This window comes from Bufo gargarizans, chromosome 2, assembly GCF_014858855.1.
Source record: "Bufo gargarizans isolate SCDJY-AF-19 chromosome 2, ASM1485885v1, whole genome shotgun sequence".
Classification (NCBI taxonomy): Eukaryota; Metazoa; Chordata; class Amphibia; order Anura; family Bufonidae; genus Bufo; species Bufo gargarizans.
In genome coordinates this window covers 274,289,394-274,361,482 of record NC_058081.1, presented here as the reverse complement: position 1 = coordinate 274,361,482, position 72,089 = coordinate 274,289,394, and the positions used below count along the sequence as shown (strand labels likewise).

Below are 72,089 nucleotides of genomic sequence, written 5' to 3'. Positions count from 1 at the left end.
ATGAACTAAAACGAGCCGATTCCCAACGCCCAATGCGCTTTTATCTACCAACCCCCACCTAGCCACCTCCGTCGCCGCACCAATCCTGAATGAATGGCTCGAATACCCTGCTTGACCCAACCCCAACCGCTCTAAACATCGTGTAAAAACAGCTGAAAAATGAAAGCGGGATAAAAAGGATCCATTGGCGTGCACCAACAACCGCAACACCTCATCTTTCACCTCTGCCCCGTACTACCTTATGCAATGAACTGGACACATTGCACAATCCGGAATAGCAAACAAAGCCACTCTCGGGCCCCTTCCTTCCATATCTGTCTTTGAACCGCGTATTACGAATTCTACCCTATCATGGAACAAATCCATGTCATCCCTCAATAACCCTCCCTTCTGTCTCACTGTCAGACAAACCTGCTCCCCTAAGCATAACGCTCCAAAAAACACCAAGGAAAAAGTTAATCTAAAAAGACGCACCTCCCACGCCGAACTGCATACACCCTTTAACTGTTCCCCTAACTCCAAAAGTAATGCAAAAGACACCGGCCTCCTACTATCCTCCCCCACCCTTAACCTACGCCAACCCTTCAACGCCCGAATGACTAGAAATGACTTAGTAAAGTCCGTCATTCTTCTCAACTTAAACCTGAACGCCAAACCTGCTATATATCTATTCATTTTGCTCACCGACCAACCTTCATCCCTAAAATGACCTACATACATCAACAAAGAAAAGTCTAAATCATCGTTCCCAACATCAAGCCTACTACACTAATCCCAATACTGCCATGCTTTCAAATATGTATCCCACGTACCGGGCACCAACGAAGCCTGAATGAGGCCTGCTACGGTCCCTCCAGGAGATCCCACAGACAAGTCGGGTATGACAGCCCAAACTCCTCCGCCTCTGGGGCCAGCTGCCGAAAACGATCCCACTGTAAACGAGAGAAAGAGCAGCAGAAATACAATTATTGACCCCCGGCACATGCACCGCCTCCACCCAGGTATTGTCACGCCCATGTTCATGGTCAAGACTCCTTGGGAGCCGCATGCAGTTGCCCGCGGTCTGGGTGTTGTGTCAACCGCAGCTGGGGGCACTTAGTTGTTTGCCTCAAGTGCAGTTGCCGCGGACAACAGATATGCGTGCGGTTGCCTTTGGTTAAGCGTTTGTTTGTATGCACTTTCTATGTCTGGTGTGCATGGGGTTTATGTATGTGTGCACTGTGACACTTCCCTTCGCCTGTGGCTGCCTGTGGCAACGTGTCGTATTGTTTACATGTGTTGGCAGTGTCTCGGCCTTTTGGCCGGCTCCCTGGACACGGTTGCCACACATGTCGTTGTCGCCGGTAACAGCTGCAGTGTGATAGTTGTTTGTGCTCTTCCCCTTTTAGTGGCTTCACTACCCTGTTTGGTGATGGAAGGGTTAACTCCCTTCCCACAGTGTGTCTGTGTGGGTGTGGCCACTTTGGGCTATAAAGCCTCTGTGGAGACCTGAAGCTGAGGGGTTCTTCAGCCATGGTTTGCTGGAGACATCCTCCTGGTTATTCACCATCTCTCCAGTGAGGGCCACCCTTTTGGTCATAACTCTTGTTTGATGTTATGAAGATGTGTCTGTTATATGCTTGTTTATTGCACCTTATGGTCCTGGGTTCCTGTGTGATGTGTGTTGTGTGCTGTGTCCTTTTGTAGTGGATAGCAGCACTTGCACATGGGTTCCAGGCTTAGTGTTTGTGGCAGGTGAATGTTGTGTTTGTGGCATGTACCTGCCATTTCCATAGGTTGTATATGTTCCCCCTTCCTTGCAGCTTGGCCAGTGAGACTCCTGTTCCTCCGTATCCAGAAGGAATAGGTCATCTTACCCTGCTCCTAGTTTAGGGCCACCCTGAGGGCTAGTAGGGACTTCAAGGTTCCGGAGTATGAGCCCTCCTACCATCAGGGTCGGCTCATACAGCTAGGAGTCACGGTCAGATTAGGGATGCGATTAGGAGGTGACCTGCTCCCTAATTCTGTCATCCTGGTCGAACAGTGACCACCATCTTCTGTCATCGCATGGCTGAGGGTTTTCCCCATCCTCAGCCGTGACAGGTATTGAGCGACAAACACTCTAATAACAGCCGCTGTAGCATCCGTACCACTAATGGCAACGATGCTGACAATCCTTTTATTGCCTGAACTACCCTCAAATTATCACAGTGGAAGCAAACCTTCCTATACTGAAAAACCTCCCCCCAAAACATAACCAACACTACTATAGGAAAGAGTTCCAACAATGCCAAATTCTTCACCCAGCCCTTTTCGACCCAACTAGCTGGTCAACCTTCAGCACACCATTGGCTCCCACAAAAAAAACACGACTCCCTGCCGCATCAGTAAACAGCTCGAAATCAAATGAGTCCACCACCTCCCCCATGAATAACGAGCGACCGTTATACATCTCCAAAAAGGAGCTCCAAACTTGCAAGTCCGCCTGCAATTCCTTATCCAAACGAATGTAGTGGTGTGGTGCAACTTATCCCGCCATCGCTCCTGCTAATCTCCTGCTAAAAACCATCCCCATGGGCATAATCCGGCACGCAAAATTGAGTTTACCTAACAGTGATTGAAGTTCACGCAATTTGATCTTCTTTAACCGCCGTGCCCTTGCTACATCCCTCTTCAAGTCTTCCAACTTGTCCCTAGGCAATCTACATTCCATCCTAATCGTATCAATCAGTATCCCCAAGGAACTCAATTTTGTGGCCGGCCCCATTGTTTTTTCCGTCGCTAATGTAACCCCAAACGACTTAAACAACGTACCCAAGGTATGCAACAACAATGCACAAACCCGCGACTCCGGGGGGCCAATACACAGAAAATCGTCCACGTAGTGAATAATAGATTGACAACCTGACGCGTCCACCACCGACCATTCCAAAAACAAACTAAACATCTCGAAATATGCGCACGATAGGGAACAACCCATCGGCAGGCAATGATCCTCGAAAAAAATGAAAAAACGGCCCAAAAACACCCCAACAAATGCAGACAATCCGGGTGCACTGGCAGTAAACTAAACGCCCCCTCAATATCCGTCTTTGCTAGTAATGCTCCGCATCCACACTTTTTAACCACTGCTGTGTCAAATGAGGTATATGACCACCGAACACAAGGCAGGGACAATTGACCGATGATCCCTTCGGAAAAGACAGGTGATGAATAAGTCGAAACTTACTTGTCTCCTTCTTTGGGACTACCCCCAGCAGTGACACACGCAAATTCATGAATGGTGGTTCCGCAAACGGGCCAGCCATCCGCCCTAGCATGACCTATCTGCCACCACCTCCGTATGCTCCCTAGCCGACCGCAAGTTTCTTTTTAACAACACTGCATCACCTGCAACTAACTGAATTTTAAATCTCACTAAAAACCCCTCCCTAAGCAATGCCGTGGCTTTATCCGGGTATCTACCGAGATACGGCTCCATCTTTTCCAGACGTACGTCTCCCTCTTTGCTATTGATATCCTCCCCCCTCTGTCTACTGCTCTTAAAGCATCATGCCACTCCATGGGACCCCCCACATACAGAGCACTCATGCTTGAACTTACATTTTGCCCCACATTTACAGCCACCCCCGTTAAACGAGAAAACCAATCCCTTTCTGACCGCTGTTGCGATATGGGAAGGACTCCCACCTCCGGATTCCCCTCGAAAGGACTGACCCGATCTAACCGGCGCAGTCACCTTCAACCACAAAGCTATAACCTTGTGGTCCCATCTCATTTCCGGACTGCCGGAACTGTTCGTCATAGCGCAGCCAAGCTATCCCCCATACACCCAATACGCCTCACCAATCGCATCCAAATAGCAAAACAGCGCCGAACAACACTCCGGAGCCTTCTCCCCAATCACACTTGCCAATATCGCAGAACGCCTGCAACCAATTAGAAAACATTTGCGGTATTAACCGAAATCTTCACTTTTCTTCATCATTTTTTTTGCCCTTTTCCCTCCTTGCCCTATCTAGGTTAAATCTTTCAAGTGGAAGCAGAGAGAAAAATCTCCATGTACTCCCCTTTCCAGATTCGCTCCTTCACCTCTTGTTTCAAACGAGCCCCCAACGGACCCTCAAACAGACATATACCTCCCCCTTGCCTTATCATCCAACCTCACTGTTTCTTCCTCTGCGTCGCCGCCCACCTGTGTTTGTACCGATGCCACGTTACTTGTCTCCCCCAGAGATCATAATATTAATTATTGTATAGAGACACAACATGTACTATGCTAATATGCTATAAATCCTACATACAGAAGTGTAAAAAATATTGAGCCCCATAGCTTTTGAAAAGTACATGCGTAGGTTTTTACATGGTTTGGCTGCAGATTTCATCCTTTAAAGGGGATCTGTCACTAGTTTTTCTAACTAAGGGCAATATAAACTAATGACAGATTCCCTTAGTAAAAGTTTAATTGACCTAGATGTTTTGCTAAAATCTTGTACTGAACAGCTCTAGCACATGTCGATTAGTTCTGAATATTCATGAGCTTTCTCCACCTCCTGCTCCTCCAAATTCTTTTGGGGAAAAAAACTGTAAGGCCTCCTGCACATGACCTTAAGGCTACATGCACACGTTCAGGATTTATGTGCAGAGAATCCGCACTGAAATCCGCAGGTGTTCACAGGCAAATCCGTGCGCTCAATCCGCATTAATTGGTGAGGATTTGCGTGCGGATTCGGTGCGGACTTTCGGCATGCAGATTTCATTAAGTGAATTAAGAAAATCCGGTCAGGAAAAAAAAATTTTATTGACATGTCGCGGATTTTAAAATCCGCACCGCAGGTCAAAATCCGCGCGGAAAAAATCTGTATCGTGTGCATTGAGAATTTCAAATTCTCATAGAATACAATGTACATGACCTACGGTGCGGATCTTCCGCACAAAAATCCGCGCGGAGAATCCGCACGCAATCCTGATCGTGTGCAGGGGGCCTAAGTGTCCTGTTGCCGTACTGCGGACCGCATGAAGAGGGCAATGGCAATACGCTCGGTCCACCACACCACCTACCATACCAGAACTACCCTCCTAATCCCATAGAAATAAACACGCAACACCACTGCCTGGATTTAATCGGCCACAGCAGCCGTTTATTAAATAAATACATAACATCATTAACATATAAATTAACCCAGGACGAGGGGAGGTCCTAGAAGCCCCAATAACCTCATAACACCACTAAAACCTGCGTCTCCATCTTGCCCCCAGCCGTTGAACCCAGCTCGGAGGCAGCAACTGATGGACGCGTAGTTATTTACTACCAGCTCCTCAATGAGAGTCCAGCCCCTCCCGCGGGGCCCTCCCATCCTCAGATACCACCATCTTCTTCCACTTCAAGGACCTCCCCCGCCTCCACGACTGCCGCGACAAAATAACAAAGGAAACCAACCCAGACCCCCCCCATACCCTATCACCAAAGGGCCGGGAGGGTGGGCGTTCGCTTGCCCTGGCCGCACTGTCCTCTCTCTCCCGCCTCTTCCCCTCGCAAGCGCTAGCCACGCCCCCACCCCCTCCCGCTCCCCTGACAACTCGCGCCTAACTGACCCAGTCTCCCACTTAACCCTTACCTCACCTGTCCTTTCGCTGCCATCACCTCTTCATGAACGGCCTCCCCCACCGCTGCGCTCCTCGTCCGGCCTGACTTGAAGAGGGCAATGGCAATACGCTCGGTCCACCACACCACCTACCATACCAGAACTACCCTCCTAATCCCATAGAAATAAACACGCAACACCACTGCCTGGATTTAATCGGCCACAGCAGCCGTTTATTAAATAAATACATAACATCATTAACATATAAATTAACCCAGGACGAGGGGAGGTCCTAGAAGCCCCAATAACCTCATAACACCACTAAAACCTGCGTCTCCATCTTGCCCCCAGCCGTTGAACCCAGCTCGGAGGCAGCAACTGATGGACGCGTAGTTATTTACTACCAGCTCCTCAATGAGAGTCCAGCCCCTCCCGCGGGGCCCTCCCATCCTCAGATACCACCATCTTCTTCCACTTCAAGGACCTCCCCCGCCTCCACGAACGCGCAGCTTGACCTCCTCAAGCCTGCGCGTCCCTCCACATCCCCAACGCCGTTTCCACACCACTCTGGAGCCCCAGAGACCACAAATCTGTTCCCACCGCATTCAAATGGACCCCATCCGCTCTCCAAAAAGCCCCTTCACCCTTCTCCAGCTCCACATGTCGCACCACCAACGCCCCATTCTTTGCCATAAAACGACCCACCGCCCTGTTCACCTTTATCCGGGCCTTGTTAATGCTGTCCACCGACCGTGCCCCCCTCCAAACCGACCGCGGAACAATGTCCGACCAAACCGTCACTATACCTGGAAACAGCGCCCAAATCCTCAACAAATCGAACTTGACGTCCCTAATCAATTCCCTAAACGGCCTCCTACCCAGATCGTTGCCACCTACATGAAGCACCAACACATCCGGAGGGCGATCCAACCGTGCAAAGCGATGAACCTCCCGCAACACTCCCCCCCACAACATCCCCCGAACCCCCAACCACCGGACCGTGGCTACCTCCGGACTAAAACCCAACTGGCGCCCGCACGGCCGCACATCCGCTCTAACCGCCCCCCAAAAAACATAGGAGTGACCCAAGATCCACACCAAGGCCGCCGCAACACCTGCGAACAACAAAAGAAAAAATTAATTCACACCAACCCACTCCCCCTTACAAAAACCCCAACCGAACATACGATTTAAACCGCGCCGACTCCCAACGCCCAATTCTCCTAATCCCCTCCGCACTGACCCCCAACCTAGCCGCCTCCGTCGCGGCCCCAATCCGAAACGAATGCCCAGCATATCCTTCCGCCGGCACGCCCAATCCTCTCAAACATTTCTTAAACACTGCCAGAAACTGAAATCTGGACAAAAAGGAACCATCCTCATGCCGAAGAAATGGCAGCGCATCCTTGGTAATCCCCGCGCCGTAAGCGCCCGCACACCGCACCGGGCACATACCACAACCCGGGACCGCAAACAACACAAACTGCCGCCCCCTGCCCTCCTGATCCGTTTTGGACCGTCGAATCCGAACCACAACCCTGTCCACCGCTAACTCAACATCATCACACCGCAAACCCCCCGCTCTCCGAACACTGCCACTCACCAACTCCCCTAATCTAAACGCTCCAAAGAACGCTAATGCAAAAGCCGCCCTGAACAACCCCAGCTCCCAACCAGACTTACAAATGATACTTAACTGCACGCCCACCCGCAACAGCAACTCAAAAGACACCGGCTTCCTCTGATCCGGCACCTTGGGCTCCCCCCTGCGCCAACCCTTCAACACCTGCCGCACCAGGAAACCCTTCGTCAAATCAGGCAGCCGCCTCAACCTAAACCCAAAAGCTACCCCTGCCATAAAACGACTCACTTTGGACACTGTCCACCCCTCCCTCTTCAAACAACCCAGCAACTCCAACAGCCTAACCTCCCCGCCCCCAACACCCGTCCCCCTGGCATCATTCCAACACTCCCAGGTCGTCCACGCCTTACCATACTCCTTCCAAGTACCCGGACTCAGCGAATCCCTCAACAACCCCATCACTTCTCCTCCAGGATCCCCCAGAGCCACGGCAGGACACTCCAGACCCTCCTCCTCCGCTTCTGGCGCTAGAAGCCGGAACCGCTCCCACTGCGAACGAGAAAGAGAATCCGCCACTGAATTAGACACACCAGCAACATGCTCCGCCACCACCCAAACATTAATCGACAAACAACGCAACACCAAAAACTGCAACAGCCGAACCACTGGCGGGGAAGACGCTGACAAACTGTTAATAGCCTGTACCACCCCAAGGTTGTCACAATGAAACCGGACCTTCCGATTCCCAAATCTCTCACCCCACAACACTACCGCCATAACAATCGGAAACAGCTCCAACAACGCCAGATTCCTCACCCATCCTCGGGTCACCCATGCCTCCGGCCACCTGCCCGCACACCATTGTCCCTGGCAATAAGCCCCAAACCCCACCCCCCCCGACGCATCCGTATACAATTCGAAATCCACGGAATCACACAACCCCCCCATAACCAGCGTCCGCCCATTATACTGCCCCAAAAATTCCGCCCACACCCTCAAATCCCCCTTTAACTCCTTGCCCAACCGTATGAAGTGATGAGGCGCCGACACCCCCCCCGTAGCCGCCGACAACCGCCTGCAAAAAATCCTCCCCATCGGCATAATCTGACAAGCAAAGTTGAGCTTCCCTAACAACGACTGCAAATCCCGCAACCTGATCTTCTCTTTCCCTATGGCCCGCTCAATACCGCAGCGCAAATCCAGTAACTTATCCTCAGGCAGCCTACACTCCATCCGCTCCGTATCTATGACAATCCCCAAAAAACATAACTCCGTCACCGGACCCACCGTCTTCTCCCGCGCTAACGGCACCCCAAAACGCTCAAAAACCGATAGCAACGTGTGCAACAACAAGGAACACACCCGCGAATCCGCCGGCCCCAAACACAAGAAGTCGTCCAGGTAATGTATCCCAGACTTACAACCCGACACTTCGATCACCACCCACTCCAAAAACGAGCTAAAAGTCTCAAAATACGCGCACGAGAGAGAGCACCCCATAGGCAAACACCGATCAACAAAATACGCCCCCTCCCAAAAACAGCCCAACAACCCCATGCTCTCCACGTGAACCGGAAGCAGACGAAAAGCCGCCTCAACGTCAACCTTTGCCAACAGCGCCCCCCGCCCCCACCTCCTCACCCACCTCACAGCCGCGTCAAAGGAAGTATAAACCACCGAGCAAATCTCAGGATCAATACCGTCATTGACCGACGCACCCTTGGGGTAAGACAAATGATGAATGAGCCGAAACTTATTCGGCTCCTTCTTCGGCACCACCCCCAAAGGAGACACCTTCAGATTCGGGAGCGGTGGCTCCCTAAACGGACCCGCCATCCGCCCCAGCTCAACCTCTCTCCGCAACTTGTCCCCAACCACTCCCCCATGCTCAAGCGCAGACCTAAGGTTCTTGTGAACCACAGGCCCCGCCGCCACCACAGAGGGAATGCGAAAACCAAAACGAAAACCGTCCCCCAACAACCTAGCCGCTTCCCGATCCGGATATCTATCTAGAAACTCCTGCATCACGTCCACCCGCACCGGAGTCAGTCCCTTTTCCAGCCCCCTCACCCCCCCGCTGCCGTCCCCCCTTAAAGCAACGGCTCGCTCCATGGGGCCCACCGCACCCAGTGCATTCATGCTTGAATTTGCATTTTGCCCCAAACCTGCAGTTTCCCTCATTAAAGAGGAAACACAGCCCCTTTGCCGACGCAGCCGCCAACGCTCCTGGAGAAGACCCGCCCGGCTCCCCCCGAAAGGACTGCCCAGCCCTAGGCACCGCCGTCACCCTCAGCCACAGCCCGATGTCCTTGTGATCCCACCGGATATCAGGCCTAACCGCCTTACGCTGCCGGAACTGCTCATCATACCGGAGCCAGCCCACCCCACCGTAAACCCGATACGCTTCCCCTATGGCGTCCTGATAGCAAAACAGCGCCGAACAGCACTCCGGGGACCGTTCCCCAATGACACTAGCTAAAATGGCAAACGCCTGAAGCCAATTAGCAAATGTCCGCGGAATCAGCCGATGCCGCCGCTTCTCCTCCTCCTCCACCTTCTTACCCTCATCCTTCTTCCCCCTGTCCAAGTTAAACCGTTCCAACGGGAGCAGCGAAAAAATCTCCACATACTCCCCCTTCCATATCTTTTCCCGCACCTCCTGCTTCAAATGAGCCCCCAAAGGGCCCTCAAAGCACACATACACCTCGCCACGCGCCCTGTCATCCAACCTCTGCCCCTCCGCATCCCCCCCAACCTGCGTCTCCACCGACACTGACCCAGCCGCCCCCCCTGACGCCCCAGCCCCCAACCCCGGCAACACTCCCCAACCCTGCAATGGCGACCCCCCTCCGGACCCCAACCCAGACAACCATCCTGCCAGCCCCCCCAACAACTGCCCCAACCCCTTACCTAACTCACCCATGGCCGCCCCACCCCCAGCCCCCCCCACCGGGAAGCCCTGCGCTAAAATGGGTCCCCATGCAATCTCACCAGGCACCACGGGCGCTGTGACTCCCGCTGCCGCTGATCCAGACTCCCGCCGCACCGACACTTCACTGGCGTAGCTCCCAGACGTCGACGGCTGCTCCTCCTGGACCACCTGGACGACCCTCTGGACCACACTGGAAGGCCCCCGGGCCGGAACCGCGGCGTCCGTGTCGACGAGGGGACCCTCTACCTCACCGCCTCGATCTTCTCTGGGCCTGCACGGGGAATCCCCTCCATCCCATGCAGCCCGAAGCACCTGGAACTCATCCTGCCGCCGAGTGGACCGCCCGCTGTAAGAAGGCCCAGGCCGGGCCACCGTTCCTGGTCCCGCATCCATGAAGACCGCCGCCGGGAGCGGGGGAGGGGGCGTCCCGCTCCTCTCAGGGCCCCGCCGTGTAGTGGGATTCCTCCCGCGGCGAGGGCGACTCACTGCAGGCCGAGCGGCCGCCCTCCGCCGCGGAGGGTCCGCAGAGGGGCTCCCGACTCGGCGCCGGGCCCGGGGGGTGCTTTCAGGGCTGAGGCGCGCCGGTGGGTGACCCCGCCGCGGCCGTGCCGCCCGTTCAAGAGGGGTAGCCACAGGAGCAGGCAAAACTCCGCACGCACCCACCTGCTCCTGCAGCCAGCCAGGCCCCCGCACCTCCGCCTCTCTCCTCAGCCACTCCAGCAGCTGCTCCACCGACATCCCCTGAGCCGACATCTTAACGCAGGTCCGCTCCGTTCGCTTGCCCTGGCCGCACTGTCCTCTCTCTCCCGCCTCTTCCCCTCGCAAGCGCTAGCCACGCCCCCACCCCCTCCCGCTCCCCTGACAACTCGCGCCTAACTGACCCAGTCTCCCACTTAACCCTTACCTCACCTGTCCTTTCGCTGCCATCACCTCTTCATGAACGGCCTCCCCCACCGCTGCGCTCCTCGTCCGGCCTGACTTATGCGGATCCGCAATACACGAGCACCGTTCCTTGTGCATTCCGCATCACAGATGCGGACCCATTGACTTGGATGGGTCTGCAAATCTGGAGATGCGGAACGGTGTGGAACAGAAGCACAGAACGGAACACTACAGAAGAACTATGAACTTTCTCTATGTTTTTGCGGAACGGACGGTTGCCGACCCATTCAAGTTGAATGGGTCTGGATCCGTCCTGGCGGCCGCACGGAGGTTGCCCATGCATTGGGGAACGCAAATTGCCGTCCCCAATGCATGGAACGGAATGAATATGTTAGTGTGCAGGAGGCCTTATTCAGTGACAACAGGGCGGCGAAAGCCAGAAGCTTATGAATATCAGGACTTGTTGGCATCTCTGGAGCTTTTAGAACTTAGCAGCAGAAAACTGGTCACGGATTCTCGAATAATGACACAAGTAAAGCCTGTCACCAATAGAATAAATATGTTGCTAAAATAAACGTTTCTTTAGTTTGTCTATGGGGTTTTGAAAATCCCATACACTTGCAGTATTGAGCACTATACTTTGCTTCAGCGTAGGAAATTGTGAACATGCCCTAATGCAGGGTCCACCCAATCCAGCCCTTCTCCCATCCATTGCTTCTTCACAGGTCGTTTGGTTCAAATTCTTTTCAAATTCACTATTTCCTTTAATATGATAAAAATACTTCCAGTTTTTGTTATCATCTCTTTATAGAACACATCACATTACATTTTCAGTATCCCTCCCCCCCAGAACTAACAATTCACAATAGCAACCGTCCTGTTTGGGTGATGAAACATGTAATGCGTCAGCCAGATGAGCCAACGTGTGCAGATGTTTGAGCATGCTATTGAGGAAGGTAACTTTTGTGGCTCAAAGCACCTTATTTCTTTTTCTGGTGTTTCATGAGCCCTCGGGTTGTGTCTGAGTTCAACACGGCTGTCATCTATGCCAAAACCAAGCAGAACAAACATTGGAACTGGGCCAGCAATAATCATGCTCTCAGCCACCTCCTTCCCCTCCTTTCCTAGCTGTGCCTTTACACAATGCAGGATCTTCCTCCCTTAAATCATACTTCACTGAAATCTCAATCAGAGCTCCTGGCAACCGAAGGACAGCATGTCTGGTGGCAAATACATAGATGAAGAGGTAGGACTTCTCAATGCATGTGGAAATAGTGTGTCTACTTTGGCTTGAGAATTGCTGGGAGTTTCTCAGATAGACATCTTCTTTGGAAAACTCTTGGGTTCTTTATGTTTATATGTACCTGTCAAGTAATAAAGTGAACCTGATCTAGGAGCTAGATGATGACATGAAAACGTGCAGATTATCAGGGCTATGAAGTTAAAGCTTGAGGTTTCTAGGTGGTACTACCTGGTACAGGATCATTCTTAGCTGATATGTCTGACACTGGGTTGTTACCGCCTTGAAAATATAGTTAAGTAATAATAACTTTGCTTGGGGGAGTAGAGAATGGAATGCAACTTTGGCTTTCTTGACAGAGTATTTATTCTACATGGATCCAGCTTGGCATTCCTCTACCTAGAGCATTGGTATAATGAAAAGAAGTCTGGGAGAAGCACTCATTGTACGCACAGGTGTACTGACCTCCTTGTAGTGAAGTCACTTCCACTTAACAGAACGTATATTGAGAGTAACCTCAACCTTCGAGTGGAAAAAACGTAGAGTTGTCTGAGAAAAGCAAATTACAGGGTTTCACTTGCAATGCTGCTCTTCCCTGCCACCCATCAAAGTCCATATTGCAGGAGAAACATGGTAGTTTGCCTCTCCCTTTTCCACCGAGTGAGGATTGAGGTGGTTTGAGTTCATCTGTGCTAGTGAGAGGAGTCTGGGAATGGTAAGAGTAATGCTTTAACTAGAATAGGGCTCCGTTTTTTTATCATGAACGACACAATAGCATTGTATGACACTCTCTATAGAATGCTTTCACACCTCCCCTACTATTTATAGGTGAGGTTTTAATACATCCTCCTACCAATGCCTCTGGTTAGTCATTATTTTTCCTTGACTTAAAGGGACATGGTTATGCATATACTGTGCGATGTCCTGGTATATATATATATATATATATATATATATATATATGTAACTATACACAGTATAAATGTAGTCTACAGTGAAAATGTAACTGCAAACCAAATAAATTTTATAGAAAGACATGCTTAGTCCGGTAACAACTATGCAGCATGTTTGCTGGAAATGATTGTCAGCTGCTTTCTTAATAAAGTTTATTGAACATTCACCGCACACCTGCTATGGTGGTCTCCAAGACCTGATCTCGGGCCTATACTGCTGGACTAGATTGGACCTTACCACATTTTTCATTCAGTTCTATAACTGATTCAGTCTAGAAGGATTGTTTAGCATCACAAATACGGAAGGAAAATACTAAACTTGCATTTCATTAACTATGGGAGAGTCAACCAAAGGTAACAGAAAAGGTAGCTACCGATGACTTTATTAATTGATGTGTGATAATATAATATGTAGTATGTACTATAGCTAGCACATTACATGAGCCTCAAAGGCCTTTGTTGACTGTCTTTGCATTAAAAGGGTTGTTTCACTTCAGTAAATGGCACTTATCACGTAGAGAAAGTTAATACAAGACGCTTACTAATGTATTGTGATTGTCCATATTGCTTCCTTTGCTGGTTTGACTAATTTTTCCATGGCATTATACACTGCGTTTTTCCAGGGCTACGACCACCCTGCAATCCAACAGTGGTGGACATGCACTATAGGAAAATGTGCTGGCCTATGTGCATTCCCACAGTCCTGGGCACCAGAGAGGCCAGTTCATTTTCCTATAAAGTGCAAGCACAGCTACCACTGCTGGACTGCAGGGTGGTCCTAACCCCTGGAAACGAGCGGTGTATAATGTGATGGAAAACTGAATCAAGCCAGAAAAGGAGGCAAAATATCACAATACACTAGTAAGTGCATTGTATTAACTTTCTGTACATGATAAATGCCATTTGCTGAAGTAAGACAACCCCTTTAATTGTTCTGCTCCTCTCAGTTATCAATGAATAAAGCTGGCCATGCACATTAAGTAAAAGTTGGTTGATAGTTGAATAGCAGTTGGACAAACATTTGGTGAATGTACGTTTCACATACACGGCCATACACATTTGGTTCATATTGGCTATTACAGTTGTTCAAACTGCTCATGCATGTTCATTGAAACCAGACGATCTTTCTAGAAATATCTTTTCCAGAGAGAAAGATATTTTGTCTAAATCAGGCCGAAATATTAAACATGGCTGACTTCAAATGATAATTTTCCAGAAGATAATTTATCAGACGAACATTCATTTTGGTTAAAATCGTCTGTTTTGATCAACTTTTGTCTAATGTCTATGGCCGCCTTAAAGAGGTTCTCCAGGAATTCATAAAATAAAATTACTGAAAATACCGAAAAAGTATTATTTTATTATAAATATATTCCCAAATACCTTTCATTAGTTTAAATTGGTTTATTTTGTCTAAGGAGCAATCATTAGGGGAATTAAAATGGCCGCCATTCTATCAGTACGCACAAAACCAAATCAGACAGGAGGACCAGTTACTTCAGAATACTGAGCTAAAGAGCTGCCTAATCCTCCTCTCTGCTCTACTTGTCAGGGATTATGATCCCTGTAGGAATAGAGATCATGAGGAGACAACTGAAGTACAGAGAGGAGCAGAAGACAGAATGTGGGGCTGTGGTAATGTAGGCGACTGCAGTGCTGCGGCTCATTAGCCACCCTCCCACCCTCCTCTGTATATATCCTATATACGCCACATAATACCTAATGCATGCAAACAAATGAACATACATAAGCAAAGTCTTAGGGAAGCCTGTCAAGTAAATTGATGGTTATAGGACCAAATTGACTGAAAGATAAAATTGGGAAACAAATTCCAAACTGCTATTGCTATGGATGGAATTATGCCCTATAAGTGCCAGGCTGCACTAATGCGTGACTGTACTCCTGTGTTAACCAGTGTTGGACTCAGGTACTGTACCTTGGGCCCACCAGAGAATATTATTCTGATGGTCCACCATCCAACTGTACGAATTTAGTAGTGCATGTCTGCTTCTAATTACATCAGAACCCCTATTCTTAAAATCAAACATATAGTCAGCATAAAAAATAGGTTAAATAAACCATAAAAAGAGTTTAAAAAAAAACTGTTACAAGTATAATAACTTTCTAATGTACTTTATAGGCCCAGTTATGGATGGGCCTACTTATCTCATTCGTAACTACTGGAGACCATTCTAGTCCCCTGATGGCCAAATCTGAGCTAGATACCAGTACAGTGGCAATTCCTTACTGGTCGAAAAATAAAAACTGTTTTCATAAAGCACAAGTCAATAAATTTTTCTCTATACTGATACATCAACATGAATAAGAACTGAACAGAACAATGACTGACATCTGGCTGTTGGGAAACGTGCTTCTGTCAGCCTATTGTTTCTTGCATTTCCTTTCTCACTTCACCAGTGGGACCAGTTTTCCTGTAGATGAGGATAAGGGGATCAAGATTTTTTTTCTCACCTTGATGATGAATTTTTGAGGTCTTTGTTTATTACTATTTGAAAGAATCCTAATTTTCCAGTTTGTCAAAGTGTTACATTAAATATGACACCGTAGGTTAGATCACAGAAGGAATGTAGTGAAATTTGTTTAGCTGTGGTGTAAGTCAACCACACGTAGTTTATGAAATGGATGCAATGTTTTAAGTAAACTGCGAAGACCTCTGCACTTTAATGCCAATCTTTCCACTGGACAAATGGGATTATTACACAAAGGTTAGCTTTGTAGCTTCAGAAAAAACACAGCTGTCAGTGGAAATAACATAATTTTTTTTAGACAAATCAGTGTACATAATATATCTAAATAGTAATGCAAAACAATGCCAAGGCTCCTATATGCTGAGCTGATTAGATTAATATGCCTTATTACCTGAAAACATCACACATCACTATGAAAAGAACGGATTAAAGGGAACCTATCATAAGTTTTTACCCCTTCCCCCCAAACTCTTTCCACCTTGCCATGCATAATGTATAGCTTTTCTAAAAGTATGGCCAATTGTCCCCAAAATCTCAGCATAACTGAGCAAGGTGCCCGGAGAAGACCAGGGAGAGGTAAGTACAGCCAGCAACAGGAGCACAGTATTCACTGCTCTGAGGGCAGGAAGAGCCACTGGATTTGCAGAATAGCAGTGCTGTCCAGAGCAGGAGAGGTAAATTCATTTATTTACTTTGATGGGGATCTGATCTATGGTCTAATGAAGAATTGGGTCTGATTTGAGGACTAATGGGGTTTAATCTGAGGTCTGATAGGGTCTGATCTAATGTCTCACGAGGAATAGGGATCTGATCTTAGGTCTGATGGGGGTCTGATCTGAGGTCTAATAATGAATTGGAGGTCTGATTTGGGGGTCTGATCTGAGGAATGGGGATCTGATTTGGAAGTCTTATATGAGGTCTGATGGGGGTCTGATCTGAGGTGTGATTAGGAATGGGGGTCTCATTTAAGGTCTCATGAGGACTGTGGTCTGATTAAGATTGGGGTCTAATTTGGGGGTCTGGACAGAAGCCTGATGATGATGATTGATCTGATCTAAGGTCTGATGAAGATTGGGGGTCTAATCTTAGGTCTGATGAGGATTGCTTTTACAATACATTTCATTGAATTGCTATTGTAGCTCCACAGGTACTACAGCTGTGAAAGCCCTGGTTTCTTGAGAGAGACCAGGGATTTCAGATACAATCAATAGCTCCCCAGTAACCATACGGGGGAACTGTTGAAGCCCCGGGAGTGCAGAACTTCAGGTTTGCCACTTTCAGAGACTGTGGTCACATTTGACCACGGCTTTTGAGGGGTAAATGTCTGCAATCAACATTATCGCCAATTGCAGATATTAGCCCCGGGTGTCTTCTGTATAAAATGCATGCACCATTGTTAAAGACCCAACCTCTGCAGGACAGGTAGGGCAGAGGTCCGGAAAGGGTTAAATATCGGAAGTGACATTCCGACCTTAGAGGCTCATGATGAGTTGGCCTCTTGTTGGACCTCCTCAATGATTAGTGCTAGAGACCAACTGATCTCAATTGCTTGCATAGCGTATACTTGACTATGGTCCCCTTGGTCTGGATGCATAAGTTTACTAGTGACATGTGTACCAGGTGTGGCTGGGGAAGCGGTACTCTAATACATATGATATGGGAATGCCTGGTTCTTGCTGCTTTTTGGGCTGACTAGGTGCATAAAATGTTTCTAAACACCTAAATGTTTTACCGGAAGTGTGCTCCCCTGGGAATAGCTTCCTAGGCTTTGGGAATGACCTCCTTATTACTAAATACTGTAGAATACTTTATAGGCTCCTGATGTTTTATGCAAGGAAATCTATTCTTCTAAACTGTAGAGCTCCTCTCCCTTACTGGTACCTCTTATTGATGCAGCATTACATTTGTAGAAATTAACATACATGGCTAGAGGGACACATAATCATTTTGATAAGATATGGGGAGGACCTTGGCTGGGGGCCCAAATGGCCATGGCCATCGTTCCTAATTGAAAATTGTATGGTGAGAATGATATGTGAGTGGGTTGTACCAACTGGAATCCTTTTCAAATTGATACGAGTCATCATTGTGGAAGGCACTGATTTAATTTCTCTTTATATTGGACTCTGTTTTATTTTTGCACCCGGGTATCTGTTATTATGGTGACAGATGAATGGAATTGTTTTCTATTCTACTGTGTCTAATGTTTAACTCTGTATTTGAAAAAAACTGCAAAAATAAAGGCTTCAGAAAAACACTTCCAAGCTAAACACAGACCCAGTGGACATTTTAGGCCTCATTTACATAAGACACGTGATGTTTTAAAACTTTTTGTAAGGTATGTCGCACTACTGGGAGATATACATATAGATTTACAAAGGTCACATATACTTAGAAAGTTCTTCACATGACTCTACAGTGTGTTGGGACTACTGTAGGGTATTACAAACTGATGTCAAGTCCCTGATAAGATATATAACAAAATCAAATGGGGAAACGCTGCAAAAAAAATGTACAAAAGTGCAAGTCAACATTCCACACATCCTAACCTTGGGTTGGGTTGAGGAACATGCCACACATGGAGAGAAAGTCCAAAAACCCATAGGATATTCCACTGATGCCAAGTAATACTGGATACAATATCATTCATATAGTAGAAAAAGCGCAAATATGTGCAAAAATATCCTTAGGATCCAATATCAAAATACAAAAATATACAATTGTCTGTGAAGGTTCTCATTCATCTAGGTCATGGTAGATCAGTAGTAGTAAGGGCTCATGCACAGAAACGTATTTTTCTTCAGCTTCCGTTTCATCTTTTTACAGGTCCGTATGCGGAACCATTCATTAAAATGAGGCTTGAAAAAAAAGAAAATGACTCTGTATGTTTGCATGTCCGTTCCACAAAAAAAATAGAACATGTTCTATTCTTGTCCGTTTTGCGGACAAGGACAGGCAGTTACAATGGATCCATTAAAAAAAAGTATGCAACACAGACGTCACATGGATGTCATCCGTTTTTTTTTTGTGCATCCATGTTTCCATACGGTCGTGTGCATGAACACTAAGTCAGAGCAACTGGACTTTCTCTTGAAGATGTTTTGCTACTCATCTGACTGGGTTTCTCAATCTAATTGAGAAACCTCTGACTTATTACTACTGATAAAATTGTACAATGGTTTTTCAAACAATTTTCGTTTTTTGTGTTGTATTATACTGTTGTAGTAAAGGCACAGTGTTATACACTTTTTCTTTTGCGAGTATAGTAGGTTCTCTTTAAAGAGGACCTTTAATCGGTCCAAAGATTGTAAGATAACCATCAGGCTGCCCCGGGATCTCACTGCACTTACTATTACTTCTGGGCGCCGCTCCGTTCTCCCGCTATGTCCCCCAGTATTTTCGCTGACTTAGTTATACTGGGAGGAGTCTGGCCTGTTTCTTCCTGGGCGTTCCTTCTCCCTGGCTGTAGCGCTGTCCAATTGCAGCAGAGAGATCACAGCATGGGAGTTTTTTTTCTCCCAGGCTGTGAGCTCTGCACTGCGATTGGACAGTGCTACAGCCTAGGAGAAGGAACGCCCAGGAAGAAACAGGGCAGACTCCTCCCAGTATAACCAAGTCAGCGAAAATACCGGGGGACATAGCGGGAGAACGGCGCGGCGCCCCGGAATAATAGTAAGTGCAGTGAGATCCTGGGGCGCTGCTCTACACAGCCTGATAGTTATCTTACAATCTTTGGACCGAAAGGTCCTCTTTAAGATGCTTAATGGGTTTTCAAGGATTATATTTTACCCAGTCCCCAGAGAGTGTTACCTGTTGAAAAACTCATTCTCAACTGTTCCCTGTCACTCCATTCAGGCACCCTGGCTCTGTTCGTCAATCTTCTGCTCCTTAGAGCTGTATTACACCAACAGATTATCTGACAGATATCTGGCCATTTATTGGTCAGATGGCCATTTACACACACAGATCTTTTGTTATACACACTAACTATTGGTCTGATTGGACATAATTTGGTCAGATAATCTGTAGCGCTGATCGCAAATATTCGAAACGCGAATATCAGCACTTCGAGAATTCGTGAAAATCTAGAATATTGTGCTATATATTCGTAATTGCGAATATTCTATTTATTATTATTATTTTTTCATCAGTAACCTCCCTTCTTGCTTGTGGGCCAATGAGAAGGCTGCAATGTCTTTGTCAGAGCTTAGCAACATCCCTAGCAACCAATAGGAAAGTTGCCTCCCCCTTACTATATAAGAACCTCCCCAGCAGCCATTTTCTGCAGTTTTTTTGCGGTTCTGAGAGAGATAGCAGTGTCATTGCTGTGCTCTCTGCTTTCATCTGGATCCTATTCCTTATCCAATTACATTAGATAGTTAATTAGCTCATATATATGTAATACAGATAGTTAGTGGGACATAGTCAGTGTAGGTTAGATAGTGATATAGTGTAGCTGATAGTTGCAGGGTGTGATAGGAATAACTGTGCTGTAAGGGATTAGCGTCTCTGTTAGACACAGTACTGTGATGTCACGATAATACTTAGTGCACCAATCAGTAATATCTACTCAGACCTGATAAAATGTGAAGTTGCATGCATTGTGCAAAAAAATGCGCATCATTAGTGCCAATTTGCACAATCGTGAAAATAATGACTGGAGATGGCAAATTCTAGAATTCGCAATTTATTGCGAATATTATGCGTTAAAATTAGTGAAATATCGCAAAAACAAATATTGCCTATGCCGCTCATCACTAATAATCTGTTGGTGTAATGCAGTCCTTAGTATGAGCAGGGTCATGTGTGCCACTGCAGACGATGAATTGCGCATCACACCTGCTGCTGGTGACAGTGTGTGCGCAGGTGCGGGATATCAGCGCTAGACTGGCGATTCTAGCGCTGTCAATCAACGGACATGGAGGCGTGATCAGGCACAGAAGGCCGGCATTAGCAAAAAACGGGTGCGTCGCAGAAGCAGTGCTCGGAAGGCATAAGCCCGCCACTTAGTGCTCGAATTACTAATTTGCATACTTGTAAAAGTTGCTTTTTCGGCCATACTGGACCTACTACATGAGAAATAAAGCTATAGTTTTTGTCTGTAGGGTAGGCTTGAACCGGGTGACAGAGCCTCTTTAATGTCAGAAGTGAGAAAACTGATGATAAGGTTGTAGGGTGTAGAAGAATCCAACATTTCCTATTGCCCCGTGAATCAGTTCCACACAAGGCTAGGAGCTGTTTATGGCAGACTGCATTGGACCATTATATAGCCCATGTTCATAATAAACTCTATGTCTGCAATTCTAAATATGCCATGTGCAGAGCTCCACCCAAAATGTGGGACTTTTTGCAGTTTTATTGTACTGTGGAAACACAGTGTGCTGGGTACTGGAGTGCAGAGACCTTACATGAATCATATCTTGGCAGTAGTATGTAACCATCTGACTAGGCATGTGGAATTTACAACATAGAGCTTTCAACAGCTTACAGATACAATGGTGGAACAGTTCGGATCTACAGGAACTGTTATTCCTACTGATAGAGCCATTTAAGTTTTTGTAACGGTAAGGACTTATTGCACCTAATAAAAGCCATGTATTGTACGCATCACAACTGCGGATCTAGATTCATATTTGTCCTTTATGGTGAAAATGATATATTCACTTGTTGAGTTCACTAACAATCCCAGGGGCTTAGCTATATGGATGCAGGGGGTAACTACCAAGTCCAGGAGCCTAAGGATGCCCTAAGAGCCTTCTGCTACATAGGAAGACACCACTATTGTAACTATAGGTGGTGGGGCTGAGTTTTTGCACTGGATATCAGGGTTTCACCTCTGATTATGACATTTTGATGTTCTGCACCATGTATTCCAGAACTGCTGTCAGACACAAATGGAAAAAAACAGAAAGACTTGTCTAAGAATTTCCATTATAGGCGGACCATCAAAATATGCAAGGCATGGAGCATTACTGGGTGTGATAAGAAAAGGTTATAGGCTTCACTGCTGCTAAACATTGAGAATGTTGGAGGACAACTGTGGGGTGTCTCCCAACAATGTATGGGAAACAGGATGGAAAGCAATTTGGATCTGAATCCCTGTGTTCCTAGGTTTTGAACTGAAACTCAAGATCCCTTGTCTCACTCTCTAAGTTAAAGGGGTTATCTAGGCTATCTTAAAGCTGCATTTAGACACTTGGAGGAGCAGCTGATTGTGGGGTAGGAATCATTCCTTCGGGACAATCGGCTGCTCGTTAAGTGGAGGTAAAGAGCAGCATTTACATAGAGTGATCGCCTCCACAGTATGGGGAAGAGCAATGGCTGCTGCTATCACTCATTCCCATGGAAAATCATTTTTACTGTTTAGGCATCACGATCTGCTCCCCGGGAACCATGATGGAGGTGCTGATGATTTCACCTGATGATTGAGTGTTTCATTTGTTCATTGGGCGATATGCGGCACCTTTACACTGGCCAATTATCGGGAACGAGCGTTCATAGGGTAATCAGCCGTGTAAATGCGGCTTAAGACAGGCCAAACTTTAGAGAAAATTACAAGGATCACACATCCACATGCCATGCATGGATCTATTGCTGCTAAGCATCATTTATCAACATGAACAATGAGGAACTTTATATACAGAACATTTTAATCGAAATGCATAAGCCCGCTCACTATGTCACAGTGGCCTCGGTCACATGGGTTCCTTCACTGATCTTGTTCATCACATGATGATCCAGGTCTTTTCATCTACAGTTTGCCAGGCCATCATTTGTCACCTCTTCAGCCGATCTCTCAAAATTTAGCTGGATTTGCCAATATCTCAGGTCTAAGGTCTGCTATACCCTCTCAGCTTTAGGCTTGCAGTATTAGACAGCGGTCTCCCACATGTCCTAAATGGGGAAATGAAGCAGCGTATCTGCCTGATTACAAAAGGATAGGCTACTGAAATCCAACTGTCCGGTCCTTATCTCCTCGGAGAGTTGTGAGACCCCCATACACATTAAATAACCAGCCGTTCCAGGTTTAGTTCACATTTATCAAACATGTATGGCCAGCTTTAGTCTTATTATTGATTATTTTATTATATTTTTCCATTAAAAAAATGAAGTGAATAATTGTGTACACTTTTCTTATTGTGCCATAAAATTACCCAAATGCAAAAGTTTGCCCATTCGGCTGCTTTTTTAGTCTTTCGTTCAGTAAATGCAGTAAATAATATTGCTATCAGTATAAATAGATCAGCATTATAGCTTTTATAGCATCCTACTCAGTCCTATCGTGGTAGGTAGGTGGCTTTTAATATCAAACATAACTTGTATATAATTCTTATATTATTGGCCCGAAAAGAGTAATTGACCTATAAAACGATGTTCTTATTCTTCGCATACTATTTCACACATTCTGCTTGCCATATGTGCTTAGAATTCTGCAACCAATCTGCCACGTATGAACAGACGGCCATTACAATCTCTGTACGCAAAACACAGACATACCTGGACATCCACATGGTGTTTGACTTTTCTGGACCCATTTATTTAAAGGGATTCTGTCACCTCCCCTAAGCCAAAAAACGATTTTAAAGCAGCCATGAAGCACAGCTTACCTGGATTAGGCTGTGCTCTTTTATCTTGCAATCCGTCCAGCAGTTACTGCAAAAAACTACTTTTATTCATATGCAAATGTGTCCTGAAGGTGCCCAGAGGGGCGTTTTGTTCATCTTAGAGAGCCCAGTACCGCCCCACTTACAGTGCCCAGCCCGCCTTCCTTGCACTGTCTAACCGCCCCTAGCCTGCCACAGCCTCTCCTCCCTCTCCTCCCCCTCCCTCACGCCGAACGAACTTTCGCACAGGCGCAGTACCCACTGAGGGCTGCGCCTGTGCGATCAGCAGGAGACTGAGGGCAGGAGCTTCATCCTCGTCACTGGGCATGCGCCGAGCCCAGTGACGTCCGATGCTCGCTCTTCCCTCAGTCAGCAGGGAAGAGCGAGCATCGGACGTCACTGGGCTCGGCGCATGCTCAGTGACGAGGATGAAGCTCCTGCCCTCAGTCTCCTGCTGATCGCACAGGCGCAGCCCTCAGTGGGTACTGCGCCTGTGCGAGAGTTCGTTCGGCGTGAGGGAGGGGGAGGAGAGGCTGGGGGCGGTTAGACAGTGCAAGGAAGGCGGGCTGGGCACTGTAAGAGGGGCGGTACTGGGCTCTCTAAGAAGAACAAAACGCCCCTCTGGGCACCTTCAGGACACATTTGCATATCAATAAAAGTCGTTTTTTGGAGTAACTGCTGGATGGATTACAAGATAAAAGAGCACAGCCTAATCCAGGTAAGCTGTGCTTCATGGCTGCTTTAAAATCGTTTTTTGGCTTAGGGGAGGTGACAGAATCCCTTTAAATGAAAGGGTCTTGACTCTTGAACAGAAAACAGATAAAAATGGCACATGCTGCGAGTTTCTCAGCACAACCAACTGAAGTGTGAATTGCACCCTTCATGTGTTATGTAGGTGCAGACCAAAGCCAGAAATTACTGAGGTAAATTACTGAGGTAAATTACTGAGGTAATTACTGAGGTAAAACCACCAGGGTACAATGGGGCTGGGACTAGTTGGGCTGGCTCCACTCATGTTCAGCTAGGCCTGAACTAGAGATGAGCGAATTTCCGGTTATGAAATTCGTTCACGCTTTGTTTACTGGTAAAAGGTGAATTGCGTTACGGATTCCGTTGACACGGACCATAACGCAATTCTATGACGGAATGCATAACGGAATGTCTTTAGAGGCATTCCGTATTTCATTCCGTCATAATAGAAGTCTATGGGCTGCATAACGGATCCACCCCGTTTCCGTTATGGAGGAGAGGACTCCCCTGCATAATGGAAACGGGACGGATCCGTTTTTCATCCCATAGATTTCTATTATGAAGGAATGAATAACGGAATGCCTCTAAAGGCATCCTGTTATGTATTTCGTCATAGAATTGCGTCATGGTCTGTGGTAACGGAATCCATAACGCAATTCACCTTTTACCAGTAAACGAAGCGTGAACGAATTTCAAAATATGAAATTAGCTTATCTCTAGCCTGAACCATAGATTGTGTATGTTCATAGGTATACCTCCCTTTCTAAAGGGAACCCGTCACTTGCATTACACTGCCGTCACAGAGGTCTGTCATTTCTGTTATGGTAGTCAGTGCTGACATCCCAGAGTGTGCGCCTGCGCAGCGAGGGAGATGAATCTGATGGAGCGTGCTGCCCCTGCCTCCAGACAATGACTGGCAGGTTTCTGTCCTATGCACAACAGAAAAGAAACCGGTCAGTCATCGTTCGATGGCAGGGAAGGGTGGTTCAGAGAGCCTTATTGGACTCATACCTCTCGGGGCTCTGCATGTCAGTACTCTGAAAGTGACAGCCCGCAGAAATCATGCTTATTTTTTATACATTGAATCAGAAGACACAAACAGGTTTTACATTGTACGGGCTAAGGGTCCATTCATATGTCCGCAATTTTGTTCCGCATTTTGTGGAACGGAATTGCGGACCCATTCAGTGGCGTACACACAATCCACGGGGCCCCGGTGCGAAACTGATCCATGGGCCCCCCCCCCCCCAAACCCGCTGCCGCGTGTGTATGCGTGTGTGTGTGTGTGTATGCGTGTGTGTGTGTATGTATATATATATATATATATATACTGTATATTACTATATACAAGAGGATGATATTCGGTATAACCCACGGTATTCCCACGTAAAACCAGCTCTGCTACATTATGTAGCAGTGCTGGTTTTGTCATGCATTTCTTTTGCCTTCATATAGTAAAATACTTTATTGGCCTATCAATGGCTTTATAACTAACTCTGCTATATTTCTGTAGCCTACAACCTCTGACTGCCCAGTTGAAACTACTACACCCAACATGTTCTGGCAGTAATAGTAAATGGATATTGGTGCAATTCTGAGCTACTAGTCTATATAATAAATATGTAGGCTACATATGTATTATATAGACTAGTAGCTCAGAATTGCACCATTATCCATTTACTATTACTGCCAGAACATGTTGGGTGTAGTAGTTTCAACTGGGCAGTCAGAGGTTGTAGGCTACAGAAATATAGCAGAGTTAGTTATAAAGCCATTGATAGGCCAATGAAGTATTTTACCATATGAAGGCAAAAGAAATGCATGACAAAACCAGCTCTGCTACATCCAAGCATATACTAGAAGCTCAATAGAAGTGCCTACACAAAAGAGCTGCACCCCAAGACAACAGAAAAAAAACCATTACTTCATAGCACAAGTCACCGGTCATAACTTTACATACATTGCCCAACTCTCAGCCCCCATCAGACCTCACTCTGAAAGCCGGACCGGCTTCTTTGCGCAGCGCTCTCCCTCTCCCTTTCTTTTCCGGCGCCTTCTCCCTGTCCCTGCATCTCAACGTCATGTCTGGCACGCCGCACTGCCGGCCGGGGAGGAGACTCAGGGGCAGGAGCGTACATAAAAATCACTGGGGCCCATAGCAGGAATCTAAATTGGGCCCCCATTCCCCTTTAATAGCCCCTCCCTTTGTTCCATGAACTATTCTTGCTGCTGCGTTTTATAATTTATGCCATCAGGGCCGGATTGGGATTACAAAACAGCCCTGGCACACAAAAGAGGTATAATAGATGCAGTGTGTACAGATGTATATTATATACAGCGGTGTACAGTCATATGAGGAACGCGGTATAATATATGCAGTGTGTACAGGTATATAGTATATTCCCTAGTGTTCTGATATGTGAGGTACAGGGTATAATATATGCAGTGTGTACAGGTATATAGTATATACAGCAGTGTACTGATATGTGAGGTACGGGGTATAAAATATGCAGTGTATACAGTATATACAGTAGTGTAATATGTGAGGTATAATAGATGCAGTGTGTACAGATATATAGTATATACAGCAGTGTACTGATATGTGAGGTACAGGATATAATATATGCAGTGTGTACAGGTATATAGTATATACAGCAGTGTACTGATATGTGAGGAACGGGGTATAAAATATGCAGTGTATACAGTATATACAGTAGTGTAATATGTGAGGTATAATAGATGCAGTGTGTACAGGTATATAGTAAATACAGCAGTGTATTGACACCTCGTACCTCACATATCAGTACACCGCTGTATATACTATATATCTGTACACACTGCATCTATTATACCTCATACCTCACATATATAGTATATACAGCAGTGTACTGATATCTGTACACACAGCATCTATTATACCTCATACCTCACATATCAGTACACTGCTGTATATACTATATATCTGTACACACTGCATCTATTATACCTCGTACCTCACATATATAGTATATACAGCAGTGTACTGATATCTCTACACACAGCATCTATTATACCTTGTACCTCACATATCAGTGCACTGCGGTATATACTATATATCTGTACATATTGCATGTATAATACTGTGTAATATATGAAGTGTGTGTGTGTGTATGTGTGTATATATATACACACACACACACACACACACAGCAGTGTATTGATGTGAGACATAGAAGGTATAATACTGTAGCTGCAGTGTTTACAGATATATGTGGTCAGTTATACATTATGGTCACTGTGTGTGTGAGGTATATGAGGTAGTGGTCACTGTATGGCTACCTTCACACCTGCGTTCAGGTGTCCGCTCGTGAGCTCCGTTTGAAGGGGTTCACGAGCGGCCCTGAACGCAGCCGTCTGGCCCTAATGCATTCTCAGTGGAGGCGGATCCACTGAGAATGCATCCGTCTGCCAGCGCTCAGCCTCCACCTCCGCTCAGTGAGCGGACACCTGAACGCTGCTTGCAGCGTTCGGGTGTCCGCCTGGCTGTGCGGAGGCGAGCGGATCCGTTCCGACTTACAATGTAAGTCAATGGGGACGGATCCGCTTGAAGATGACACCATATGGCTCAATCTTCAAGCGGATCCGTCCCCCATTGACTTTCAATGTAAAGTCTGAACGGATCCGCTCAGGCTGCTTTCACACTTAGAAAAATTTTCTAAGTTATAATGCAGACGGATCCGTTCTGAACGGATGCAAACGTCTGCATTATAGGAGCGGATCCGTTCAGAACGGATCCGATCGAACGCAGGTGTGAAAGTAGCCTAACTGTCTGAAGTATTATATATGAGTGACCAATGAGTAAAAACAGGGCATGGAGGGGGGTAAATGATGAAAAGTGGAGGACCTCCTCTTACCACTCCAGTCCAGTCTGTATGAATTAACGCAGAGCTGATTGTGAACTTCTAATACTTGCTGTTAGGGGTTGAAGGACCTGGGATGATGTCATCACAGGTCCTGGCAGATATACCTTTGAAACCTAGGAACTACACCATTTTTGGTGCAGTTCCTTTGCTAGATTCTGCAGGACCTGTGATGTTGAATATGATGTCATCACAGGTCCTGGCAGATGCACTGTTCTAACCTGGGAACTACACTTTACACTGTGCAGTTCCCTTACAGGACCTCTGATGACATCATCAAAGGTCCTTTAGCTTTAGAAAGATAAATAGGAGCAATTAGGGGGCGGGGCCTCTCCTCCACTTCGGGGCCCCGTCTGCCTATATGGTAGGTAGCCACTGCTCAGGGGGAGGAGACTCAAGGGAGGGTAGGGCTGGTAGCAAGGAAACAACACTGGGGGGGCGGGCCCCGGGCCTGCCACCTGGGTTATACAGGCACAGCACTACTGCAGGGCGGGTCCACAGGTGGCCGGGGAGGAGACTCAAGGGAGGGTAGGGCTGGCAGCAGGGAAACTCAACACTGGGGGGCGGGCCACGGCCGGCCGCCCGGGTTATACAGGCACAGTACTACTGCAGGGCGGGTCCACAGGCGGCCGGGCCCCCTGGAGTGCCGGGCCCGGTCGCAAGTGCGACCCCTGCGACCCCTGTATGTACGCCACTGGACCCATTCATTTCTATGGGGCAGCACAATTGCGGACAAGAATAGGCATATTCTATTAGTGCCGGCAAAATGCGGATTGCACATTGCCGCTGTCCGTGTTTTGAGGATTCGTGGATCTGCATAACACGTTATCGAGGTCTGAATGGAGCCTTAGAGTAATTTCAGCTTAATTACTGTGATACCCAGTGACCCCATCAGCAGGGTGGTCTTGTTCTAGATCATTTTGGCAGTGCTCTCAACCTACAGATGAGAATGTCTTCTAATGTTGCCAGGCATGTCCACTATGGTGACATTTCTTCATCTTCTGTAATGGGTATTGGCCTGAGTAACCTTTCTAAAAGGGCAAATACTGTGCTTCCTGAGATAGGCTCTGGATCTTTACATTAAATAAAAGTATCCAAAATGCTTTAAACCACATATTTGGTGTTTTCCTGGAGTTCAGTACTGATTATCTATCATCTGGATAGGTCATCAATATCTGATTGGTTTGAGCCCTGGCACCGCTGGCAATCAGCTGTTTGGGGAGGGCTGCAGCCTCCTCACAACATACCAAGCACAGCGCCGTACATTGTATAGTGGCTGTGATTGGTATTGCAGCCCAGGCCCATTCACTTGGATAGGACTGAACTGCAAAAGGACCATGTGACCGACGAGCCACATCACTCCCAAACAGCTGATCGGTGGCAGTGCCAGAAGTCAGACCTCCACCATCAGATATTGATGATCTATCCTCAGGGTAGCCCATCAATGTTGTACTCCTGGAGGGCTCCTTTAGCGAGAACCCATTACATTGTATAGACACTCTTCATGTTATAGAGCAGGAAGAGCTGAATAGATCTATATATATATTTTGTGGGAAAATATTCAGCCAAACTTGTATTTTTATCTGTTAAAGGGGTTTGTCACTAAAGCAAATGGCATTTATCATTTATCATGCAGAGAAAGTTAACACAAGCCACTTACTAATGTATTGTGATTGTCCATATTGCTTCCTTTACTGTCTGGATTCATTTTTCCATCGCATTATACACTGCTTGTTTCCAGGGATAAGGACCACATTCTAATAAGTGGTGGCTGTGCTTGTACTTTATATGAAAAGGCACTGGCTTCTCTGGTGGCCGCAACTGTGGAAATGTGCATAGGCCAGCACTTTTTAATATAGTGTGGAAGCATGTCCACCACTGCTGGATTGCAGGTGGTTGTAGCCATGGAAATGAGCAGTGTATAATGAGATGGAAAAATGAATTAAGCCAGTAAAGGAGGCAATGGATACAATACATTAGTGCCTTGTATTAACTTTCTCTACATGATAAATGTCACTTACTGAAGCGAGACAACCCCTTTAATTCGCTGCTCTTTTTGCGCTTAGAAGTCAAGTGGACTGTCTTAGGCTACTTTCACACTGCCGTTTCTAGGTCCGCCTGTGAGATCTGTTTCAAGGCTCTCACAAGCGGCCCAAAACGGACCAGTTTAGCTCCAATGCATTCTGAATGGATAAGGATTCGCTCAGAATGCATCGGTTTGGCTGCGTTTGGTCTCCGTTGCGTTTTTTAGACGGTCACTAAACGCAGCTTGAAGCGTTTTGATGTCCGTCTGATGATGCGGAGCCAAACGGATCGGTCCTGACTTACAATGTAAGTCAATGGGGACGGATCCGTTTTCACTGACACAATATGGTGCAATTGAAAATAGATCTGCCTCCCATTGCCTTTCAATGTAAGTCAAAACATTGTTTCCGTTCTGTTTCCATTTCCGTTCCGTTTTTCCGTATGGCATATACAGTATACAGTAATTACATAGAAAAAATTGGGCTGGGCATAACATTTTCAATAGATGGTTCTGCAAAAACGGAACGGATACGAAAGACATACGGATGCATTTCCGTATATGTGTTCAGTTTTGTTTGCGGACCCATTGACTTGAATGGGGCAACGGAACGTGATTTGCGGGCAATAATAGGACATGTTCTATCTTTCAACGGAAAGGAAAAATGGAAATACCGAAAAGGAATGCATACAGAGTACATTCCGTTTTTTCCTTTTATGAAACCATTGAAATGAATGGTTCCATATACGGAACGCAAAAAATGGCCCGGAAATGGGAAAAAAAAGGTGTGAAAGAGGCCTCAAAGAAAAACTGGTCTTTGTTTTCTAATTGTATTTTCTAAGCAGACTATTTGTATTACTAGTACTGGGTACGTTGTGCAGATATGGAACAAAGAATGCAATTATGCTGTTTATTCTCTAATATGTCTGGGCTATTAGCTAGTTTGATTGGAAGGCTTTCTTCACATTGGTGTTGTGGCTTCCGTTTATATGATACCAACTGGTACACCCCTTAGACTAAGGCCTCGTTCACATTTCCGTTTTTCACAGATGTGAGCTGTCTGCATTTTCCACAGACATTTTATTACCCATTTATTTCAACGTGTCTGTTCGCACATTTTTTTACTGACTGTGGGTCAGTGAAAAATTCATGCAGACGTGCAGTACTTTGGTCCGTGACGCGGACCAAACGCACCCATGGAAGTCTATGGGCCAGTTAAAATCACTGACACAACATGGATGGCATCCTTGTTGCGTCTGTGTTGTGTCCGTTTTTCAATGACCACTGATAGGAGATTCTCTGGAAATTAATTTTCAGCTGAGCAGCATCAGTGGTATACGGATGACACACTGAGGGCAAAAAACGGACACACGGACCAAACACTGATCCTTCATGGGTGTAAAGGCTCATGCACACAAACGTATTTAATTTTTCTCGTCCGTTCCATTTTTTGGCGGCCTGTATGTGCAACCATTCACTTCAATGAGGCTGCAAAAAACCTGAAATTACTCTGTGTGCATTCTGCTTCCGTGTGTCCGCATGGCTGTTCCGCAAAAAAATAGAACATGTCCTATTATTGTCCGCATTACGGACAAGGATAGTACTGTTCTATTAGGGGCCAGATGTTCCGTTCCACAAAATACGCAATGCACACGGACGGCATCTGTGTTTTACAGATCCGCAATTTGCGGACCACAAAACAATAACGCTTGTGTGCATAAGCCCTTACACAGACTGATTTTTTCACGGACATGAAAAGGACACTGAAATGCGAATGAGGCCTTAGGCTGCTTTTGCACATCAGTCTTTGGTCAGTGTTTGATCAGTGATTTCAGTGATTGTGAGCCAAAGTGATGCATGTCTGTGATTTTCTCAGAGCCCTTGTCAGTAAAATAATACTAATGTGTGAACAAACTCAATCAAAATGAATGGGCACCTGCGCCCTTACAGTGAGGTCCATCATGGTGTCCATCATTGTAGAGGCAAGAATGGCTTTGAATGCAGCACTAATCCTCAGCTGACTAATGTGAACAGAGCCTTAGTACAGTGATGTCAGTGAGAGCTATAACTATGTACCTGTGGTGGGAAATGTGTCAGGAGTTACAAGGGGTTAATAGCTGATACATAAAGAAGAAAAGCCTTCTATTGTAAGGGAAGATTTCCTCGTTTTTGCTGCACACTTGTCCTGGGGGAATCCAGGGGTTAATGGCAGGAGATATGTGCTAGAATTCCTGCTTCACATGGAAACTCTGAGGGTGTGACAGGCAGGGATTGCCTTTTTGGGAGGGGTGGGGGGCTCGGAATCCCCGAGGAATGAGGACTCTTCCCGATGTGACGACCCCTGCTGGTGAGAGCCGGTGCTGCGGTACAGAGGGGTGTGGTGTGGTGCTGGAATCTCTTATATACCAAGCCTTACTTGTAGCAGAGCTGGAGAAGTTTCTGTCTCACTGACAAGTGCCTGCTCCCTCCCATCCATGCTAGCCATTCCTTAAAAGTCTCTTCTCTTTCTTCCTCTTGTCTCCCATCTCTGCTTGGATACACCCCAGGGTGTCCTGTACACTACTCCCATCATCCGAGACCAAGGCAACATCTACAAGCCCAACAACAAGGTCATGGCAGATGACAGTTATAACGAGAAAGACGTCCACACCAAGGAGATCAACCTGGTGAACAGAGACCCCAAGCACCTGAATGACGATGTGGTGAAGGTGGGTGGAGGCTGGCACTGCCACTTTGACTGTCCTCAGTGTATCACTGACATGTGTATGTGGGAGCATGTTATATGTGTACTGTACATATCATACCCTATGCTACCTTACATATACCGTATATAGGATGCTGTGGGATATGCATGTATATAGCACTAAGTTGTGGAACTACATATATATGTATAGTATAGATATATAGATATGAGATAGATATAAAGTTTTCTGTAATTGTAAAATGTCATAACAGTATATTCTGCTTTCCGTATAGTACAGAACTCGTACACATATCTGCTGCTGCAGTGATACTACTACAACCTGTGGCTGCCCAGCTGATGTAGAACTACAAGTGCCAGTACTGTACAATGCCTAGCTGTTGATCCATTTATAATATATAGTAGTATGTACTCTGCCCATCAGTACCCGCTGCTGGAGGGCAGGGCAGGCTTATCCTTGGCACAGTCCATGCAGTGACAGAACACATTGTGCAGCTACATTTAAAGTGGAAGGAACCGTTATTATATACAGTCACTGGAGGCTGTGCTTTTGGTAGTTTACAGGACACAGGATTTTCTGTGTTCAGGGGTTAGGATATACATAAAAGGGGTCGATCTATTAAAACCTGAATTGTTCATGCCGCCCTTAATTTGTCCTCTCAATAACTGTGGCGCATGTCGGGCCGCCTGTGTGCCAGAACTAAAATCTACTCCCTGGCCCGCCTCCTCCCGCCCCACCCAAATTTTGGGAAAAGTGGCGAAGGTGTTGCAAAAAGATAAAAAGTCACATATTTTATAGCAAACCGGGACTTGTGCCAATATTTGGGACTTTTCCATGCCAGTTCTGGTGTAGAAGCTTGATACAGCTCCCCCTAAATTCCTTCCTGGGCATGGGCTAGGAAAGTTACCCAAGGAGTAATCTAGGCGGAAGCACAAATGTAATCTCTTAATATTTCCCTTGACATAAATTCTCTGCCAATATCCAAGAATTCAATGTCGCTTCCAAATGACTGCACCAAAGAGGAAGGCAATGCTGTCTTGGCTTCATAAGGGTAATACATTAGGAGAGGAGTATGGTAAAGGCCTTTCCTCTTTTCCTGTTTTTAATAATCTTTTTTCACATTAATAGGGAAACTGCCATTTTAGATTTTGGCCACCAGGGTCATTATAGCCAAATATAAACCTTCTTTTAATAGTACCACCAAGTGACGAAAGTATGCAAATAGAAATGTATCCCATTATATGTATACGATTGTGTGTTGTAATTTATTTGAGAAATTTTACATTTATTTCAAAGTTACTTTGATCAGAAAGGGTATTTTTTTAAACTGAATATTTACAGTTTTTTGGGGGAATTTTTGCCTGGTTTTCTTTTTCACTTTGGCAGTAGTATGCCATTATGCTTTTGAAAATAAATTATACAATACTGTCCTTCTGTAGCAGCCAGCACAAATGATAAGACCTCAGGTAGGTAACCAATTGTCAGTTTATTGCTGCTGTGAGGAGAAGTTATCTGTAAGCTAATCTTCATTATAATATCAGGTGTAGGATTTCGGATAACAATATATAGCTCTTATTGTTCTCTTGATAGGCCTAGATAAAGATGTCCACAGAAGAGCATAGCATTGATTAGGGGAGTGTGTGATGCTCAAATTGAGTAACTCACTCCCCATCTCTCTCTGAATGCATTTATGGTCCAGCTCAAAAAGTTAGGCAAGACTGTCTGCCATGCCAAAAGTCCAAACAAAGAGGAAGTCAAAGAGCCAAGATAGGTTGTAGAATACATACAGTGACTTCACAAAATAATATCCAGAAAACTATTCAAGGTCGGGATGGGCAGCACAGGATCAGTACAGACATCAGGCAGAGGTCAGGTCAGGCAGTGAAAAGTCAAATCCAGGAAACAGGCAGAAGTCGGTACATGAACAGACAAATGTATAATAGCACACTGTGAGGAATATGGATTATTATTTACTGTAAGCCATGTTCCCACACCAACCTGTAAAGAATATGGATTATTATTTACTGTCAGCCATGTTCCCACACCAGCCAGATAGCAGAGGTAGTGAACTCCACAGGGGGGCCCTGCTTCAAAACCTAACCAAATAGCAGAGAACTTCTAGCAGGCCACCTTTGTTTACAAATTCTCACCTCCGTTCAGATAGCATGGATCCTGCAGGAAAACTTCCCTGAAGGGGGTCTAGGCCATTTCCCAGTTCAATCAAATTATCAGACATATTGGAGCCGGCGATTCGTAAGGAATTATGAATCGCCTGTCCATCGCAGACTTAAACCAGATACATATTTGTGTCCCTGTGGCCACGATGAACAGGCCCGTGGCCATAGTTTGGGATGCCAGGGAGGGGAGATATATACATATCTCCCCACAGAAACCAAATAACGGTACCATGTTTGGACTCTACTGGTAGCCAGAACCCAGGCGGATCCATTGGTCCCAGAACCACCTCCATGTGACATTCTGATCTGGAGCCATGAGCCCTAATCGGTTTTGTGACTCATTTGCTGCCAGCCCTAGAAGAGGGGGAGTGGACTCCTCCTAGAGGCTGGGAGGGGAGAGGGGGCCTTCTACAGGTCAAAAGGCTTGTGCCAGCAAGTGGGCGTGTCTTTTCTTCTGAAGGGGGGTCACGCTGCATACGTGTTTGGAAGGGACCTGGAAACGGCTGACATCACTGTCTCCCATGTGACTACAGCCAAGCCTTACAGAAACACATTATCCATCACCACCCAAAGGACTCATCCATCTGGAAAACTGACTTTTGTTGTGCTTAACCCTGTTGTACCATGCCATCTGTATTTACCACTCAGACCACTGTATATATTTTTTGTGTATATTGTGTTATGTCTAGTGAGCACTTAAGCCAATTAAGTATATAATTTAATCTTGTGCTGTTCTGGTATCTCGATCACAAATCCCCACGTCCGTGTTTCGGCCTAGTTATGTGCTACTGCTGGATGGTTTCTCACCCTATATAATCCCGTTAGCAGACCGGGCTTATATCAAACGAGAAGCTGGTGGCAGTCTTCCTGGGCTGAGAAAGCGCTGTTTCACTGGGGCAGTAAAAAGGCTCCCTCAGCTTGTTGCCTCTCTGTGCCCGTGTGGACAGGACAGGAGGAGACTGTGAACACTTTACCAAGCTGACCTTACCTGCTCCTCAGGGAAGGCGTAACATCACGCCTTGGTAACCAGTGACTATACCGTATCTCGCTAGCTCTACGTATTTGACGTCCGATGTCAGTCGAGGTACGGTATTCGTCACACACACTTTTGCAGACTACAGCCTATTGTTTAAGTACCCCAAGGTGGCCAGCCATTGGCTGGTAAAGATATGTTCGTGGCCTTTTAACAGTTGGAGGGAGCAAATGTGTGCCCTACAGGCAGGGCAAGGGAGGCATGGCCTGATAACTGAGCCACCAGAAAAGATGGGAGAGAGGGAGGGGAGAGCTGGGCACTGGAATGCAGAAGCTGGTGAGTTGAGCAGTGGAGGCCACAGGTCCACACTGTGACAACATGAACTTCATCATCTTCTAGCAATGTCAGGTAGGGGGCATCTGACAGTTGCTCTAAGACAAGACAGGCACATTTAGCACTTATAGATTCTCAATGCAAAAAAACAATAATTTCACCACTTTTTTTTACATTTTTATTGTTACTTCCATTATCTGGGGTTTCTAACCTCTTAAATTGGGGGACAAATGTTGCAAAATGTTGAAAAAACATGGCTATCTACATACCTTATGGAGGCACATCACAGCTACAGACTTCTGCTGTTCATGTATAAAATGTCATCGCTATTCTTTGAAACAAGATGCAGCAGGGGACCCTGGTACCAAAGGTGCGGGAACATCGATTAAAAGGGTTTTCTGAGAGTTGATGGGCTACCCTCAGGATAGGTCATTGGTATCTAATCGGTGGGGTTCCGATACCCGGCAATGCCACCAATCACCCAGCTCTGCCTCCTGTGAGCGCTGTGGCATGCTCACAGCTCACCAAGCACAGCACCGTACATGGTATAGTAGCTGTGCTTGGTATTGCAGCCTAGGTCCATTCACTTGAATGGGACTGGTCTGTGCCAAGGCCATGTGACCAATGAACGTGACGTGTCCGGCCTAGAAAGTGGCTGAAGTGCTTCCGAAGTGACGCGGCTTCTTCAAATAGTTGATTGCACAGGTGCCGTGAGTCGGAGCCCCACCAATCAGATATTATTGAACTATCATAAGGACAGGTCATCAGTGTCTTTCTCCTGGAAAACTCCTTTAAATGAAATGGTAGATTTATTACAAATGTATTGTTTTTTGTATTTTGCAGGGTTTAAATAATCATAATAATCTTCACTTATATAACAGTAACAAATTCCACAGCATTTAACAACCACAGACAACTCCTTTCAGAATGGTGCCACAGCAGAGATTGCCATGGATCGTGCTCCTAGCACCGCCAACAAGCTGCTTGACACCCTAGGACAGCTCAAGTCTGCCAGAAAGGGTGCTGCTCATACAGACCAGCTCTTCCTGTCTGGCTAAGGGCTTGTTCACACGACCATATGGCTTTTTCAGTGTGTTTCATGTGTTCCGTTTTTTTGCGGACCTATTGACTTTAATGGAGCCACGGAACATGATTTGCGAGCAATAATAGGACATGTTCTATCTTTGAACGGAACGGAAAAACAGAAATACGGAAGCAAAATGCATACGGAGTACATTCCTGTTTTTTGGCGGAACCATTGAAATGAATGAATGAGTGAAAATACGGTCCATATACAGAACTCAAAAAACGGCCTGTATACGGAACGCAAAAAAACGTTTGTGTGAACGAGCCCTAATGGAGAGGGATTCCAAGTGGGAGCCCCCCTTTTATGATGTCCATATGCCATAATAGGGCATATGGACAAGTGTTGTCCTCATGAAACCATCCCTTTAACCCCTAGTTGACAGTGGGCATACATGTATGGTGGATGTCAGGTCTTTAAAAACGGCATCTGCTCAGGAGCTAAGCAGCACAGCGATAGCCCTTATTATGGACTTATGACCCCTTCGATGCGATGGTCAGTTATGACAGGCCATCTGAGCACTTAATTACCAGCAGCTCTGTGCTCCTAGGGGGAGAGTTATCAAAACTGGTGTAAAGGAAAACTGGCTTAGTTGCCAATAGCAATCAATCAGATTCTATCTTTCATTTTTCAGTGCTTCTTTAGTCTGCAATGGTAAATCATTGCAGTATTTGGGAGAAGTGATGAGATGATCATATGTTAAAATCCCTTATGGGAACTAAAAATAAGTGTAAAGAAAAGTAAAAAAAAAAGGTTTTTAAAAATATATATAAAAAAAATATAAAAGATATAAAAATTTCAATCGTCCCCTTTCTCCATTTTACAAATGAAAGTAAACAATAAAAATAATAATCATTAATATCACCACGTTGAAAATGCAATTACTTTTAAAACATTAAAATATTTATCCCAATGGCGTAATGGAAAAAAATCAAAATAGCCCATTTACCGTTTTCTCATCTTCCAAAAATCCTGAATTAAAAAGTGATAAAAAATTCATACATACCCCAAAATGGTATCAATAAAAAATACTGACCACCCCTGTTAAAATGAGCCCTCATAGTTCCATAGACATAAAAATAAAAAAGTTATGGATGTCCGAAAATGGCGATGCAAAGAAATGATTTAGGTGGAGATTTATCAAACTAGTGAAAAGCATAACTGGCTTAGTTGCCCATAGCAACCAATCAGATTCAACCTTTCGTTTTTCACAGCTCCTTTGGAAAATGAAAGCAACCAATCTGCTATGGGCAACTAAGCCAGTTCTACTCTACACCAGTTTGATAAATCTCCACCTTATTGTTTTTTTTATTTAAGTATTGAAACACAAGAAAAACTATTAAAAAAATTGATATCCCTGTAATTATACTGACTGGGAGAATGAAGATAATGCACCATTCCTACCACATAGGAATGCTATAAAAATGAAACCCATAACACAATGGTGGGATTGTGTTTTTTTTTCCAGATTCCACTACATTTAGAATTTTTTTCCAGCTTTCATCTACATCATATGAAAAAGTAAATGGTGCCATTTGCAAGTACAACTTGTCCCACAAAAAAACAAGCCCTCACACGTCTTATATGAATGGAAAAATAAAAAAGTTATGGCTCTCGGAAGGCAGGGAGTAAAAAACAAAGATGGAAATTGCTGTGTCAGGAAGGGGTTAAGGGGCGCACTCTATGTCAGTATTATAGGAGTATAAGAATGCCCCTGATTGACAGTTAAGCTCATTTTAGGGACAATTAACCATTGTCAAAAATACTTCTATACTGATTATTTGTTGTTTTTCAAGTGTAGCGTGACCTAATGCGAGCTATGTATCTGGCCATATAACAATGTGAGCAGAGCTCCAACATTAGCCATGCTCCCCATTCATGCTGTATATCTTTTATATGATCTTCAGTACTATTTTCTTGAGTAACAACGTGGCATTGTTTTTTGAAACATTTTATGGGTTCTGTGGTTTGACATCAATAAGGTAGAAGCAGCAAAACAAATGAATTGCTCACATTCTCTAATTTTATGTGAATTGATCAAATTTGTCCCAGCTACTACTTATATAGATCTTAGTCTCTACCTGTTTGAGATGTGCACTTGACATATACAATAATTTTTTCTTTCTTTGCAGGATTCCACTGTATTGAACGGCATAGCTGACAGCGCTTTTCAGTGTAGTTAAACGTTTTTTCCAGTACATAGATAGTGATGACCCATCCTCGGGATAAGATATCAACATCAGATCAGTGGTGGGCCTGTCACCCCCACCAGTTATCTGATTGAGGCAACTATACAGTGGATGGAACCAGTGGACTGTGTAGTGGCCGCACAGGGGTACTGCAGCTTAACTTCTGTTCACATGACAGTGGTTTGGTTCTGCATTTTTTGCGGCTCGGGTGCGGACCTATTCACTTCAATGGGGCCGCAAAAGATCTGTATAGCACTCCATGTGCTATCCGCATCCGTTGCTCCGTTCCGTGGCCCCTCAAAAATGATAAGTCATGTCCTATTCTTGTCCGTTTTTTCTCAGCAGCAAATGCAGCTAGTCAGCACATAGAGTAAATACTTACTGCTCTGCAGGACAGGAAATGGCGGGAGCACTCCATGTGCTACTTACTGCCTACTGACTCCATGCAATACTGTATTAGGACTCAGGCAGTGCCCGTATTGTGGCCCGCAAACAGTGGGTCTACAATATACGGGCACCGGCTGTTTGTGCACCGCATCACGGATGCGGACCCATTCACTTGACTGGGTCTGCAATCCGGAAGGTGTGGTGTGGAACGGAGTCATGGAAGCACTACAGAGTTTTCTTTCCATGCAGTACTTTTTTGCAGCGCGTCGGATGCAGATCGCGGACCCCATTCAAGTGAACTGGTCCGCATCTGCAGACAGCAGACACACGTTCAGTGCCCGTGCCGCTATTTGCAGCCCACAGCAGGGGCTGAGGCCTTATGGACGTGCTTCAGGGCAAATCTACCTCCATACTACAACATCTGATGGCGTGTGCCACAATTCCTGTTTTCTCAGGTTCTCTGAGGGCTTTGAATGAGAAATTTCTCATTGCGTTGCTGTTTCTGTGTAGAGCTCCTATAGACTACAAGTAGCGGCGAAGGAATGCCTCTCAAACGATTAACAACTATTGCACCTATATGCGGACTGTGGTGGAGGTGCAATGTAGGTCTCCATTCTGTGGTCTAGCAGGGACCTGATACAACTGAAAATGCTCTTCTAATTCGCAGGCAAATAGTAGCAGCTATACTGATTGTCTTGTTCATTAGAGACATTCTTTCCAAGTGAACTGTTACAGAAGTGCGACACTGGGGGAAAATATTTGCTAAATAAGTAAACGTGCCTGTGCCTAGGACAATGGGCCCTGGATTCTGTATTGTCAGCTTCCCACTCTGCCGTTCTGATGTTAAATGCCAACTGCCAAGCTAAAACTCATTGGCAGAATAAGCATGTTTAGTCAAAGCCACATTTGTAAACGGGTTCTTTGAGCTTTTTAGGAAATTAGTCCTTTCTTCTGTGCTGTGGAAGAATTATAGTTTAGTTAGTATGTAGTCATACCCCTCCGTTGCACCACTGATACCGCCATCTGTGAAGTTGCATTTACTATTATGCAGCTCAACAGAAAGACTGGGGTACACATCTGGTCGGGACCCCAGTGGAAGAGCCTGCTACCTGTGTGAGCGCAGCAGAGACAGCATCAGATTAGATTATTTATATTAGATTGCGATATTTATTAAAGGGGTCATCCAGATGAAATGATACTCTGAGATTGGTCCTCCATATAAAGACTAACCGCTGCATGGGGTGAATCTGGCATGAGAGATGGGCTTTGTGATGGTCCTGCTATAAAAATGTTTTAATCCCACTCAAGATGACCCACAGTAATCATCAGTCCATTGCTGGTATACTCATACTGATGTGACCTTCACAAAACACTGACAAGCATTTTACAGAGACACTGCCTCTGGATATGGACACTACAGATGTGATAATGATAAAGTCAATAACACGTGGCTGGTGGGGTAATTGATATAGTACACACAACTGCGCTCCACCACATGTGTATACTTGCTGTAGGTTGGAACTTGGTGGGCTTTCAATTATTCCAGTTCTATCCCTCCTAGAGTTAGACACTAACAAATTTCCCCATGCTGTGTGGCATCACAAGGTCAAGGAGGCCATAACTCTTATGCACTTCAGATGAAGGAACTCCAAACATGTAGGACGCTATTTGGCCTTTTCAGCCTTTCATACTTAATATCACACAGCTCAGGGAAGTTCAATAGTAGGAGAGACAACCGCCGGCCAGGGCACCCTCCCTTGGATTACTTGAACTGACTGGTTGATGGATTCAAACAACATAAAGAAACACAGAGCCTATTAGCAGCAAATAGGACTACTTCAGAGTGGGGAGAAGTGGAATAATGGAAGCCCACCAAGGTCCAACCTTCAGCAAGTGCTAGCAGGTAATGGAGCGTAGTTGCCTGTGCACATTTGTAGTATTCATATCCAGAGGTGGGGTCTCCGGAAAATGCTTGTTGGTTTTTTGGGAAGGGCCCAGCAGGGCAAGTGCTGGTTACTGGTTTGATTTGTATTTCCAGGATTTGGTAGGTCCTCTCCATTATAGTTACAACTAAACTGGTGTCCTAGACTCAGAAGTGAAAGCACTAGAGTGAGTGTCTAAACATTTAAAGAGTATATTTAAAATGCCCTCAGTTTCAGCCCTGCAAACTCTGAAGGAAAGCAGGACTGTTTTAACTCCTACCTGTTCTTGGTCACCAGCCTGCTGGAACCACTCATGGGCCTTGAAGGTTTTGTATGAAAGAATGGCACATCACTGCCTAACCCCATGGATTGGCTGCAGCAGTCTTGTAACAAGAACAGGCCCCCTTACTTCTGGTCTGTCACAGACTGCAAGGAGGCATGGTGTTGGAATGGAGGGTGTTTTGATAGTTGTGTTTTTTTAACCCCTTAGTGACCGGTCTGTTTTATGTTTTAAATGACCAAGGAATAACTTACTGATTATTTTTTCTTAACTCTGGGAGGGGAATAGAAAAAAAACAACAATACTGCCTTCGAGATTTGCGTTATAAATTTTGTAGCATTAATTTTTTGTCATAAATAACGTGATCACTTTATTCTCTGGGTTAGTCTGATGATAATGGTTTTTTGATCGGTTTTGATTCCGTTTTTTTGTGGCAAATAAGCAAAATGCAAGAATTCTGGCATTTTCTCTTTTGTGGCATTCACCATACAGGATAAATTACATGATAATTGTGTAGTGTTGCTCATTATTGATGTGGCAATACACAGTGGCGTACCTAGGGTGTTTGCCACCCAGGGCATGTCCTTTCTATGGCACCCCCCAATACTTTAAAATTAAATTAAGAATTGTGCCCCCTGACAGTAGTATTGCCCTCATTGTATAACTATCACAGTAGTTTTGTACAGATGTGTGTCCCATAACAGTAGTTATGCCCTCATTATGCCCCCCTCACGGTAGTTATGCCCTCATTATGCCCCTCTTACAGTAGTTATGCCCTCTCTGTGCCCCTTTCACAGTTGTAATAATCCCCATTGTGTCCCCTTCACAGTAATAATCCCCATTGTGTCCCCTTCACAGTAATAATCCCCATTGTGTCCCCTTCACAGTAATAATGCCCTCTGGCTCTGTGCCCCCTCCATAGCAGAAATGCCCATTGTGCCCCCACCCCCCACCTGTTTGAAGAGAGGGCAGCGCTCATATGAGAGCTGCTTTCTCTGTTCTGTTCACCTGCTCGCTGTAGCATTTGCAGTGATGAGCGCTACAGAACATACAGGATCATACAGCCCCACATATGTACCTCTTACATCCAGTGACTTCTCTTCTCTGATGTAGATATTCTCTTTTCTCCTCTTTTCCTGTTAGACCAGACCACCATGGTGACTTCTTTCAGCCGCGCATCGTCTATGCAGAGTTTAACAAACAGACATCTTACTTTCCTACTTTTCCATCCTCCTCCTCACCTTATCAACACCCCATACTGCCACCCCCAATACTGTGTATACTGTGCTTCCCAATACTGTCCTGCAGAAACAGTCCCCCTGAAAATACTGGTACCAAAATAAAGGGTACAACCCTTTATTTTGTGCTCTAGTACAAAAAAAATTCCTCCTTCCTTTCAGATCAGACCCCCATATAAAACCCTAAATGAGATCTCCCCCATCTCAGACCAAACCCCCTTTAGACGTCTATGTCAGACCCCATATAAGACCCCAGTTTTAAACCTCAGATCAGACCCCATTAGACCTCCATGTAAGACCCCGACCCAATATCAGACCTCAGATAAGACCCCCATATAAGACCCCCATTAGACCTCCATACCCCCATATCAGACCTCCAGACCCACATATCAGACCTCAGACCAGACCCCCATATCAGACCTCGAGACCCCATTAGACCTCCAGACCCCCTTTAGACCTGCAGACCCCATTAGACCACTCCAGACCCCCAGTCAGACCTCCAGACCCCCCCAGTCAGACCTCCTGTCCCACACAGTCACTCCACTCCAGACCCCCATATCCAACCCCATTAGACCTCCAGACCCCCAGTCAGACCTCTAGACCCCCCAGTCGGACCTCCAATCCCCCCAGTCAGACCTCCAGACCCCCATTAGACCACTCCAGACCCCCAGTCAGACCTCCAGACCCCCCCAGTCAGACCTCCTGTCCCACACAGTCACTCCACTCCAGACCCCCATTAGACCTCCAGATATCAGACCTCAGATCAGACTGTAAAATAATACTTACCTCTCCTGCCGCCACTCTCCCTGTCCTGGCTGTCTTCTCTTCTCAGGGCCAGCGCTGCAGTCACCTGACCTCCTGCAGCGTCAGGTCAGAGTGCGCTCTGTATGTCCTGACGCTGAAGGCAGCCAGGACACAGCAGCGCGGGACCTGAGAAGAGCAGGCAGGAGGAGGGTTAAGTACTGTACAGCACTCACAGCGCTTCTCTCCTCCCCCTCCTGCAGACTAGTGAGCGCATCCATTATGGAAGCGCTCACTAGTATTCCCTTTATAAGATGCACTGCATCTTATAAAGAGAAAAGCAATGAGTGCTTCCATCTGTATTGATGGGAGTGCTCATTGCTTCTGGCACCCCCCTGAGAGCCGGCACCCAGCATTTATTAGTCCCACAAGGGGACTATAATAGGCAATGTTTTGATCCCTTTTAAATTACACTGCACTGTTTGTGCAATGCAATGTATTTTACTGTCAGTGCCAGGGGCGTAACTATCAGGGAAGCAGGGGAAGCAGTTGCTTCGGGGCCCTGAGCTTAGAAGGGGCCCGGGAGCAGTAGCAGGGGTGTCAGCAGGGCAGGGTTGCATGTACTATGATGTAAACTTCTGGCCTCACAGGCAGCAGGCAGCGTATAGTGGAGGGCCGCACTGACGATAACAGCAGCTCTTGTCAGCAGCTGCTACCTTAAAAAAATCTCCCTGGAGCTTCCTTAAGAACTCCCCCCCCCTTTTGCTCCTCTTCACTTACGGTCATATTACGGCAGGGCAGTAGTGCTCTTTGCTCTGCTGTCAGCGTCGGGACACAGTGAGGGGGCTGCACTGCTCTCTGAGGAGGAGACACCCAGCCATGTGCTCGGGGGGTTAGAAACTCTTCTGGATCCTCCACAGCCTGACAAATCCATCTAGCCTGCCTAAAAGGCAAGTGTATGTGAAAGGTGTGTGTGTGATCATCTATCTCCTATCTATTATACTGTATATATATATAACAGAACCTAGTTTTCTCACCAGTGGAGGCATTTGGTGGAAATTTCAATGCATATGTGAAATGAGAAATAGGCCTAAGACTATATACTGAATGTCTGTGTGTATTTATACATTCAGCCCCATACTGAGGAGGCATAGGGGAAATACACTGCCCAGTGGATGCTATTCCTGTACTTGCTTGAAATTGGTTATGCTATTTTATTCTGTGTATTCAAGCAAGAGTTCACATCTCCATTTCATTTTCGGTTCTTCTGATCCGTCAGAAGAACAGAAAAAAGGATCCTGTAAACAAATGGATCCTGTTGCATCCGTTATGCACATTTGGCATCCGTTTGAGCCATTTCTACCTGAGATCCGTTTTTTAGACAGAAAGAAAACTCCTGTACGCAGTACTTTTTTCTGTCTGATAGAACAGATCTCAGAAATGGCTCAAACGGATGCCAAATGTGCATAACGGATGCAACAGGATCCATTTGACACATCAGAAGAACGGAAATGTAAACTCTCCCTATTTATATTTGTTTTGAGTACTTTTTTTTTGCATTTTTCTTGTAATTATGGTAACAGACCTTTTTATTGGCATTGTATAGTGTGTATAGCTGTAATATTGTGAAAGGCAGGAGCGTACCTATAGTGGAGACAGGGGACGCAGCTACTGCGGGGCCTGAACTCAAAAGGGGCCCACCTAAGATGAGGACTAAATTGTAAAAGGACCCCCACAATAGTATTATATACAGTGACATGATATGCAGTATATGTGTGGGAAACGGACAAAGTCACAGCCGGGCCTGGTCTGAGTGAATGTTTTTGACTAGCTGCAGGACTGGGGCTTGCATGGGGGGGGGGTTTGAAGAAGTTGCCCGTGAGGGGGGGGGCCCCCATTCAATAATTTGGTGTGGGGCCCAGTCAGTTCTAGTTACGCCACTGGTCAGTGCTATACTGACATTCATTAGCAGACTGCGCCAGAGAGGCGTGGCCTTCTGGGATATGCTGAAGGAAGGCCTTCACTAGGCCCCGGCCTGCGTGCACAGACATCGGCATTACACAATATCATTTGTGGGGTGCGGATGGGAGACAGAAAGAGTCCGCTCCCTCTGTATCTGCTTACATGCAGTGGGTGCTATTGCCCGCGGCATCTAATAGGTTAAACAGCCCGGATCAACATTTCTGTCAGTCTGGACTGTAAGAGCAGGAGCCCAGCTCTCATGCCAGAGTCAAACCCCCATGCAGTGGTTAGTTATTATATAGAGGACCAGCCTAAGGCCCTTTAGTGACCTCCGTGAAAAAAGCATATGGGTGGTCACTAAGGGTTAACACAGTCCTGCCTTCCTCCGAAGTTTCATTGATACAAGACAATCCCTTTAGTAAACTAAACATCCAGGTCCATTACCAAACCTGAAAACCAAGATTTAAAAGGCAAATGCAGTTCACATTCTGTTTAAAAAAGGATTGTCACCACCCATTTTGGGAAAGATTTCTACAGTATATGTCTCATGAAATAAAAATTGTTTCTCAGAACTCTTTGTGCCTGCCTCTGTTATTCCTCCTAGAAATATATGAATAACTTGACAACAGGTTACCAGGTCGGGGTATATCCATCCATATTCTGACACTGACCAATCAATGCTGGCAGTAGCAAACCGTAGGGACACATCCCGTTCACAAGAAGGATGGTAATACTCACTTGTCAATTTATATTGGAGAATACAAGTATTCTTTACCAAAAAATTGGTGACAGATCATCTTTAGAGACACTCTGTTTTGAGATATATAAGCTAGGAGTAAATGTACAGTGTATACGCATTGAAGTGCTGATTCAGGTTTCTTTATATCTTCCCATACAAGCATTAAAAATATTCTCAGCTGCTCCTTAGCATCAGAGTACTGATCAACACATTGTTGAAAGCAGTGCCAGACCTTACCACTAAAACTGGTCTAGACAAAGGGAGAGATTTAGCAATACTGGTGCAAAGGAAAACGGCCTTAGTTGCCCATAGCAACCAATCAGATTCATCCTTCCATTTTCCAAAGGAGCTCTGAAAAATGAAAGGTGGAATCTGATTGGTTGCTATGGGTAACTAAACCAGGTTTCCTTTGCACCCGTTTTGATAAATTTCCCCAAAAACTGTAGAGGTGTTGCCTGGAGCAACCAGACTGTAGCATTCATTTGTCCTGGCATGTTACAGTATTTGTTCCCTTCAGCAAGAGGTTCTGGGTTCATATCGAACAACATCCACAGTTTGTAGGTTTTCCCCATATTTGCCCAGCACTCTAACACCTTCCACCCTCCAAAAACATACAGCAGACTATGAAATTGGCCCTAGGGAACTTAGATTATGAACCCCATAAGGACATGGACTGATGTAACTAGTGGCAATCTCTATACAGGGCTGCAGAATATGCGGGCACTATATAACCAACTGTATAAAATGTGCCTTCCTAAGGCCTCATACACACGGACATACACAGCAGGTCCGCAATATGCGGGCACCGGATGTGTGCTCCCCGCATCACTTGAATGGGTCCGCAATCCGGAGCTGCGGTGCGGAATGGAGGCATGGAACCCCACGGAAGCACTACGGAGTGCTTCCGTGATGTTTCTGTCTGTGCCTCCGCATCGCAAAAAAATAGAACATGTTCTGGTGCGGAAAGACCACGGACCCATTCAAGTTAAATGGGTCTCGATCGGTCCCGGCCGCCGCACGGATGTTGCCCGTGTATTGGGGACCGCAAACTGTGGTCCCCAATGCACGGAACGCCCGCACAATGGCCATGTGCATGAGGCCTGAGTCCGAGTTCACACTTCACTTATTTGGTCAGTGATTTCCATCAGTGATTCTGAGACAAAACCAGGTGCGGGTCTACACACAGAACAGGAGCAGATCTTTCCTTTATACCTTATGTGTGTGGAGGTTCCAGTCCTGGTTTTGGCTCACAATCACTGATGGAACTCATTGACCAAATAAGTGAAGTGTGAACTATGCCTAAGGCCTCATGCACACGCCTGTATGTATTTTGCGGTCCACAAAAAACGGATCCGCAAAAAATTCGGATGACGTCCTTGTGCATTCCGTATTTTGTGGAACAGAACAGCCGGTCCTTTAATAGAACAGTACTATCCTTGTCCGTAATGCAAACAATAATATGTTCTATTGTTTTGCTGAACGGAAATACGGACATATGGAAACAGAATGCACACTGAGTAACTTTTTAGCAGACCCATTGAAATGAATGGTTTCGTATACAGTCTGGAACGGACACGGAAAGGAAATACGTTTGTGTGCATGAGGCCTAAGGGCTCATTGAGTGTTGCCACAATTCTAATGTGTAGAACTAAGGCTACTTTCACACCAGCGTTTTCATTTTCCAGTATTGAGATCCGTCATAGGGTCTCAATACCGGAAAAAAAAACCACCTCCATTGTGTCAATGGGGACAAAACGTCACTGAACAGAATGGAGTGCTCCAAAATGCGTTTCGTTCTCATACCAGAGAGCAAACCGCAGCATCTGTCCTGGGATGTGGAGCAGAATGCAAGTCAATGGGGACGGATCTGTTTTCTCTGACACAATAGAAAATGGATCTGTCCCCATTGACTTTCAGTGGAGTTCATGACGGATCCGTCTTGGCTATGTTAAAGATAATACAAGCGGATCCGTTTATAACAGATGCAGATTGTTGTATTGAAAGTAGCCTAAGAGAAGTTTACAGGAATTCCCTGCAGAAGAGGAGCACCGTGTTTACAACTAGGCAGAGCTGCGCTTGCTTCTGCTGTAGAAAAGAAGAGAACCATGAACCTCTCATTGATTCTAACCAATGACGAAAGCCTATTCCATTCTACCTCTTCCATCTGGTGAATATGCAATATAGTCAGTGGAATTATCATTTCACAGGGAAGGAACACATTGGAAATCCATAAATATGAAATGGTTCAATTAAAAAACTGATGCCGTGACTCAGGTTTTCCATAAAACTAAATAGTGTTCTTCCAAATAGAGAAATTGCTCACAGCTACGTGGCACTAAGATCCTTAGCGTGAGGAATGATTGTGCTTCCAGGCCGTTCTTTTGGCAAACATTGTCTTACTCTTCTCTTTATGTGTTTCTTTGTGTATTATGAATTTTATTATAAATATTACACATTTTTAAACAGGCAGGTTCAATATAAAGATAGCACATTGATCTAGAACTTCATGTTCATGCTATAATAATTCAGAATATTTATACTTTTATAAAAATGTATCTAGTAAAAACTAAAAATGAGTTATCCCATTACACGTGTATTTTTCTGTCGGTGTTCATACCATGGCTTTATGTTACATTGTAACAGGTTGTAATTCCGAAAACTCTCAGTTGACAATGTTGACTGGGAAGTTTAGATTAGATTAGGACACTTTTTTTTAAAATAAAAATAGCTTTATAGATAAATTATTATGCACATAGTGAACGTTAATCTGAAACCTATTGCATTAAACAGCGGCAGCAAATTTTAAATTGACATTTAAGGCTCCATTCACACGTCCACAATTCTGTTCCGCATTTTGCAAAACGGAATTGCGAACCCATTCATTTCTATGGGGCCACACTATGTGCTGTCCGGATCCGGAAATGCGGATCATCGCTTCCGGGTCCACAATTCCGTTCCCGAAAAAATTATAGAACATGTCCTATCCTTGTCTGCAATTGCGGACAAGATTAGGCATTTTCTATTAAGTGCCGGCGCAAAATGCGGAATTCACATTGCCGGTGTCCATGTTTTGTGGATCTGCAAAACACATATGGATGTGTGAATGGACCCTAACACAAGAAGCCCTATTGAAAAAAATCAAATTAAAAGTTTGCTGTAAGTAACATAGTTTATGAGGCTACAAAAAAAAACATACATCCGTCCAGTTCAGCCTGTTATCCTAAAAACTGTGTATAAAAAGGAGTTGTCCGAATATTTTTAATACTGGTTACCTAGTCTCAGGATAGGTCATCAATAGCTGATCGGTAGCGGACTGACTCCCAGCACCACCGCCTCGTTTCTCAGGGTGCCTCTTCCTAGGTCAGTGATATTACGTCACATGGGCTAGGTGCAGCTCAGCCCCATTCAAGGCCAGTGCATGAACAGCCGCTGCTCTAGCATCAGAAGCTGAGCCTTTGCGCTTGAGCGGCTACTTAGACCCGTGGCAGAGGCGCAATATTGTTAGGGCGAGATGTCTGACCCTTTCAATAAAGCGGCAGGGACATGTCGCCGCTGAGGTCAGTCATGGGCTGCAGAGGCGCAGATGACCCTGTCTATACAGGAAGGTTACATGTCTTAACTGGAAGTACAATGAAGACAGCCTAGGACCCACAGAGACAGAACCAAGTGGCAGATAAGTACAGTTCCTTCACAGACAGCATTGGGTGGGGTGGAATTTAAGAAAATAAAGAAATTCTGGACAGCCCCTTTAAGGTAAAAATCATTTTGTCACCATATTGCAGTATGAAGTTGCCCTGCTTGCCTAGATAGCCATTGCTAGCATTTTTCTACTCATTCACACACATTTGCCAGCTTCTAGAGAATTTTTCTTGTGTGCTAGTAGAAGCTCTTTCATATACAACAGACTGTAATTCAACCATAGTTTTCCATTACCATGAGTCAGTTTCCATTTTTTTCACTAATCACTTACACCTACTTGTTCCAATTTTCTGCAGTGCCTCATTTATGAGTCGAGTTTTCCCAAACAGTTGTTAGGCAGCTGCAGGCAAATGTACTGGATTTTGTTAGTTGGAACTTGAATCCGTAGGAAAGAAACCATCCCCCAAAATCGTTCAATGTGTTTATGAAAATGTAGTAATGAAAAACAGTTTTGTTAAAAAATGCTTTGCAGTAAAATAAAGCTAACAATGCCGCTTTTTGACTTCATACACAAAATGAAAATATGAAAGGCATAGGGAAATGTATAAATGCATAATGTATTTAAAAGCTTATACTGTCAATAATTTGGCTGAAATACCAAAGCACATGTACAAGTTACTCGAAAAACTGCTGTTAGGCACCCCATGTTCAAGGCTTAGCCCAGAAAATGCTTCTGATTTATATGCGGAATGCGTCCTTCGACTTCTTTGGGCCTAAGAAATCCTGCAGAATTCTGACCAAAATACTGCTGTGTGAGAGTGGCCTCTTAGGTCAGTGATTTGCATGAGCATTCATAAGCTATAACCAGAGAGGGGAACAACATATGGAGGAGGTACATATCTTTTTCTCTGTACGTTCCACACTTGGTTTTGGCTTATCAATACTGACCAGAAGGCAGAATTTTGAGGTAGGAGTAGGATTTGGCTGGAAATGCAAAAATTATAAAAAATCTTTCCATTATACATTTTTTTTTAGTTTATAGCCTCTTTCACATGGTCAGTATTTTGCATCAGAATTTATAAGCCAAAATCAGGAGTGGAGCCTACAGTGAAATAGTGCAGCATATTGGAAAGACATACACCTCCTCTGTGTTTTGGATCCACTTCTGGTTTTGGTTTATAAATACTAATGAAAAACACTGTGCAAAATGCTGACCATGTGAAACATGCCTTAACCCTGCTTTCACACCTGAGCGTTTCTCAAACGCGCGTTTTATGCGTGTTTTTGTCGCGCGTTTTTATGCGCGTTTTTTGTAATAGTAAACGCGCGTTTGACGCGCGTTTGTGTCATTGACTGCAGTGTCCTATGGCCACAAACGCGCGTCAAAACGCCCCAAAGAAGCTCAAGTACTTGATTATGCGTCGGGCGTTTTACAGCGCGATCGTACGCGCTGTAAAACGCCCAGGTGAGAACCATTCCCATAGGGAAGCATTGGTTTTCATGTGTTGAGCGTTTTACAGCGCGTTTGAACGCGCTGTAAAACGCTCAGGTGTGAACTTAGGGTAAAGGGGTTGTCTCACTGCAGTAAGTGGCATTTATTATGTAGAGAAAGTTAATACAAGGCACTTACTAATGTATTGTGATTGTCCATATTGCTTCCTTTACTGTCTGGATTCATTTTTCCATTACATTTCCATTTTATACAAAAATGAATCCAGCCAGCAAAGGAAGCAATATGGATAATAATAATACATTAGTAAGTGCCTTGTATTAACTTTCTCTACGTGATAAATGCCACTTACTGAAGTAAGACAACCCCTTTAACAGAGCAGTGAAGTGGTGCTTTACCTTTGGAGCTGCTTTTACTGGTGTACATCTGTTACCCAAATGCTTTCTTTTTGCAATGCAAAATGATTTGGATAAGACAGGAGAACAATCATGATAAAATCTAATTTCTTTCTCAAATACATAAATGGGGTTGAACAGAGAAGCTGATGTTATGTAATAGTAACTGTAGGGAAGTTGTTTTCCCCATAGCTGTTAAGTTCTTCGCTATTAGCCAAGCTTCTGCCATTTTTATGCAGTTTTTGAAGCCAACACCAGAAGTGTATTCAAAAAAGGGGAAGAGGAATCTTTCCTGTATACTTTCCGAGTCTTTTCAAAACATTCTTGACATGGGCAGCAAACTGAGGAAGGGAGTGGTGGTGGCCAAGATGGTGGTGGTAATACTCAAAGTTCAGAGTGGCTTCCGACTGATGGTAGATGGATTCCCCTGATAGTGAATAGTTTGGCTGGATGCAAGGTAGATGCAGGGCTGGATGATGAAATCAATAATCAGACCCACTGATGGCAATAGCTAAAATTTTTCTTTACTGGTTTGATGATAGGAGTAGTAGTACATATGGCAGTAAAAGACACAGTTCCAAAGTAGATCACAGTAAAATCTCCCAATAGTGGTGTATGGGTAGCAACAATGATTGTAGTTGTAGTACTCTTTTTCTAAATATCTGTAAAGAATAAATCAAGGCAACTGGACGTACTGTAGATTTCTTGAAAACGTTTCACTCGTTCTTCCAACGAGCTTTCTCAATTCTGAATTTAGAATTGAGAAAGCTCGTTGGAAGAACAAGTGAAACGTTTTCAAGAAATCTACAGTACGTCCAGTTGCCTTGATTTATTCTTTACAGATATATACCATGACCTGGATAAATGAGAACCTTCACAGACATCTTTTTCTAAAGACACTATCTATTCTCTCCAACATAACCACGGGCATCCAATTTAAAGGGGTTCTGCACTTTCATTTAACTGATGATCTATCCTCTGGATAGATCATCAGCTTCTGATCGGCCGGGGTCCGACACCCGGGACCCCCATCGATCAGCTGTTTGAGAAGGCAGCGGCGCTCCAGCAGCGCCGCGGCCTTCTCACTGTTTACCGCCGGGCCGCCGGCCCACTGACATCACGACTTGTATCAACTAGAGTGGGCGCGGCTAAGCTCTGTTCACTTGAATGGAGCTTAGCCGCGCCCACTCTAGTTGATACAAGTCGTGATGTCAGTGGGCGGGCGGCCCGGCGGTAAACAGTGAGAAGGTCGCGGCGCTGCTGGAGCGCCGCTGCCTTCTCAAACAGCTGATCGGCGGGGGTCCCGGGTGTCGGACCCCCGCCGATCAGAAGCTGATGATCTATCCAGAGGATAGATCATCAGTTAAATGAAAGTGCAGAACCCCTTTAATTCCTATTGACTACTTCTACAGTTCCCAGACTGAGGGGTGCAGAATTCAGACACAGTATGCTAATCCATCTCAAAATGTGTTAGATGCTGGAGGCAATAATCCTTTCCACAGCGGTAACATCTCATGCCATAAACAAGTGAATACCTTACTGATGTTATCTTGCATGGCCTGGTTGGTTCTGGACCTTCTAAGATGTCTGGCCTCTTTCATTCAAGGCTACTGTGATGGTAATGTTGCTCCTTTGGCAGCTGTAGTCTCAGAGACAGAGGTTCACTGGATTTGGGCCTGGTCTGCAGGAACTCTCTCACACATGTCCTTCCTGTAGATCTGATTAGACTAGACTCCTTCATTAGCCAAGGGGTGGACTAAGTCAATCACCTTGTTGACTTAAGCAGTCTGCCAATATTAACCCTATATTGCCCATACATGGCTATTATTATAACACAGTGCATAAAGAAGTAAATGCTTCAACAATAAATCACAGTTATTTTTTGGCAATAATTAACCCTTTGAAGTAGTCCTCTGGGGTACTGTAAAGCACCATTAAGAAAACAGATTGGTTAATATATACTTATTGTGCAATTGCTAGCATCCTTTGATAAAAATATAAAAAATATGAAACAAGTGACTAGAAATTAGCTAGTGGATTGGTGGATTAGTTGATGCTCCAATCAGCAAATGCCTTTTTAAATAGATTCTGAGGGCAGAATAAACTAGTGACAGAGACTCTGATTTAACGGTGGGTGACACCGCTGTTGAAGAGCTCAAGCAGGACACTAGTACTAGACTACGCTCAGTGTGTTGCACATACTCAGGAGTTATTATATTCCTTCTGATGCTGATTGACAGCTTTCTTTCTATACACAATATAAGAAGGAAACTGGCAATCAGCCAAAGAAGGGCAGGGGAAGCCATAGTTCATTAATATGAGGGCACCGGTGTTTAGGTCCCACTGGAGCTGCTGTAAAGGAATACTAAAATGACCAAAAAAATAATAATAAGTCACCCTGTGTTTAAATCAGAGGCTTTGTCACCAGTTTTATGCATCCCTAAGATAGGGCAACATAAAGCTGGGGACAAATTCACTTTAACTCCTTCCAGACAGTAATGGAGTTCCTGCATTCCCCATATATGTACAGAGCACTAATCAAATAAGCACAGAAGTTGTGCTCACTCGATCAGAACAGCTGATACCATCAGCCAGATTCTGCAAGCATTGTGGAAAACACTGATTCTGGAGGTTTAACCTCTTAGATGCGGCGGTCAGTGCTGATCTAAGCGCCGATGGTTGGTATGTCAACCGAAGGGCTTACAAAGGTCTCCGGGTCTAGCAGCTATGGATGCCTATGAGGCAAAGTTTCTGTAAATTTAGGATTTTTTTCAAAATAATAATAATAGGTAATATATTGACCCAGATTTACAACTAATGTGAAGTACAATGTATCATGAAAAAAAAAAAAAAAAAAAAACAATCTCAGAATCCTCTAGATAAGTAAAGGCATTCCAAAGTTATTACCACTTAAAATGATACATCACATTTGCAAAATTAGGCTCTGTCAGGAACGTGAAAACTGTCTCTGTCTGAAAGGGGTTAAGGAACAGAATTTGCTGTATGCTATTTAAATCAATGGAAGAAAACTAGGGATCCTTCATTGTCCTAAATAAGAAAAACGTCTTTCTGCAACATACATTTAGTAATCTGCAAATGGACAAGCTTTTAAATGTTCAGAATTTGCCTTATCTCTAAAAGGGAGCCTACACATATTGATTAGTCTTTTATTTCTGCAGGCCTAGCACGCCCCTGCTGTATTAAGGATCCATTTCAGTAAACCTCTTCCATCATTTCTCATTGTTGCTAAGAAAAATATTATTTATGAAAACATTGGAAGACTTTTCCCGCTGTGCTTGTCTACTGATAAACTTCTAATCTAGAGTAGAAAGGAGGAACATTCCAGAACAGCTTAAGGTGAAAGTGTTTCATCCCGTATGAAAGACGATTAGGAATGAATGTGGCACTTACAGATCATAGGCAATGTTTGAGAAACACAGTAAATTGTCTGTCCTAGAATAATAAACAACCAAGGATTGCACGGAAAAATGCATCCTATGGTCAGCTTGACCATGCTACAACATATATTAAAGGTTTTTTCAATTATGTTTCTAACTGCTAATAGTGCTGTTTAGGAATATAATAAGCAATACTCACCTCACAGATCCTCCGCAGGTCCTATAACAGTACTGTCTGGTTCCAGGTTCAGTGATGACACGTGTAACCACTGCAGCCAATCACTAAGTTTAGTGGTTATCTGCTACAGCCAGTGATTAGCTTCAGAAGTCACATGTCCCTTTGTCGTGGCATCATTGTTGGACCAGAAGGCAGAGAGTGCCATGGGACCGTGCAGCCTAGATGTTGAGGTGAGGGATCGATGAGGTGAGTGTTGTTGTTAACAGCTCTATTAGCAGTTTTAAATAAATGTTTTGTCCATAAAACCAGTTTATACAACAATATTCACCATGATCATGGGAAATCAGCTTCCATCACATATCATGCCCAGGTTCTATTCCTAACCATTTATTAGATTCTACTTCCATGGAACCTCTTTCTTTGTGGACTGGTTGTTGTAAAATCCCCCAGTTGATTTATATGTAATGCAAAAAGATACTTTATAGCTAGCGACTTTCTTATTGGGGATCATTCCAATGATGCATGTGAAAGAAATCCAGTGGTGTCACCCACTGAAGGCCACACATGCTGCCTAGCCTAGCCATAGAAAAGTCACCAATATCCCCAATGAGTAACTTTCCTTTTTGTGCTTATACTGTCTTTTTCGTCTAAATTCAGAAACAAGCTTAGGTGCTCCTCAGTTGTCAATTCTCAAAGGAGAAATGGATTGTTCATGGTGGATTTTTCAGTTGATACCTTTTCTCCTTTCCGTAAGATGAGCATCAGCAGAAATGAAATCTGTTGTATAGAACTAAACATGCACATTTAACCTTCTAGAACCACATTCACATTGGTGCATGCCATTTTATATATCATTCAAGTTCAGTTACACAAAAACAACAAAAACAAGTCGATAACATTTAAGGAACAAAGGAACATCCCCCGGCTAGAGCAAAAAGATGAGTATGATGTCAAATGGATATCTGATATGGCTATGGTATAGTGAATAATCTGTATTACCATCTACAGTTTGAGGACACGTAATGTCAACCATGCAGATTATTTAAAGAAGATGTGAAACACAAGATTTATTGTAGAATCTAAATAATATCAACTTCATGCTCTTTAGCTGCCATTTTGTCAAATTAGCCAGTTGAACCCATTTATACATAGCTGAACCTAAAGAAATTGATTGAATAAATAATTTCCATGATTTGTAAGATTCAAAAGAGCTTATCCTGGGATTTGTAGGACATTAATGACGTGCGGTGGACAAACGCACGTGAGTAGAGGCAATTCAAATTACAAACATACTAGTGGCCGTCTCCATCCTAATATTTAGCTGTTATAATCAAGAGCTCTGCTTTGCGTACACTGCCTGACAAAGCTGTGGATGGTTGGCATAAACTTTATCCTAGTTTGGAGTGAAAGATTTTTTTCCATATTAATTTAGATCCACTTCTTATTCTATTGTTTGCTTAACATGACATTTACAATCAGACCTTTAAATCTATTGCTCACAAGACCTTGGACGTCTTTTCATTTACCATTGAACTGCAAGACTACAAGTCTAAAACAAGATGAAACAAATGAGAAGTAATGTAAGCAGGTGATATACAGATGTAGCAGGGTTAGCACTGCAGCTCTTAACTCAAATTTCTTAACTCATTGCGTTATCTTGAGACGAAAGCCATATTGGCGAGATTTAGAACCTCCTACTCTGAGTGAATGGATGGACAGGGTTCACCAAATTTGTCTCATGGAGAAAATGGTGGGATGGGTTAGAGGATGCAGAGGAGCCTTTTTGGCAACGTGGCAACCCTGGTTAGATTTCCATAAAATAGAAACACAAACATAGGGTGGTACTCTAGAAACTATGGATGTCTCAGATATTTTAGCTACCCTACTTATGCCTCTTGTACTGTTACTTCCACTTTTATGCAATTGTAGGCGCCAGGAGTATAAACTCTGTCGCCTTTATAGCCCATACTTGTCAAGAATGCTAGCCCGTAAAATCTCAAACTATATGCCTTTCTAGCTACCAACAAGGAAGGCCTAATTACTATATGATGACCCTGTTTCTCGTTTGTCTTTGTTTTACTTGCACTATTTTACTTTCTTGTTTTTTACGATACATAACTCTCGTGGAGACACCTGCCAAGACTTCTGCTATATAAGTGCGATCTCATTTATAGTTATCCCCTTATTAGTGCACCTGAGTTTTTACAGAAAATGTAAGTGCATCGCTGGTTTACACAAGTACGCTGGCTATGTTTGGATAACTCTTTATTCTTTCTCCCCAAATGCTTGAAAATAGTATATTTTTGTACAAATTACTTGAAATTGCAGAATGTGCCTTATATGTGATGCCGCATATATTCTTTTGTATCAACTGTACTTGATCAAGAGTGTATGTATCAATGTTTATTTGATTATGAAAAATTCTCTCAAAATAAAGAATTTACAAAAAAAAAGCCATTGAAGGTGTTTGCTTAGATTAGATAACACAACTCAGAAATCAGGAGTGCTAACTCTACTCCATCCGTATAGTGTTGGTCGAGCACCAAAGTGCTCATACAGAACACTTCCCGATACTCGGGTGCTCTACAGAGCACCCAAGCACAATGGAAGTTAATGGGAGAACCCAAGCATTAAACCACGCACCCCCTGCTCTGAAAAGGGGAGGGTGTTGGGACTCTAGTTCAGCTTAGGGGTCCCTGCTCTGACTCCATATATAGCTATGTCCATATATGGAGTCAGTGCTTGGGGACACCCAGTGTATTTAAATCTAATTTAGCCTCTATTTCTGAAAAGTTTCTGGTGGGATTCGACCTCACAACCTTCTACATTACAGCCAAGAATGTTAACCACTACACTATAGAGCTGCATGACCAGTTACTTAAAAAAAAAAAGAGACTTCTGCTGTATAGGAATACTTAATACTAAAAAATACTTAATACTTAAAATACTTAATACTAAAAAATACTTTTTTTGTAACTGGCGATGCAGCTCTATAGTGTAGTGGTTAACATTCTTGGCTAAAATGTAGAAGGTTGTGAGTTCGAATCCAGCCGGAAACTTTTCAGAAATTGGGGCTAAATTAGATTTAATTGCACTGACTCAGGCATCGAGCACACGCGATATTTGGCCGAGCCGAAACTGGTGTTCGGCTGAGCATGCTCGCCCAACACTAGTGATATATATATATATACTAGCATAAGGACCCGGCTTTGCATATATATTATATATATTTCATTTAATGTTTGTGTGTCGTTAAAAGATATCAGCAGTATCCCCCAGTGAACTCTACAGCCCCTCACCCCTTAACACTGACCCACCCACAGTGCCCCACCTCCTTAAAATTGGACCTCCGCAGCAGCCCATCCCCTTAACTTTGACCTTCACAGCAGCCTGCCCCTTTAATAGTGAGTTTCACAGGACCCCACTCCCTTGGCATTGACCTCCTCAGGGTCCCCCCCCTCAACGGTGACCTGTACAACACCCTGCACCTTAACAGTGATCTCCATAAGGGACTGTCTCCTTATCGGTGACCTCCACTGTTCCCTGCTCCATTAACAGAGACCTCCACAGCACCCGTCCCTTTAACAGTGACTGCCACAGTCCCCCACTCCCTTAACAATGACCTCCACAATACCCCGCTCCCTTAACAGTGACCTCACAGTACCCTGCTGACTTAACAGTGACCACCACAGCAGCTGCCCCTTTAACAGTGGCCCCTGCCCCCTTAACAGTGACCGCCACTGTGCCTGCCCCTTTAACAGTGACTTACACAGTGGCCTGCCCCCTTAACAGTAACATCCACAGTGAATTCCTCTTTAACAGTGACCTCCACAGTGCTCATCCCTTTAACAGTGACCTCCACAGCAGCTGCCCCTTAAATAGTGGCCTCTGCCCCCTTAACAGTGACATCCACAGCAGCTGCCCCTTTAATAGTAGCCCCTGCCCCCTTAACAGTGACCTCCCCTTTAAGGCTAGGATTACATGACGATGTGTCGCGTGACATTTTATCGTACCAATGTCACTCAACAATTTGTATGATGATAGGCTATGGTGTCGTACTGCGACATGCAACATGCTGCGACTGCGACACAACAGTCGCAAAAAATCCATCCAAGATTGATGCATGTAGTAGTGTAGTTGCAACTTATTGTCGTCGTGTAGCCCTAGCCTAAAGCTAACCTACAGCAGTGAAGAAAAATGGCTAGGTTGTTATAGAAACCTGGAGTAAAACTGTGTGTATGTGGAGATTAAGGGCCTGTGAGGTTCTATTGTCTGATAAGGGACATGTGACCATGTGTATGGCAGTTGGGATTTGAAGAGAAAGACTTGCAGGCTTGTATTGGCTAATGCAGGTAATTTTTTGGGAATATCTCAGGAACGGTACGTCCTAGAGAGCTGAGACCTGATCTATCCTGGACTCCTGAGACCTGATCCTTCCCGGACTCCTGATGTACAAATGTAGTAGAGTTAACACACATGCTTTATGAGACGTGTTATCGAAACTAAATGCGTTAAGCAAACACCTTCAATTGATTTTAAATGGCTTTTGTTTCAAGATAACGCAATGAGTTAGGAAATTTGAGTTAAGAGTTTGTGTGTTAACCCTGCTACATCTGTACCTGTGTGCCAAATTTGGTGAAGATCGGTCCAGTCGTTTGGTCGCACATAAAAACAGACAGACAGAAACTAATTTTTATATATATAAGATATATGTATATATATATATATATATATATATATAAAAAATATATATATTTATATATTGTGGGGATTCGCTCAAGCGGGTGCAGTATAGACAAGCGGGTGCAGTATAGAGACAAAGACATGTTTGTAACTCAAAAACTGCAGTGTTTATTCACACTAGTTGCAGGTTCACAGTATGACAGTCCATTTTCAGTATTGGTGTTAGTTCACACCCAAAACAGTTCATACAGAAAAACATTCACCTTTGATCCTGAGTGTTTAATCCACACCCAGCTGAATGCTCAGCCTCAGAAAGTCCACCTGCAGTCTTTAGGTGGCCTGCTCGCCCGACCCACTGTCTTCAGCTTTCAGCCCACACATAGGCCTCAGATCTCAGCAGAGTTTCAAAACCTGTCAAAACCCGGCCTGGACCATGGGGAGTAGTCACCCACCCAGCACTTTGACTACTCCCAGTAGGAGCCGTCCCGGATCATCTATTTACAGCCATACTAGATAGCAAGACATCACACAGCAACTGCTGCTGACACATGAAAACTGTCTCTTACTCCACCGAGGCCAGGAACCTCAGTGACACATACCTATCTTCCACGATGATTCCTTGTACCTTCTTACAATATATATATATATATATATATATATATACACAGTATATATATAATTTAATCACCACTTGTTAAGCAATGTTTATGATGTACTGAACTGAGTACATTTGAACGTGATGTTAAGGTGGCTTGACATTTTTCCCATGGCCCGGCATTTATTTTTAGGATTCAGGCCAGATCTGTGAGTGGGGAGTAATAAGATGGAAGTGTCTGATCTGTGATGATGGGAAGGGTTTTTACTGATGTTCTGTTCTAGTTACAGACCAGATGGTTTCACATCATAATGAAGAGAAAATATTTCACAACTCATTAGCTCCTTTAAAGGAACTTACAAGGATTCATGTGACATTGATTGTAATGTATGTTTGGAACCAGAGCCATAGTTAGATGAAACTACAGTTATTTCTGATTCAGTGCTCAACAGAATTATTAATAGAAAGTTATGTATATGTAATGGAACAGCGTAATTCAGCAAAAACATGTATGAAGGTCCCCTGCCACTTTCTTTGGCTCAATCAACTTTTTTAGCCTTCAGCTGCAGCCAAGTGTGACATGTTCAATCAATGTTCTCAGCCACTCGCAGTGAACAATGAAAAGTGTCATGTTTAGAGGAGCAGATTTATGCTCCAACAGTCGTGCTGTTTTGGGGAATACAGTCTACACAACCTCAGAATAGTATTGTTCAAAGCATTTAGACATATGCTTTACAGCAGCCATACAGTTGATAGGAACATGTAGTCAGGAGATTTCTCATTGTCTTTTATGGGAGAGTGTTTTGTGCATGCTCTGTGACCGGTGAAGAGGTCACTGCACAAGCAGGGGGGGAGGTAAGCTGTGATCATGCCTTATAATACAGATTCCCTTTGGTACCTCTGTGTTTTTTCTCTGTATTGGACGCTACATTAAAAAAAAGCATACTAAATAGCGTTTTATTCATGCATGCCGCATTCAAGTGAGGCGTTTCATCAAAATGCTTGTCCAAAAAGAGCACTGCCAATGATGATCATCAAATCCACATATCTCAACATACTGTATTATTGGGTCCATGTAGTTCTCTTCCAAATGTAAATGAGGCCTTAGTTCAACAATCTTCTTGTCATGTTCATTCAGAAGAAAGCAAAACATAGCAAGGTTACTCCCAATTGAAGTCAAAGGAGATGTCTTGAAGGACCCACGGAAACCTCTTGTAATGTTTTCCAATATGCAGGTATCACTTCCACTGCAGAAAACATTGAAGCCTAAATATAACACTTAAAGACGGTACAGCATTGTATGCATACACTACCACATGTATAGTCAACCCAATTGTGGCGGTTGGCTAATATGAAGGGAAACAGCCCTTGGTATTTTCTAATAAACTAAACTATGCTTCCAGCTGAGTGATTTATACTAAGAAAGGATGGACGTTGCCCGGTCTTCTCTTGAATGTCAGCTTACAATGAGATGAAAGTGACATATGAGAGGACAAAAAAGCTCTCACTTGTGCACATATAAACAGAACAGGGGGAAATAATTGGTTACGGCAGTCAAAGCTTTCTAGTTCGTTTCATCAACAGCCAGCAATTGTCTAGAATAGGAAAACAGCTCCAGTTATGACTATGTCTAAGTCTTCTTCTGTTTCCTCATCCCTTGCTGCACATATTCAGACAATTCCTGGGTTTGTGCCACAATGTAATCTGTAACGTTTCAGTGATAAGGTAGAAGTGTTTAGCTTATACAGTGGTGTAACATATGAGGACTGTATAGCAAAATATCCCTGTCCTCTCATTCCATATCCTACTTTATCTCTAGTGGGTACCAAGCAGTGTACACAAGTGCAATGTATGGCATACAGTAGATATAGTCATAGAAGTCAAACTCTATTGGTGATGAAATCACCTGGTTAAAGAGATAATCCAACCAAACCATTCAAAGCAGACTGTTATTCAAGGGTGCTTGACATCTTAGATCCAATGTTCAGCAATAGAAATCAATAAACAGTGCTAGAGAACTCTATTGGCGGTCTAAGATCATAGACTTCACCAATGTGATCTCCTCATGTATCTTGGATATATGAGAAAATTATTGTGCTATGATTATCCCTTTAATGACAGTTCTTTATTCAGTTTATTCCAGTGATAACAGATGTGAGCATGCATAGGCAGGCACACAGCACTTCTATACATTGCTTGGTACTGACTGAAGAGAGAGAAAAATGTGGGAGGGTACATCTGCATAAAGTTGTCAACCTGTAGCCTATGAATGTAATAAAATAACTAGTAATTCATTAAAGGTTTACCTTTATTTTGATTACCAAGATTTTGATACTGATGACCTATTCTTAGGATAGGTCATCAGCATCTGATGAGTGGGGGTCAGCCGCCGATCAGCTGTTTGAGAAGACATCAGCGCTCTTGTGAGCATTGCTGCCTTTTTTCAGCTTACCAAATCCAGTATCATACACTTTATAGCGGCTGTGCTTGGCATCAGCACTATAGAAGTGAATGGGGCTGAGCGTGATACCAAGCACAACCTCTATAAATATACAACTCTGTGCTTGGTAAGCTGTGAGAAGGCAGCCCTAGGAAAGCAGGAACCAGCCCTGAACCTTACCTGGATCCACAGCTCTCCATTGATTGCCACAGTTGGTCTACTAAAGGGATGCTCACCCTGCGGCCCTCCAGCTGTTGCAAAACTACAACTCCTAGAATGCCCTGTCAACTGTAGGCTTGTAAAGTAAATCTCGCACTAACTTCAGTATGTAAAGATGACTTGTACAACATAAATATGATGGAAAAACATAAACCTGGAAACATGTCCTTGGACCTAAAGGAGAATTATTATAAAATGACCTAATTATTTTAAAATAATGCAGCAGATTTTTATGCTTCTGCTTGTAGACAAGATATATGGAATTCAATTTGAAGCCAATTGAAGATCTTTAGTTTCCATTGACTGACACAAATATCAACTAGACTTTCTGGTGATATTTGAATATACTTTATAATTACTCATAATACATGGTTTTGAATGGCCTTGCATGTCATGGTACATGATTGTCAACCTTGAATAATTCCCGAAAAATTGACTTACTCCAAACATAAACTAATTTTTACAACGGACGCACAGTCACTAAATATTCTGTACAGATGGGCTGAGTGGATAATTTAGAAATCACTACTAGAGTAAATATAAGTTTTTATTTATATATTTTTGGAAATGACTTACTCCGCTCCATTAAGTGGATATTAAAATGCAGATGACATTTCGGATGGCCCGTCGTGTCTGAATATTATTAGGGATTTTTTAATAAATTGAAAAATGTAAAACTTTCTTACTAATAAAACATCAGTAGCAATTCTGAGAAATAATTCATCTAAGAATCCCTTTGATGTCATTCCAAGGAAATGACAGCTTCCTTAACCAATATAGCAGCTTGTTTTATACTGTTCGGTTTCTCCATCAAACTTAAATAATTTTAGTAAGATCCCTTGCATTGCTGATGGGCAAAACGCGTGGTCTCATTCTGATTACATATGACTTACTACCTATGCTGATTGAGGTGAGGCCCTTAGACCATCTTCGTTAACTAACTGAAGGATACTCATTTCCGTAATTCATCATGAATAATATTATCAAACTAAGGATTTGATGGGAGGAAAATATATATGTAAATTCTGGAGCGGTCTATCAGAAATGTAGCTAAAAAAATTGGATGGAAAGTCATTTGCTGGAGAAAGTAGCTCCCATGTGTAACAGCGGCTTATTTGCAATTTTATTCGCAATATAGATTTACTTATTTAATATCAGATGAAGCTAACTTTGCAGATTATTATGGCTATACAAATTTAATGATTTTCTGCTGTATAATTTTGATAGGCAATTTTGTAACCTTTGAAATAGTTCTCACTAGAGTAAAATGTGAACACAATGTGAATAGTTTGGATGTGTTAACATTATCAACGGATATTGTATTTACTCCTATGTCGAAATAAAATGTTACTTTACTGTAAGAAAGCTAGAGTTCTGTTACTGGCGCTAAGACTAAACTTCTAGATTAACATATCTCCTGGTGCAAATAATGTTTTATAGCTACTAGACATCTCAAACTGATGTAAAATAATAAATAACTGCTTCATGAAGTATAATCTGAAAAAGATGAGTTATTTCTGCTGTAGGCTCCCAAACCCTTTCAGTGAATATTCACAACCAGTGGTATAATGAAACTTCCTTAATGTAATATCCGAATGGATAACATGTATACCAGGTTACTTTGGGGGTGGGTGCCACATAAATACTCTGAGGAAATCCAACATACACGAGATGAAATTTAGCCTACTGTATTTGATGTACATAAGCCACAGACAACAACGTTTCAGCATACAGGACTTTCCCAAGCTGAAATGCTGGTGTTCTATGGTTCATGTGCTTCAAATAAAGCAGCTTATACTTCATTTGGCGGTGCCTTGGACTCTTCTTGAAAATTGGACTTCTTAAATGTAAGTCTACATCATCTTAGCTAATGTCATTCCTTTGTGTATTAGACTTACATTGGGCAGTAGGCAAAGTAAGTTTAAGAAACATAGGAACTAATATATCTTATAAGCCTTCAAAATGATCAATTAACCAACAATTCATTTGAATCGGTTTACTGATTTGAAGCAAAGGAGTACCCTTGCGCAATGGATGTTTAGAAACCTGCAAATACTCTGGTTTAGAAGTCTTCTACTGTGTTAGCTATTCAGGTTCTATGTAGTTCGTTGACTTGTGCCATAGTTACGGAATAAAAACAAGTAGTTCAGTGCATAATCCTGCTGCCATGTGTTGCTTTGTTGTATTGCCCCCTTTTATTCTTTATGTAGAAATGAGGAAATTGGAAGACATTATGTTGTAGCCATGGAGACACACAGTTCTGCATAGGAGCCGTAATTTTTTTTTGTCAAAAATATTTGCTTAATTTTTTCCATCTATTGAAGCCATACAAAATATGCACATAACCAATTTATTGGAAAGTCTAAAATATTGCATGCTATGATGTTCAGTTTCTTTTTGTATTTAATACTTAACTTTTCCATGATTTAGATTGATTTTGAAGATGTCATCGCTGAACCAGAGGGAACACACAGTTTTGATGGCATCTGGAAGGCAAGCTTCACCACCTTCACTGTGACAAAATACTGGTTCTACCGCTTGCTGTCTGCAATCTTTGGCATTCCACTGGCACTAATCTGGGGCATCTACTTTGCCATTCTGTCATTCCTCCATATCTGGGCTGTTGTGCCATGCATAAAAAGCTATCTGATCGAAATTCAATGCATCAGCCGGGTCTACTCAATCTTCATCCACACGTTTTGCGACCCATTGTTTGAAGCAATCGGCAAGATGTTCAGCTTTGTTCAAATTTCTCTACGCAAAGAAATATAAGTGACACTAAAAAGTGCAGATAATCAGAATTTATGTGTAAGTTTTAAAATCATCAACATTTTATGAGCACTGATATAAGATCAAAGAGTGTCACTCAAGTGTCCCCTTGGGCAAGTTTGTTTCCTCATAGAAGATTTTTTTGAAAGAAGCTGTTATCAGCCATATGAATCATTTTGTTGGCGCTGTGTGACATACAGTTTTTTCTCTTTTATACACATATTATATGACATGCTTACATGTTACAATCATAATTATGTTACAAAAGAGTTGGTTTTATGGTAAATGGATTACTAGGTGAAAATATTCTGCAGTTTAGATGAGCAACACTAGTTTTAAGATTATTCCTTGAAATAATTTTTGAGGGAAAAAAAACTAAGCTATTGGAAAAGGTCAACAAATGTATATAGCTATATTTTGTTACTGAATTCTGTATACTGTAATTCAGAGGGTTCCTTCATGATTTCGGGACTAGTTTTGATCTGTTCGGCTTTTGTCAAGTCCCTAAAGCATGGAATCTTGCTACAAGGTTACATACAGTATGGCTGATCTTTCAGTGTCACCAAAGAAGAGTTTTATGAGAATACTCAACAGTGGTCCTGTGATACATATATGAAACACTGATGAATGCAATACCTGCTTATTAATACAAATTTTCTATTAGCTATTTAACATTTTTCAAATTATAAGGTAACTATCAGTTATTGGATGTTTCAGTACCTGCTTTTGAAAACTAGACAATTCTAGCCCTCTTCTGCCGTTCCATGTCCCACCACTCTTTTTCTAGAATGTCTTTTTATGCAGATATTATGTACTTTGTGAGAGTCTATGGCATTTATAAAAATGTATATTTTGCTATGACCATCATACACTGTAAAGAATTAACCTGAAATGTATTTCATGGTGCAGGATATTTATGAAATCAGTGGCTTCAAATTAAAGCCTGTCTCTGGCTGATATTTACGATAATACTAACACCAACATATGCCATCTACAACAGTATACTATAGTGGACTTTACATGGTGTGTTATTCCAAAGATTTACATTCATTCACTTTTGCCTTGAACACAATTACATGTTTTACTATTATGGAATATAAAGTGAACTAAATGTACATAAAACATATATTCACATGAGTGGGTGAAATACCGACTGCCTGTAAGTCATGTTATGTGTGCAAGGTGCAAGCTGAGGTGCTTCCATTACTAATACACCTAAACAAGAAGACTGTGCCCTTCTGTCTACTGAAGATTCACTACTAGGGACTGATTTAGTGTGTTTGTGCTACTCTTACACTATATATACTAAAGTTTTTATTATGTCTATGATGTATGCTGCTTCAATGTGAGCTGACTGTCAAGATTTTTATCAAAACACATAAAAACTCATTGTATATCTCATTGATTTCTTGGTCTATAAGCATCTATAAAAACTGTCATATGAACAGCAGCATATCCAGGGCAGACATTTTAAGTGCAAAATAACAAAATAAAAATAAATAATAGAAATATGTAATGGCTGATTACAATAAAACATTCAATTTTTGGTTACTTTGTTACCATGTGCCTATAAGACTTTGATGGGTAAAAGGGTTTTAGTAAGGTAATATGTTTTGATATAATATGTCAGCCACCAATCATGCCATCATGATTCTTTATGAAGGGGGGTAGCTGTGAACTGTAGGGGTAGCCTTTAGAAATGTGAAGTGTCTTCCACTTTAGCTGCTCATACAAAGTTAGGAATATGAATAACAGTTATAGTTAACCTACATGGCAGTGATAGTAAGTTTTGTACTCTTCGTTAGCAAGCAAACAGAAGTAATAGCAGAATATATAACACGCTATGCAAACTAAACGCGGGGATGTTTCCCACATCAACTAATTAGATTTCAATAAATTTCGAATGTGCTTAGACATAGGCTGCCGGAGGTCTCTAGATCCAGCATTGCTGGACGGTACCGGAATGCCCACTGGTCACTACCTGGGCAGACAAATAACACTGCACACTATGGTTTTTGTCTATCCAACTCCCGGCCTTGACCACGGGCTGGAACATGGGGCCACAGGTCCTTAATACAGGTGCATTTCTACACTGTATTATGACTACAAATCCTGACCATGGGTCTGCTCATTTAAACAAACCGCATCATAGCTCCTTTTGATGTGCTCGGTGATGTGGCCCATTGATGCTAAGATTGGGGCCCTAGTAAGGGCACGATATAAGCCTATATTATGCTATTATTACATCATTACAATTACATTAGTACATCTTGGGAGTCGTAGTTTTACCACAGCTGAAGTGCTGGAGGTTAGCCATCACAGCCCTAGGGTATACTAGAAGAAATCAACCTAATTGGCCGCTATGGACCGCTGCTTCGCTGTTGACCTGCACTTGCTATCATAAGTAAGGACCAGTACTTCCTGTATATATTTTTGCATCAGCAGTTGGCTTTATCACACTAGACAGAACTAGAATTTAACTAGCAGTTAAACCTTTACAGAATAGTGGATGCTTTCTAATAAAAGCTGCACTTTCATTTTTCAGCTTCTCTCTCTATACTATTAAAACATAGGTTGAGTCTTGTTGAGATTTGCCATGTCACAGTCTCATCAGTTGGGTCTCAGTGAATCCTTAGAAACAGATTGCAAAAGGTCATCTTTATAAATCACAGCTTGTATTCTTTTGGTAAGGAGTAACTGGAGAAACACCTGATCTCAGCAAGACTTAGCTAATGTTTTGAAATGTAGGCCTTGGTTTCTCTAAATTGTCATGTATTACTTCTTTATGTGCTTGTGTAGGCTTAGAGCATGCTAAGGTCAGTTATCTGTCTTTTTATAGACATAAACACCACACACATATAAGTACATCAACATTTTACAACAAAATGAGCAAATGGTCTCATACAAAAACTAGTGCAGAACAAACTCAACGTTTTCCATAGCAAGGAGCTGGTGTAGACGGGCTGTAGCTTATGCCAGTTTTTGGCATGAATTATAGTAAATCGTGTGGGCTATGGGAACGTCCAACCCTCCCTCTAGGCCCCACTCTTTTTCTTACCACTTTGGAAAAGTGTTAAGTAGGTCAAAAAGTCACAAATTCTGGTGCAAATATGGAATGTCTCATAATTTCTAACTTTTCAACACCATAATAGTGATGTGAAAGCAATGATCAATTTCCCCCTTTGTCTCTAATAGTTTTCATAGATGAGGTTGAATTGTGGAGAGAATATATCAAGAATGGCATTTCATACACTAGATGTGATCTGCTTTGCGCTGGAGTGAGATTTGCCTAGTTTATTAAGGGGCCCATCTCTGGCCGTCTATGTGGCAGAAAGTGAAATCTTTGCTAGCTGTGAGCTGGCATATATTTCAGTTATAATTCACATTAGTGTCTGTTGAGTCTCTGGAGGCTATGCCCCTTCTTCTAAGCCTCACCCATGTCACTTCTGCCTTTCAGAAAAGTGGCAAAAATTCCAACGAAACTTGGTACAAAAAGGGCTTGCACAAAAAAATTCTACTTGTTTATAAAAATGTATTACCTCTCCCAATGCATTTTGTAAATCTGTGTTTTTCTTGTACAAGACAGTAAAGGCTAGTTTCACATTTGTGGCACGGCATTCTGCCTGGCTGTTGCGGCAGAGAACAGCCTGCTAGAGTTCTCAGATCTGAAATTGCCGAATGTTACCGGAATGCAGCCAGTCCTATTAACTATAATTGGGTCTGGCTCCTATCGGCAGATTTGGCCAGATAAAAAGTTGCACGCAACCGTTTTTGTCTGGCCAATCCCTGGCATTCTATCCTGGAACAGCCCGCCCGAGAGGCTGTGCTGCAAATGTTAAAGAAGCTTCATAAAAGATGTCAGAATATGGTGGCAAATCTAGTATGCCCTTATAATCAACTTGACATACCATAATCAATGGTGGCTTATTCATTCTTATCCTTATTGATGACATACGGTAAGGAGTTATTTATTTTAGTGTGGAGAGAAATAAAACTTCATTTGTGCACTCTGTATTGCTAGTCAGCCTATAAGCCGGTGTCACATACGTTATATAGATGTGTTTATTTTTCAATACAAATATCCCTACAGCAAAGTGTATGGGCACCATTCATATATAGATACATATATGGACAGGCATGTATACGTCTGCACACACCTTAACAACGTGGTACTCTGCCCTCCGCTTAAGGGCTAAATAAAAAGTGGAGTTTCAGAGTCCTAAGGAACCCCATAAAGATGTTCTGTGATGTCCAATCTGTTCTTCCAGCACGAGCGGTATGTAAAGATGAATTGTGATTTGCTTCTGATAGATATACTGGATATAAAACTTCTTCATCACTACACAAGGATGTTTTTTTGCTACACTATGACAAGTGACTTCTGGAAAACTATAATGTACTCAAATGTCATGTAAGCTTACATGTACTTACTTTCAATGTAAAGGCATTGCTGATTGAAACATAGCGCTATGTACAATGTAACACATACTGCATGTATCAATGTACAAGGATAGATGTGCACAATAAAAGGTTTAACGTGTTTAGAGTAAGTTATTTGATAAATGTATGGAAACACATCACCTAAAAATGTCAGCATGATTTGTTCCATGGGTTGGGAGCTGCACTTCCATAATTCACAGTATACACAGAAGGCTACCTGATGGTCATGTTGGGACTGGTTGAGTTATGTTAACAAAAGGTTTAGTTTTAATAACCCAAAGCAAGTGTTACACACAGGAGAAGACACGGAGCAAAATCTACATATAAGGCAATGTTGTACAGGACTTACTTTCGATGTCTTTATGAAAGGAAACTTTTTAAATGCTCCTCTAAAAAGCCTTTTAAAACTACACAAAACTTTATTTATGACTTAAGTCAAATGTCCTAGTCCCACTACCAATTATATCTCCTGACAACATCAATCACATTACTGTTGTAGTACGTTGCTTTACATTACCGTACAGTGAAGTTTTATGAGAAGTTCTTGTAGACAGGACGTGATATAACAAATGGTCATTCAGAAAAACTAAAAAATAATCCTTATTTTATTCTGTATGGCTGTAACACATTTGGAGGTTCATAATCAACCCTTCATCAGACACAACAACAGATATATAATTTTATAACATAAGGTTCTGTTCATGTCTTGTTTTTACATATATCAGAGGTACAATGCATAGTAACTTGACCTTTGCCAAAAGGATACTTTTTTGGCATGTCAGATACTTGGTGCCCTATGGATATACATTCGGCATGTGTGCCGGGAGCATGTGTACACAGCACACTAAAAAACAGACATATTCTGTATAACCTGGAGAAGAAATTACAAACTATTAATCATACTTCAACTGGTTTTGGTTCATTAATTGACTGAATGCTACAGTAAAGCAATATTCAAAATAATTACATAACTATATACTTTGATAATTGGATTAATCCACACCAGAGGATTCCAACCAAGGATGGTTCTCACAAGCAAGGGCGCCTGAGAATCACACGTGGCTCCTAAGACAATTAGAAACACTGGGCTATCCTTATGTCTGCGGCAAGCAAGGGCCACTGGCATAACAGTCTGAATTAATTTTGGGGTCTTGGGTCAGAATTATATGTGGATTTGGATATCTGGAGTCTGAATTAATGTTTGTGGTATGGGGTCTGAATTTTGGGATCTAACATCT

The 72,089-nt window shown here is 43.7% G+C and overlaps 1 protein-coding gene across 1 annotated transcript; it reads left to right on the top strand.

The window, feature by feature from the left end:
* Positions 1-12,057: 12,057 nt before the first annotated feature.
* Positions 12,058-70,951, top strand: CAV1 (caveolin 1). The gene is made up of 3 exons (XM_044280297.1): positions 12,058-12,206; positions 32,465-32,626; positions 66,073-70,951. The coding sequence occupies exons 1-3, from the start codon at positions 12,177-12,179 to the stop codon at positions 66,412-66,414; spliced, it is 534 nt and encodes a 177-aa protein (XP_044136232.1). The 5' UTR covers positions 12,058-12,176; the 3' UTR covers positions 66,415-70,951.
* The last annotated feature ends 1,138 nt before the right edge of the window (positions 70,952-72,089 follow it).

Coding starts and splice junctions, on each gene's coding strand:
- CAV1 (XM_044280297.1), top strand. CDS start 12,177: ATGTCTGGTGGCAAATACATAGATGAAGAG. Junction 12,207..32,464: donor GCAAATACATAGATGAAGAG/GTAGGACTTCTC, acceptor GATACACCCCAG/GGTGTCCTGTACACTACTCC. Junction 32,627..66,072: donor TGAATGACGATGTGGTGAAG/GTGGGTGGAGGC, acceptor TCCATGATTTAG/ATTGATTTTGAAGATGTCAT.